The sequence below is a fragment of the Marmota marmota genome, unplaced genomic scaffold (genome assembly GCF_001458135.2).
Source record: "Marmota marmota marmota unplaced genomic scaffold, marMar, whole genome shotgun sequence".
NCBI lineage: Eukaryota > Metazoa > Chordata > Mammalia > Rodentia > Sciuridae > Marmota > Marmota marmota.
In genome coordinates, this window is record NW_026000079.1 from 5,723,466 (window position 1) to 5,777,602 (window position 54,137).

At 40.2% G+C, this 54,137-nt stretch overlaps 2 protein-coding genes across 12 annotated transcripts; one reads left to right on the forward strand and one right to left on the reverse strand.

Annotated features, from left to right (window-relative positions):
• The first annotated feature begins 7,451 nt into the window (after window positions 1-7,451).
• Window positions 7,452-43,223, forward strand: Pogz (pogo transposable element derived with ZNF domain). Of its 11 annotated transcripts, none has more exons than XM_048814848.1 (18): window positions 7,452-7,664; window positions 8,678-8,833; window positions 17,841-18,016; window positions 19,096-19,204; window positions 20,544-20,834; window positions 20,941-21,132; window positions 24,294-24,400; window positions 25,357-25,694; window positions 26,159-26,313; window positions 32,636-32,736; window positions 33,255-33,401; window positions 36,771-36,905; window positions 36,994-37,187; window positions 37,344-37,484; window positions 38,487-38,543; window positions 38,741-38,853; window positions 39,106-39,130; window positions 39,494-43,223. In XM_048814848.1, exons 1-18 carry the CDS (start codon window positions 7,541-7,543, stop codon window positions 41,163-41,165), a joined length of 4,233 nt encoding a protein of 1,410 aa, XP_048670805.1. In that variant the 5' UTR covers window positions 7,452-7,540; the 3' UTR covers window positions 41,166-43,223. The 11 variants fall into 11 exon arrangements, with proteins under 11 accessions (XP_048670805.1, XP_015358412.1, XP_048670811.1 ...); XM_048814851.1 differs by having other exon boundaries at window positions 7,453-7,664; window positions 21,046-21,132; XM_048814849.1 differs by having other exon boundaries at window positions 7,454-7,664; window positions 36,994-37,166.
• Window positions 43,224-44,070: 847 nt separating this feature from the next.
• Psmb4 (proteasome 20S subunit beta 4) lies at window positions 44,071-46,803 on the reverse strand. The gene is made up of 7 exons (XM_015502927.2): window positions 46,614-46,803; window positions 46,171-46,377; window positions 45,801-45,947; window positions 45,547-45,628; window positions 44,785-44,901; window positions 44,367-44,455; window positions 44,071-44,180 (listed from the first exon to the last, which is right to left on the reverse strand). Exons 1-7 carry the CDS (start codon window positions 46,751-46,753, stop codon window positions 44,168-44,170), a joined length of 795 nt encoding a protein of 264 aa, XP_015358413.1. The 5' UTR covers window positions 46,754-46,803; the 3' UTR covers window positions 44,071-44,167.
• Between the last annotated feature and the right edge of the window lie 7,334 nt (window positions 46,804-54,137).

The window sequence follows — 54,137 nt, forward strand, 5'->3', positions numbered from 1 at the left end:
TGTGTGTGTGTGTGTTATATATATATATATATATATATATATATATATATATATATATATATATATATTATTTTTTGGTTCTGGGGATTGAATCCAGTGGTGTTCATTACTGACCCTTATTTATTTATTTTGAGACAAGGTCTCTTACTAAGTTGCTCAGGCTTGCCTTGAACTTTCCATCCTCCTGTCTTGGCCTCCCCAGTAGCTAGGATTCCTGAATGACTGGCAGACATTGACATTTTTCAAAAGACCAACTTAGTTGTTTTATAGAATGTCATATCTTCTGGGTTTGTTTATTTCCTTATGGAAAGTTCTGCCTTTGGATTTATTTCATTTAGTTCCCTGTAGCAATGTTTACTTGTTCCTCATTGCCATATTTCCTGTGCACTTCAAGTTAAATTTCAGTGCTTGGTTCAGGTTAAGCATTATTGTCGGGAATAAATACTCCACAAGTAGGTTTTGGCTTTTGTTTGTTTGGTTTTTACAGAAAGAACAAACCACAGAACTAATGATTAAATTTAAATTTGGATTATTTGGCAGTAATTTGAATTGTTGGCTAACATTTTTCTACTTAAACCTATTATCATAAACTCAGGCTTTTGAGATGTAGAGCTATTATTCTGATTTTTGAGTTCATGCACAACCATGAGATTTTTTTTTTTAAAGAGAGAGAATTTTTTAACATTTATTTTTTAGTTTTTGTCAGACATAGCATCTTTATTTGTATGTGGTGCTGAGGATTGAACCCAGCGCCCTGCGCATGCCAGGTGAGCATGCTACTGCTTGAGCCACATCCCCAGCCCCACAACCATGAGATTTTGAGAAAGAACTCAGAAAAAGGTTTGCAGGTGTCATTTTGGTTCACTGCCCTCTGAGAAAATGATTTAGAGGTTGAAAGAGCAACAAGAACTCATATATGAAGCAAAAGCAACCCATGGATGAGGGGGAGGGGCATACACACCTGTAGTTTTTAGCTATTTGGGAGGTTGAAGCAGGAAGAAAGCAAGTTCGAGGGTAGCTTTGGCAATTCAGTAAGATCCCGTCTCAAAAACAGCTGGGGCTATTGCTCCGTGGTAGAGTACTTCTGATGGGATCCCTGGTACTGGAGGAAGGGATAGCAGCCTATAGAGGAAATGAAAAGGGCCAACAACTAGAAAGATTTTAAAAGGGTGCCTTAGACAAAAAGACTTGGAAATTATTTTCACAAAAATTATTTTACTAGTCGATAATGATGGTAACAAGCAGAACCATAATGGTAGGGGCTGATGATGCTCCAGTTTTATTAGGAGAAACTGTGTACTTAGGCAAGAATGTCATGGAAGCTGTCAAGTGAATATGAAGAGAAAATCAGTTTCACAGGTAAATAATTATAGGGTGAAGCAAACTAGGAATATATGGGTTTTATAAAAGTTTTTTTTACTGTACAAGATACAACCATTTGAACTGTTCAAAGGAACCATATTTTACTGTGTTACAGAAAATAAATATTTTTAAAAGAAATTATTCCAGGTGTGATGGTGTATGACTATAATCCTATTGGCTTGGGAGGTGAGGCAGGAGGATTGCAGGTTCAAAGCCAGCCTCAATAACTTAGTTAAGCCCTTAGCAACTTAGGCGCTGTCTCAGAATTAAAAAGGCTGGGGATGTGGTTCAGTGGTTAAGTGCCCCTGGCTTCAATCCCTGTTACACCTCTGCCCTCCCCCCCAAAAAAAAATTTTGTGTATAGAATGTAGGATGATTTTGTTTTTCTTTTAAGTTTCCCTCTTATTCAGAACATGTATTCAGTTTGATCAGGGTTTCTCGATCTTGACACTAACCTTAGTCACTGTGAACTGGATAAAATGCTGGTAGCATCTTCTTCACCCAGTTATGACTGCCAAGAATATCTCACAGACACTGCCATACGTCTTCTGAAGGTCAAAATTGACCCTGTTTGAATACCTCTGAGTTAGCTAAAGTCCACTCGGTACCTATGAAGATTCCTTAATGATGTCTTTTATAATCTAGATTTCCCTTTACATAAACTATGTACAGTTGTTGAATCTTTTCTGCAGATATACTGCACAGCATGGGTTCTCCCTGATATATGTTGGAGAATACTGGAATCTGATGAGTTTTTTTAAGCTCTACTGGAAATTTTATCAAAAGTAGAAATTTGGAAGTCAAGTTATAGACTTTTAGCTCTAAATCTTGAACACCCCCAAACACATCATACGTTTGCTTAGAAAAAGTCCTTATTGGTTGTATAGTATAGGTAAATTTTTGTTAGCAGTAGTTGAGAATTTTGTTTGATATTTTTGTGGTAATCTCTGAATCATGGTGGTTAAGGAAAGATGGTTTTAAAAATTACTTGCTAAAAGGCTTTATTAAATATCCCTTGGTTAGCCCTTTTTCACCCTCTTCCCTTACTGGAACTCGAACCTAAGGCTTTGAGCAACTAGGAAAACACTACTGAGCTATACTTTCAGCTCTTTTTAAAGATTTTGAGACAGGGTCTCACTAATTTGTCCAGGCTGGCCTCAAATTTGATCTTCTGCCTCAACCTCTGAAGTAACTGGGATAACAGGCATGCACCATCTTGCCCAGCCTACTTAGCTTTTCATTGTTTCATTATATATTAAAAAATACATTGTCCTTAATATTTTTTCATCGGTACTGGGGATTGAACCCAGGCTTAATGCATGCTAGGCAAGCAGTCTACCTCAAAGCTGCATTCCTTAGTCTTTTTATTTTATTTGCTTATTTGTTTTGGTACCGGGGGTTGAACTTGGGGTCTCTATCCCTAGTACTTTTTATTTTTAAAGTTGAGACAGGATTTACTAAGTTGCTGTGGGTCTTGCTAAATTGCTGAACCTGGCCTTGAACTTGTATTCCTCCTGAATTGCTGGGATTACAGGCATACTATGCCTCCTTGCCTGACTTTTATTTTGAGACTGGAAGATAGAATCTCACTAAATTGCCCAGGCTAGCCTCAGACTTTGCATCCTCCTGCCTCAGCCTCTGAAATTGCTAGGGTTACAGGTATACATACCACACCAGACAAAATTTATTGATTGCACATAAATTATGCCAAAAGGGAAAATGATCTAAATATTAGGAAGAAGGAAAGGAAATACACACAGTTAGATTAGCGTAAGTGTTGAAGCAATAATTATTTAATTAGTGTAGGTTACACATAAAACTGAAGCCAGGTGCTATGGCACATGCTTGTGATCCAGTGACTTGTAGGCTGAGGTAGGAGGATCACAAGTTCAGGGCCAGCCTTAGCAATGCAACTTAGTGGGACTTTGTCTCAAAATAATAAAAAAGGGCTGGGGTATAGCTGAGTGGTAGAGCCCCCTGGTTCAGTCCTTAGTACTGGAAGTGGGGGGACGGGGTTTAGGAGAAATATTATTTTTTTAAGTTTCTAAGGCATGTTATTTGTGGATATGGAATTTTTCCACACATAATATAGGAGCAAAATTGATGACACTGACTTAACAGTTGGGTGTTACTGTGGAGGTAGTTTATATTTAAAATGACTAGAAAGGCCTTTAGCATCTAGATTCTGGTCTTAGAATATCATTCCCCTCAAATATCAGTCCTTAAATAAATGGCTGATTCTAGTCTGGGGCAGGAAATGTATGAGATGAGTGTGTAACATCTATTCACTAGCAAGGATTTTATCAGTTACTGGTGTTGTGGGTGAAAGGGCTCAGGAGCCAAGGGAAGATGTTCTCAATGGCCAAAATGAACATTTTGAGGACCAGTAAAGGTAACTGCATGGATCAAAACATTAAATGTTTAAATTGTGATATTGTAATAGTAGTTTGTGAATGAGCTTATTGGTTACTTTGGATGCTGCTGAATCAACTCATTTTGAAAAATGGTAAAGGGAAACTTCACCACTTTAAGGGTAAAGGGAAATAATCAAGAAGAATAGAGAATCAAAACTTTTCCTGTATGAACTATAACACTTGAGAACCAAATAGTAGGTATGGGTTTTTATTTTATTTATTTATTTATTTTAATGGAAGTGTTCTACTTGTAAATATAGAAGGAATGATAGATTTAAAACTGATTGGATCTGGGCTGGGGGTGTGGCTCAAGCGGTATCGCGCTCACCTGGCATGCGTAAGGCCCGGGTTCGATCCTCAGCACCACATACAAACAAAGATGTTGTGTCCGCCGAAAACTAAAGAATAAATATTAAAAAAAAAAAAAAACTGATTGGATCTACAAATTCCATTCATATATGAGTTTGTCGGGATGAACCCAACTACTGTGTATAATTATAACGTTCTAATATTAATTTTTTTTTTAAAAAAGATTGTATGTAGACATTGAATATGTCTCCTAAAGGAATAAAGCATCACCCCAATGAGTAGTCTTGGAGGAAAATAAAAGTTAGACTTGCATCATGACTCTAGATCCAGCTATCAATTTTCAGGGCATACAGAGAACAGAGGTGCTTGTTAAATACCACTTGTATGTGATCAACAGTATCCAGACTTTTGGAAACTACAGGAGGTGACCTGGTTCTTTAACAAATAAATTGCAAGGAAAAAGAAAAAAGATGAAGGAAGATGACCTATAGCTTGAAATTTAAGAAACTTAACTTAAGATAAGCAAATATGTGGATGTTATTTGGATTCTAATTCAAACAAACTTAAAAGTATGCTATTTGAGAGCATTTGAAATTTGAATGTAGACTAGATGTTTGACATTAGGCATACAATGGTACTGATTTTTTTTAAAAATTTAAAAAATTTTTCGTTGTCAATGGATCTTTTATTTACTTATATGTGGTGCTGAGGATTGGACCCAGGGCACATGCCAGGCAAGTGCTCTACAACTGAGCCACAACTCCAGCCCATTTTTAATTTTATTATTTTTATTTATTTACTTGAGGTACTGGGGATTGAACCCTATGGGCTTTGTACCACTAAGCTACATCCCAGCCCTTTATGTTTACTATTTTATTTTGAGACAAGGTATCACAAAATTGCCCAGCATTTGGATCACTGAGGCTATCCTAGAATTTGGAGATCCTTCTGCCTCACCCTCCTGAGTAGCTGCTTATAATAGGCAGGGGCCATTGCACATAACTTGAATTTCTTTTTTTCAAGTTTCTAAGACATGTTATTTGTCTTTTATAGCTACATACCGAAATACTTATGAATATATTTGAAACTTGCTTCAAAATGATTGGAGGGAAGTAGAGATGTAGATTAATTCAAGGTTAATTTTGAGTTGATAAGATACCCAGCTTCCAAAATTGACCACTTTTGTATTTAATAAAAATTTAGATATCATTAAAAGTAGCTGAGGGCCTTGGGACCTGTAGCTCAGTGTGGTAGAGACCTTAGTTTGCCAAGTGAAAGGCCTTGGGTTAAATTTAAAGAGGAAGAGGAGGAGGAGGCAGAAAGGGCCATTGGTCTTAATTTGGAGATTCATTCTTGTATGATAAGAATTTGCCCTTCACCAGTTACAGTGTGAGTCTCAAATTTACTGCCCTTATCCAAGCCCCCCATCCCGACTCCCCGCCCCAGCACTGGGAATTGAACCCATGAGTGCTCTACCATTGAGCTACACTCCCCCATCTTTTTTTTTTTTTTTTTTTTTTCAGGCAAGGTTTCTAAATTGCCCAGGTTACTCTGGAACTTGGGATCTTCCTGCCTCAAACTCCTGAGTTGCAGGCACATACCACTATGCCCTGCCCAGATTTTCTTCTTGATGTAGCAGTGTGTTCAGTGTACGCTGATCTTTAGTTTCTTAAATCCACTTTTATCTTATTTATTTGTGTATGTGTGTGTGTGTATGTATGATCAAACTCAGTGATGCTCTACCACCAAACTACATCCCCAGCCCCTTTTTATTTTTTATTTTGAGATAGGATCTTGCTAAATTGCAGATGCGGGCCTCAAACTTGCTTTCTTCCTGCCTCAGCCTCCCCAGTATTCAGTAGCTGGAATTGTAGGCATGTTTACCATTCCGGGCTGTCTGGCAATTGAGAAGAAGATATAAGAATATCCTTAAATTGAGTAAAAATTCCTTTACACACCCTCCTCCTTCACACCCTCCTCCCCACTCTCCTCTTTCCCACCCTCTTCCTTCTTCTCTGCTTCCTCCTCCTGTTCTTCTAGTATGATAAGTATCCAAGTGTCTTTATAGCAAAATAATAGAGTGGTGGTGGGGAATTCAGTTTTGTTTTTTTCCTTATGAAAAATTAAAGATTTGGTGTAGAAAGAGGTTAACCAGGGGCTGGGGTTGTGGCTCAGTGGTAGAGCATTTGCCTGGCAATGTGTGAGGCCCTGGGTTTGATTCTCAGCACCACATAAAAATAAACAAATAAAGTTAAAAAAAAGAGAGATTGTAGACCAGTTAAAAGCAAATTCAACACTTCACCAATTAAAACTGTTTCCCAAACTGCACCTGGTAGTAACTAACTCAGTGGGGCATTGCAGAATATTTTAAATTTTCAAGAGAAACAATGCCATCTGTTGGGCATTGCCCAAACTACTGCTATCAGGTTGTATGAACCTAATGACTTAATAAACATGGTGGTTCAGTTTTGTTTTTGGCTAGTGGATGTGGTGAAAAAACTACTGAGACACTAAGGGCGCCAAGAGCCTCTGCAGTAAAGGCTTTGTTTGAACATTGAGCAATAATACTGTTCCTATTCTAAGACAGACTGAGCCTTAGTCAGCTAATATTGGCAAGCAAAAGAACAGAAGCTTTTTATTTCCAGTGCAGAATTGTAGGCTTAATTTTTAAAAGAGGCATGTAGCATAGAAGGTGTTTTCAAGTTAAAGGTACGTTCAAGTTATGATGGAGCCCCTTCTAGAATTTCCTAGACTAGAATTAGAAGGTAGTAGTAGTATTGGGACTAGAGTATGACAAGTAAGGCTCTCATCTTAGGTATAAAATTTATAGGAGCACCAAAAAGGCTGAGTAGTCACCATATGGCATTTTAACAACCCCAGTGGCAACTGAACCCAGGGACTCAAGCATACTAGGCAAGTACTCTACCATCAAGCTAAGCTACAATCCCCAGTCCCCCTCTTTTTTTGTTTAAAAATTTATTTTAATTTATTTATTGTGGTGCTGGGGGTCAAACTTAGGGCCTCACACTTGGTAGGCAAGTTCTGTGCTACTGAGCAACACCATTAGCCCTTGTTTTAAATTTTATTTGGAGAGAAGGCCTCAAACTTGCAATCCTCCTATCTTAGCCTACAGAGTAGCTGAGATTACAAGTGTGCGCCACTATGCCCTGCTCATAACACATCATTTTTAAAAGATACATATTAATGCACAATAATGATAAGCAAAATACTGATTATTTTTAATTTTTAAAAAATATTTTGTGATTGCCGGGGTTGAACCCAGGGTCTCACACATATTAGGTAAGCACTTTGCCAGTGAGCTGCATCCCCAGCCCTAAAATACTGATTTTTAAATAAACTGTGTATTTGCATGACTCAGCTCTGATTCCATATTTTGTGTATAACTATTTCTCCAATTCTTAGGTCAATGTCTTATTTAAACTCTTTCTTATAGCATGGCGGACACCGACTTGTTTATGGAATGTGAGGAGGAGGAGTTGGAGCCATGGCAGAAAATCAGTGACGTCATTGAGGACTCTGTAGTTGAGGATTATAATTCAGTGGATAAAACTACTACAGGTAACAAAAGCTCTTTTGATCTTAAATTGTTTAAATTAATTAAGTTGGTGTTTTGGCTAAGAAATTGTAAGGTGGAGAAGGATTTTTAAGAATTTGGGGATGCCTCATTGTGGCATTGATGCTACCTTCTTTTCCATGCTCTAGCCTGTGTCCTGTGTGTACTTGAGCTTCCTCATCGATAAACTAGAAAAAACTATATTTAATTCATTAAAAACATGGAGAGGCTGCTTACCCAGTGTTTATCAATATCCCTCTTACTAAATGATGAATGAATAGAATGTCAAGTGCTGGTGTGTGTCTGAGCTCATTTATGTATCCAGTCAAATATAGGTTCCCATAGGCTTGGGGTTTTTTGTTTTGTTTTTTGTTTGTTTTGTTTAATTTTACTTGAACTTGGTTTCCTTTGTGAGCTGAGCAGAAATTGCTTTGTGTCTGCCTTCGTGGACAGTTTACAAATTTTAGGTTTGTTAGCTTCTCTTTCATACATGTGATATTGCAGGGTCCAATTCTAGATTACCCTGAATTCTAGAAAGTGGGTGACAGTACTCCCCCATCTCCCCCCACCTCCCAAAAAAGTGTACCGGTTGCTATTTTTTATCTTCCTTGCCTTGTGTCCTGAAGTTGGCATTGGTTTAGGCTGAAACAGGACACTACAGGGTCTTGTAGTTGGCTTAATACAAATGGATATGAATACCAGTAGTAGTGCTGATAAGCCTGTGAGTCTTAGAGGTTTGCTAGTGCTATGTAAGCAGAACATTAACATCTGGGTTCAGTGGGGTCGGTTATCTCATTTAATTAATGAGAACATGTGAGACGAAGAAGGGATTGTGTCTAAATGAATGGACTATGGGATAATTTAGAGGAAAAATGAGATGAATGTTGGATTTATGAATGAAACAGGAAACTTTTTGATTGTAGAGACCCATGGCGAGATGGAAAGGGAAGATTAGAGCAGTATCCTTTAGTGTCCTCTGTCCCTGTCTCCAAGTGACTATGCCTCCCCTTCCCCACAGTTTCTGTGAGCCAGCAGCCTGTCTCGGCTCCAGTGCCCATCGCTGCCCATGCTTCTGTTGCTGGGCACCTCTCTACATCCACCGTTAGTAGCAGCGGGGCACAGAACAGCGACAGTACAAAGAAGACTCTTGTCACACTAATTGCCAACAACAATGGTAAGTGGGATTATGGGGAAATTCTTCCTGGGCTAGAGGGGTAAGAGGACAGAAAGGTCTTAGGGACAGCTATACCTGTTAGATAACGATGTGTGGCTCTGTTAGTTGGAGAAGGACTGATACGGAAGTGATTCTGTAGGTGGTGCTGTTCCTTCTAAGTTGGTGTTGAATTGATACTGGTGTTTCAAGTCAGAAGCCAGCAGATTGTTGCTGCTGATAATTTCTAGGAGAAAAAATATAAACCCAACATTCCTATTATAGAGAACTGGGGCTGTTCCTTGGTTGATTTTGCTTCTATTTTTAAATTAGAAGAGTCCTATTCCTTTATTAAGGATTTTCTCAGGGCAGCGTTGTTGTGTATTCTGTCTGGCAGCTTTATTTGGCTTTTGGTATGGAAGATAGGTTAGGATTGTTGTCCACCTGAAAGAAATGGCAAAAACGAGTAGTATTTTTAATGTTTTTATTGATTAGAGGGGCTGTATAGTATTGGTTTCTTTTTCCTTGCTGAGAAGTGTTTTATGTTTTTTGAAGATGAATTATTTTCCAGTTATATTTCAGGATTCTTAATAAAAATAATCATTTTCATGGAAACATAGCGTTCCTGTAGTGGACTTTAATTATTTTATCTTCTTCGGAAATGAAAAACTTTCTTACCACAAGAATAGTATGTGCATCATAGAAGAACTAAGGGAAAAAAAAAACAAAAGGAAGAAAAAAGTTGTTTAATTCCACCACCTGGAGATGATAATTTGTAATTCTTCCTCTGTACATACATGTAATTTTATATGCTACATGTAGTGATGAGCTTTTTACAAAAAAATAGGATCATACAAGATTCTACATTACTCTTTGCTTGCTTTTTTCCCTTTACTGTGTAGTGAATATCTTCTCACTTTAATTATAACATTTTTGGTGACTGTTTCCCATTACTTGATGATTATTAACAATAGGTTGTAAATGGGTATATTGCAGTTTAAAGAACTCTAATGAACATATCTATCTTACATCCTTAATATGAGAATACATTGCTAAAAATCATACTGTTGGATCGGAGGTCATCCCATCCCAGCTTTTTTTAATTTGTTTTGGTTTGGTTTGGGGGCAGGTACAGGGGATTGAACTCAGGGGCATTCGACCACTGAGCTACATCCCCAGCCCTATTTGGTATTTCATTTAGAGACAGGGTCTCACTGAGTTGCTTAGCTGCCTCACTGTTGCCGAGGTGGGCTTAGAACCCGAGATCCTTCTGCTTCAGCCTCGTGAGCCTCTGGGATTTTAGGCATGCACCACGGCACTCAGCAGCTTTTTTAATGATTTGATCAACATTGTTTCTAAATTGGCCTTCTAGAGATATTATATCTAGAATAAAGTTTAAATTTCTTTTAGAGGAGTGTATAGTACAATTGTTTTTGATATGACCATTTATGGATATACTCCTATTTTTTTTCTTACATTTAATAGCATTCCAGTTTTCATGATTACAACAGTGATATAGTAAACATTCTCAGGTGTGTTAGTTAATTTTACCTTCATGTGACCAAAATACCAGACAAGACCGCCTTAAAAGAAGAAAAGTGTTAGAAGTTCAGTCCATGATCAGCCAACTCCATTGGGCCTTAGGTGAAACACATCATCATGAAAGGATGTGGCAAAAGAAAGCTACTCAGTTTTGGCAGATGGGAAGAGGGCAGATGACAGCAGATGAACCCTTCCAGGGCATGCCCCAGTGACCCACCTCCACCAGCCATATCTCCCTGTCTATAGTTACCACCCAGTTAGTGCTTTCAAACTAGTGGACCGATTTAGGTTATAGCTCTCATGATCTGATCATTTAATCTTTGATGATTCCTGCATTAACAGCTTTTGGGAGACACCTCATATCCAAACCATAATATCACGTTACAGGTATTTGCCCACTGTGTAAGCATATCTGCAGGTATAAAGTCTTAGGGGGTTGGGTTGGGGTTGTGGCTCAGAGGTAGAGTGCTTGCCTACCATGCATGAGGCACTGGGTTCAATCCTCAGCACCACATAAAAATAAAATATTGTGTCCACCTATAACTAACTAAACAATAAATACTGAAAAAAAAAGTCTTAGGAGTAAGATGGTTGGATTAGACATTTAAATTTGGTAGATATTGTCAAGTTGCCCTCATAGGTTGCTCTAAATAAGTGCCGACCAGTAGCTCTTTCCCCATATTGAAACCACTAGTATTTAGAAATGTTAACCTATATTCATGATAAAAAGAAAAAAAATGGAGCTAGACTGTTAACCAGGAGTGTTTTCTCCCAGAAAATTTTTGTACATATATAAGCATAAATTAAGTTATCCAGTTTGTCCAGCATTTCTGGGGGCATATAATACAATTCTGTAACTTTTTTCATCAGATCTCAAAGTGCTAGCAAGTATAAGGATAAGATTTCAGAGTAAACGAAGAAATATTTCCTCTTACAAACCCTATTTCCCTTTTAAGCCTTCAGTTTAAGTGTACTGGTCCATTATTTATGTATTATAATAGTAACATAACAAGGGAGAATAACTTAGGCAATTCAGTATTGTTTTACTTTTAGTGTGCTAGAATTTTTTTTTTTTGAAATGGGCCACAGAGGTACATTCCCGGCTCTTTTTTTTTTTTTTTTTTTAAAGAGAGAGAATTTTTTTTTTAAGAGAGAGAATTTTTTAATATTTATTTTTCGGGGACACAACATCTTTATTTTTATGTGGTGCTGAGGGTCGAACCCAGCGCCCCTTGCATGCCAGGCGAGCAAGTTACCGCTTGAGCCACATCCCCAGCCCATTCCCGGCTATTTTTATGTATTATTTTGAGATAGGATCTTGCTAAATTGCTGAGAATCTCACTGAATTGCTAAGGTTCGCCTTGAATTTGAGATTTTCCTGCCTCTGAGGAGTTGCTGGTAATACAGGTGCGTGCCGCTATGCCTGGCCTCATGTATTCAATATTTTAGAAAGTTAGAAAGTTGTCTTTTCTTTTTCCCTAGGCTCCACCCTCCATTTAAATTAGTTTTAAAACCAGTTGGGCTCCTGATTCCTATTAGTGCTACCTCCAATAATTATTAGAAAGACTATTCCTTTGTACATTTGGTTTTTGTCATTTCGTGTTTCTCTTATTTTCCTTGCTCCCTCTCTACATAAAAGTATTTCCTTGTCTCTTAAGATTGTATTTATTCTTTAGTGGTTATATTAAAATACTAATTTCTTGACCTCCAGATCTGTGCAAGAAAGGTAAAGGATTCCATACTATGGGCTTAGACCTTATATTTTGTGACAGTATAATGAAGTTTAGGACCTGAGTCTTTTTTTTTTTTTTTTTGATACCAGGGGAGCTTAACCACTGAGCCATATCATATCTCAGTCCTTTCTTTTTTCTTTTCTTTTTTTTTTTTTTTTGAGACTGGATACTGCTAATTTGCTTACAGCCTCACTAAGTTGCTGGGGCTGGCTTTGGAGGACATTTAACCAAACCATAGTAAAGTGGATCAAAAAGGTTAACAAGTGCTGAAACTGAAGTACAAAACTCTCTGAAAAAAATTAAGACATAGATCTTTATGACCATGGATTAGGCAAAATATGACACTAAAAGCAGAAGTAACCAAAGGGGGGGAAAATAGATACATGGACTTTATGGAAATGAAGACCTTTTAAAAGATACAGTGAAGAAAATAAAGATAACCCTCAAAATGAGAGAAAAAATTGCAAATCATATCAATAAGGGACGTGTATCTATTATATATATATATATGACTGCTAAAAAGACAAATAATGCAGTTTAAAAATGGTTAAAGGGGGCTGGGTTGTGGCTCAGTAGTAGAGAATTCGCCTATTGTATGTGAGGAACTGGGTTCAATCCTCAGCACCACATTAAAAAAAATAAATAATAAAGGTATTGTGGCCATCTATAAAAAATTTTTTAAATAGACAAAGGACATTGAATTGGCATTTCTCCAAAAAAAAAAAAAATATGCAAGTGTCCAGTAACCACTTTGAAAGAAGATGATAAATATCATGTCATTGAGGAAATGCAAATAAAAACACAATGGCGTACCACTTCATACCCACTAGGATAGCTGTAATTAAAAATATATATACCTATTATGTACAGTAACATGTTATAAAGAATGTGGAGAGATTGGAACTATCCTAAATTGCTGGTGAGAATGTACAATATAGTGTGGTTGCTTTGGAAAGCAGTTGGCAGTTTCTCAAAAAGTTGATCGTAGCCAGTCTTGGTGGCACATGCCTGTATTCCCAGCTACTCAGGAGGCTGAGGCAGGAAAATCCCAAGTTCAAGACTAGCATGGGCAACTTGGTGAAATCCTACTTCAAAATAAAAAATAAAATGGGCTGGGGATGTGGTTCAGTGGTAAAGTGCCCTTGAATTCAATTCCCAGTAACTAAAAAGAAAAGAAAAGTTAAAACATATAGTTATCATATGAGTCAACATTTCTAGCTGTCTCCAAGAGAGTAGAACACATGTTCACACACACACAAAAAAAACTCCGTGCACAAATGTTCATAACAATGTTGTTTATAGTATTGTAGCCCAAACTGAAAACAATTTGAGTGTCCATTAACTGACAAATGGATAAACAAAATGTGGTATATCCATACAATGGATAAAAAGAAATTAAATGCTGAGGAATCTTAGAAAATTATGCTTTAGTGAAGGGAACCAGGCACAAAAGATCACATATTATATGATTTTGCTTATTAAATGTTCAGAATAGGCAAATCCAAAGAGACAGAGAAGAGATAAGGGGTTCTCAGGGGCTAGGAGAGAAGAGAAAGAGGGGTAAATGCTAATAGATATGGAGTTTCTTTTGTTGTGAAAAAAATGTTCTGAAATTTAACTAGTTGTGATGATTGCACAACCTGTGTATATACCAAAGTCCACTGAATTGCTGTCTATATGTGGTACTAGGGTTGAGCCCAGGACCTCACAAATGCTAGGCAAGTGCTTTCCCACTGAACTGCATCCCCAGCCCTTTTAAAAAGTTTTAATTTACTTATCATTTAAATTTATTATTTTTTAAATTTTTTATTTTTTGGTACCAGGGATTGAACCCAGGGACGCTTAACCACTGAGCCACATCCCCAGCCCTTTTCGTATTTTATTTAGAGACAGAATCTCACTGAGTTGGTTAGGGCCCTGCTAAGTTGCTAAGGCTGTCTTTGAACTCGCAATCCTCCTGCCTCAGCCTCCTGAGCTGCTGGGATTACAGGCGCGTGCAGCTAAAATTTTTACTTTTAGTCAGTGTTTTGCTGAATTGCCCAGGCTGCCCTCCACCTTGGGATTCTCCTGCTTTAGCCTCCTGAGTAACTGGGATTACATGCATGCGCCGTGGTGCCAGCCCAGAATTGTACACTTTAAATGAGTGTTCACTATATCTCAGGCTGGGGATTTGGGACAGCTGTGTGTGTGTGTGAGTGAGTGTGAGTGAGGTTGTGTGTGTGTGTGTGTTTTGTTAAGATTCAGGAGTATAGTTTTTAAACATTATTTCTATTTTTGTTGTTGTTGTTGTTCTTCAAAATCTACTACTCATCATTTAGAAGTTATCCTGTAATCCTGATTGAGCATTTGTTTGCCTAGGAAAGAAACATGAATTGAAATAAACTATTGCTTAATTCTAAGCTGTGAGTGATATAAATTGAATGTTATTCTTACTGTATAACTTAATTTTTAGCTCTTATTGAATTTAAGCCTCTTTTTCTGGGCTTAAGGGTATGTAAGTAAATGTAAAGAATGAAATTAAACAATTTAACAGTAACCCACAACCCACGGACCAACTTAATGGGCTGGGGTTGTGGCTCAGTGGTAGAGCACTTGCCTAGCATGTGTGAGGCACTGGGTTGGATTTTCAGCACCACATATGAATAAATGAATTAAATAAAGGTCCATCAACAACTAAAAATATGTATTTAAAATTTTTTTTAAAAGATTGAAATTTTTAAAAATTAAGACCTTAAAAAAAAAAAAAAAGGAACTTAGAAGAAAAAAAAAAATAAGACCTTAATATTTGTAATACTGCATGTATTATGAAAGAAGCTGCTGAGTCTCCTTCCATATTTAGACAGTTCACGGCCATGGCACCTAGTTCATATGAGTGCAGACTTAGAGAAGTGGTTGGGTAATTATTTTAAAGGCTTTTCAAACCTTAGAAATTTTGATTGCCACTTTAATCCTCCAGAAGCAGAATTTTGTAAGACAATTGAATTATCAGAATTTCTTTGAGGAAAGGCTTAAGATTGTAGAAATCATTTGAAAAGCTTCTAAAATAAGAGTAAAAATGTTTCTAAAATAAGTGTACTTTAATTTACCCAGTGTGACCTAACATGACCTAACATGCCAGCTCTTGCTTTCCATTGAATTGTTGGACCTAATATGTGTTTAGAACCTCATATTTTTGTTTACACCAACTGTACTTTTTGAAAAGTATATATTGCTTCTTAGCCTTTTGGCTAAGATCTAGTATATAGTTTAAAAAACCACCAAAATTCAAACATGACATTGATGCAGGAAGGGAATATATGCAGAAAATGCTGGGTTAACATTTCTTTATAATGGTAGGATATGTACAGATTTTGTGGGAACCTGCCTTGTGTTTAGAGACTTGCTAATGCTGGTTGATTCACACAAATGTAAAAATACTGCATCATTCCCTTCCTGTATCTAGTTGGGATGGTGACAATGATTACCTTAAATGAATATTTAGACTAATGGTAAATATACAGAGATAATTTATTTTCTTTTGCCCTGGTAGTTAAAATAATTAGTATAAAATACTTTTTTTTTTTTGGTCTAGTTGATTACCCACTAATTTAGTGGTATAGAAAGAGCTGGAGGGGATGGGCTGGGGTTGTGGCTCAGCCGTATGGTGCTTGCCTAGCGCGTGTGAGGCCCTGGGTTTGATCCTCAGCACCACATAAAAGTAAATAAATAAAACAAAGGTGTTGTGTCCAGCTACAATTAAAAAATAAATATTAAAAAAAATGGAGGGGAACCCAGAAGATTAAAATAGACTTAAGAGATGTCCATCAGTTTTACTTTGTGAACCTTTTGGCAATCTGATTCAAACACGATTCTTTTAAATACTACAATTGTAAATATGAATTCTGAGGATTTATACTAAAGAATTTATTTTTAGGACTGATAATGGTAGTATGATTCTTTCACTTTTTCCTTATCTCATAGAGATATATATTGAAATATTTGCAGGTGATATGATCTGGACTTGTTTGAAAATAATGAGGGAATTGGTAAGTGTAGGAGTTATAGATGAAATAAGATTGCCATAAATTGATAATCATTGAAGGTAAGTGATAGGACATTATAATGAACCTCCATGTACCTGTTTTTATATATGTTTGAACTTTTCTATAGTAAAACATTTAAAATGAAAAAACATACAATTAATAAATTGTCAGTAAAGTTAGCCTAGGTAGATCTTGTTGGAATTTTTTGTTTTGTCTGTCAACTCCTATAGTCACTAGTCTACTGTCCCTATAGTCCACTGAAGAACTCTAAACTTCTGAGAAAATGGGGACAAGCCACTGTTGGCCCATTAATTGTCACCTGTATACCTACTCTTCGGTGGTCTAGCCCTGTAGCTAACTTTAGTGACTCTATCAAGTGGAAGATAAATTTCAGAGAGGCCAATCCCATTTTGATAATTTTGGGATAAAAAGTTGAGGCAATATTTTTGCTTGAATCTTTGACTTAGGAATATTAGCTTCCTGAAACTTTCTGTATTGTTTTAAATATTCCTTTGTAAATCAGGAAACAGTATCAATGATTTTTTATACAAATAGAGAACTTAAACATATTTATAAAATTGCTTTTCTCATAAATAAAAAGAATTGAAGACATTTCAGTAATAATTAGCTCAGTTTGTTAATATTTACTCATGAATGAATCATTGTCTTTTGAAATTAGATCATTTCAGTTGGTGTAGTTTAGTTTTTCACTTGGCCTTCTGTTGATCAGTTCTGATGACATACAGAAAAAGAAAGTAGGCAGCACATCAGTTTCTGTCTTTCCCATACCTCATGGAAGACAATGGTTGTTGCCCAGCAGTGTGAGGCTCTAGACTTAGCTTCCAATACGGCCAAAATAAACAGACAAAAAAAGACAGTGATTGTTTAGAGACTTTGGAATTTCTCAGATTTGACTCAGTAGCAAGGGTTGTCATTCCTTAGATGTTTGTCTACTTACTGAATTAATGTTCACATTCTCTTTTAAAAAGTTTAAGGGGATTAGCTAATAGCAAATTACTTTCTTTTTTTTTTTTTTACTATATTTTTTTAGTTGTTGATGGACCTTTATTTTATTCATTTATTTATATGTGGTGCTGAGAATTGAACCCAGTGCCTCACACATGCTAGGTAAGTGCTCTACCACTGAGCCACAACCCCAGCCACAAATTGCATTCTTATAAAATGGGTTTTACCCAGTAAAAGTATGAAAAAAGACATGAATTCTTTTGTTCTGCTGATTTGTTGTAGGGAGATTGTGTGGTCAATATAATAGTCACATACAAGACTTAATGTATCCTTTATCCCTATTTAAGACATGGGTGAGATGTTAGTGAACCACCCAACCTACTTGTTTTTCTGTTAGTTGTAGATTTGGGTGAAGCTTAAGTTTTTGGTGAGACCTGAGGTCAGTGGCAGTCAGATACTTTTATGTCTGAGACACCATTTCTTACCTAATACTTCAATGTTTGTTTAAAAATGTTTCTGGGAGGCCTGGGGTTGTGGGTCAGTGGTACTGTGCTTGCCTCGCACGTGTGAGGCACTGGGTTCAATCCTCAGCACCACATTAAAATAAATTAATAAATATTTAAAAAAAAGTTTCTAGGGCTGGGGATATGGCTCAATGGTAAAGTGCTTGCCTGGCATGCATGAGGCCGGTTCAAATACCCAAGCACCAAAAAAAAAAAAAAGTTGCTGATATTCTTTTTTCTTCTTCTTCTTCCTTTTACCCTTTAGCTGGCAATCCTTTGGTCCAGCAAGGTGGACAGCCACTCATTCTCACCCAGAATCCAGCACCAGGTCTGGGCACAATGGTTACCCAACCAGTATTGAGGCCTGTCCAGGTCATGCAGAATGCCAACCATGTGACTAGTTCCCCTGTGGCCTCACAACCAATATTCATCACTACCCAGGTGAGTAGGACTCTGAATTCTGTGATTGGTAGACAAGGAGAGAAAGACTGTGTGAACCTTTGGGAGTCTAATTTAAGGTCTGACATCATTAGTAATGGCCACTAAGTCTTTTGTGCTGGATTTCTCACTAAGTTTTTTGAGCTGGATTTCTCATTTACTATTTCTTAATTTGATGCTCACTTTTGTGGAAAGACCAGCATAGCATTGTGGCTGGGTGATTTCTTCATATCCCTGAAGGGGTCTATTAATTGATGTGATTAAGGTCTAGGAAGAAATTAGTGGGAAAGCTCTAAGATAAGGCACTTTATCATTTGGCTCTCAAGGCTCCTTACCCTTTGCTTAGGCTATTTTTCTTCATGTGGGTAAGTTAATTGACTTTTGGAGATTTATAAATGAAATTGGTGAGCTTTGAAAGAAAAGGAAAACAGCTTATTTTTTTATTTATAATGTGGTGATTTGAATTTGAAAGCCTATGTTGAATTTGGAATATGAAGACAAATGCTTCTCTTTGCTTGTGGCTTCCGAGTAACAAAATTTTCTTTGATAAATTTGTCAGAGGGGCTGGGATTGTGACTCAGCGTGTGAGGCACTGTGTTCAATCCTCAGTACCACATAAAAATAAATAAAACAAAGTTTTTGTTTTTGTTTTTTAAAGAATGCTTAAAAAAATTTGTCAGAGGCTTGTGGCCTTTAAAGTGGACTTAAGGGACAATTTTGTAGGATTGTTTACATGTTGAATTACTCCAGTGAATATTGTTAAGTGTTTGTCTTTTTTTTTTTTTTTTAACTTCTATGCAAATTTTAGCAGTTTAGGGGCTAGTTGGTAGATACAGTTTTTTCCTGTTAAATCAGGAAACAGGTTTTCATTTTGCCTCATGTGCCAATTTTTATTATCCAGTTTTGTTATTTTGTCACTAAAAAATTTGCCAAAATTTTCTAAATTTTTCCATCTCAGTCATTTAAAAGTTCTAACTTGAGAGAGAACCATTAGGTAAGAGTGTAGGAAGATACAGATCATACTACAGTCAATGTTAGTGTTAGATCTGCCTGTTAAAAGATCATTTTGCTTTTTAATGCAGGGATTTCCTGTAAGGAATGTTCGGCCTGTACAAAATGCAATGAATCAGGTTGGAATTGTGTTGAACGTGCAGCAAGGTCAAACAGTTAGACCAATTACATTAGTCCCAGGTAAGGAAGAATGTCTATCCATTTGAAATAAACCAGCATCTAGAAGATCTGTTTTTATCATTTACAAATACTCTAGGTATACTCAAAGAAAATGTTAAAGTACAAAAGTCTTAATGATTTAAGCCCAATTTTTAAAAAAAATGTTTTTAACCTTTGCCAGGGTGGTGTCCTAATTTTCTACTGTTTTTCACCACCCTTCATGAGGTAGTAAAACTGGGTTTATTTAGTAACTATTTGTTTATTTTGTTAACTACTATTTTGGTCAACTAATAAGTTTGTTATCCTGAAGGAACGTTATTAATGCAAACTCCCAAATTCTGTACTCCAAGTACTTCTGCTCACTTATATGAATGAGACTATAAACTTATTTCACTTTAATTTTGTAGCATCAATTTTAGACATAAATTAAGCAAATGATATATCTTTCAAGGATATTTACCAATGACTAGATAATATTTTTTAAAGAATCTTGGGGAGAGGGGTGTGTAGCTTAGTGGTACAGTACATGCTTAGCATACCTGAGACTCTAGGTTCTATTCCCAGCACACACACACACACACATACACACACACACACACTCACTCACTCTGTCTCTCTCTCTCTCTCTCTCACACACACACACACACACACAGAGAAATATATTTTCCTCCAACTCCCCACATTTCTTGTTAAGTTTAGGCCAAAAAAGAGTATCTTAATGTTTGATTGTAAGGGTATCCCCTGTAGCTTATCTTCCTAATGTGTTTTGGGGTTTTTTTGTTTTGTTTTGTTTTGTTTTTGTTCTCAAAGCCCACTGGGATTTTTTGGCCATAAATGTGACCAGTTTGCCCCATCATATTCTGGTATTTCGTTTTTCAGTGGAATTATCTATCGTGCCTGGAGCTATTCTCCTTTGGGACATCCTAGTAGAATGGCATAGTCTCTTTTCTATTTGAGGTTATAAAAAAGAATAGAAGACCCCTTTCGTAATCTGAGGAAGAAGAATCTCTTTCTCCAGGATCAAGCCTATCTTTAACCTTTAAACACTCAAGCTGGCTCTCTTCTAATACCAAAGTCAAGTTACTTATAGTATTCTTGGTATAAAAAAGTAGTATGGTAAGGTGTTTTATGAGGAGGAGTTAATGAGAATCTTAGGTTACTTACAATGATTTTTTTTCCATCAGCTTGGATACCTATTGATTTCTTAGATTTTAGAATCTGTATACCTCTGATGGTCATTGAACAGTTTGGGGAAATTATCTTTTCCCATTCTAGCATTTCTGGTAAAGAAAAGAGAATGTTTTATAGGTGAGCCCATTGATGAAGGTTTGGTACTTTTTTTGTGTGTCTCTCTTAAAAGCCCCAGGTACCCAGTTTGTTAAGCCGACAGTTGGAGTCCCACAAGTATTCTCTCAGATGACCCCAGTGAGACCAGGCTCCACAATGCCTGTGAGGCCCACCACCAACACCTTCACCACCGTCATCCCAGCTACTCTCACCATTCGAAGCACCGTCCCACAGTCCCAGTCGCAGCAGACCAAGTCCACTCCCAGCACTTCCACTACTCCCACTGCCACGCAGCCAACCTCATTGGGGCAACTAGCTGTTCAGCCTCCAGGCCAGTCCAACCAGACCTCGAATCCCAAGCTAGGTGAGCCTTGAGAAAAGGATATGGCAGACCAGGATGGGTGGTGGGCAGAGAACAGATGATTATCACTTGGTCAACGTAGCTCCTTCCTTCCCCTCTCCACCTGCAGTGAGCATTGCCAGCTTTGTCACTGTGAAACGACCTGGGGTTACAGGTGAAAATAGCAATGAAGTAGCCAAATTGGTGAATACCCTCAACACCATCCCTTCCCTAGGCCAGAGTCCTGGGCCATTGGTGGTATCCAACAATAGTTCTGCCCATGGTGCTCAAAGAACCAGCGGACCGGATACTTCAATGAAAGGTACAATAACTTTGAGAGACCTTGAGCAGCCAGTCATTCAAAAACATCAATAAAATATTTCTTTTATCTGAATTCTATATTCTGAAATGGAGAAATAAACTATAGTTGCTATAATTTGTTCTTATAAAAACTTTAAAGAATTCTGCAACCTGTACACTCAGAAAAACGAGAAATTATATTCCATCTGATTCAAATGTACGATATGTCAAGATCATTGTACTGTCATGTGTAACTAATTAAAAAAAAACTTTAAAGGGAGAGCTACTTATGAATGGTGCAACTAAATCAGCTACAAGGGATTGTGTGTAATTGTTCTTTGGGGATTGGTTGGAGACGGGTGAAATAATCAAAGATGGCTTCAGGGAGAAGATGGAGTTTTGAGCAAGATTTTTTGAATTTGTTAGAGAGGTTTTAAAATAGGAAGGATATGAGTGTTGTGAGGGTTTCAGTGGATTAGAGCAGGAGTGTAAAATATTTTAGCTTTGTGCAATATGGTATCTGTAGTAACCACTGAGTTGAGCTATTGTGCAGAACCAGCCACAGATAACATAAATGAATTAGCATGGCTGTGCTCTACAGTCTAAAGTTTGGATTGTCATGTGGCAAAAAGATTAATTCTTTTGCTTTTATTTTAGCCATTAAAAATGTAAAAATCCTATTTTATAAGTGGTGTTGAGAAAACTGGAATTGCACTCTTACTTTATACCAAATATAAAAATAAATTCTAAGTGATTCAAAGACTTAAACATACAAGCTAAAACTATAAAATTCTTAGAAGAAAATGTAATTGGACTGGTGTGGTGGCGCATGCCTATAATCCCAGAAGATTGGGAGACTGACGCAAGAGGATCACTAGTTCAAAGCCAGCCTCAGCAATAGGGAGGCACTAAGCAACTCAGGGAGACCCTGTCTCTAAATAAAATACAAAGTAACTGGAAGTTGGGTACGGTGGCCCTCACAAATTTGAGACCAGGCAGCAACTTGGCCTCTAAACAACTTAGCTGTCTCAAGATAAAAAGGGGCTAGGGAGGTAGTAGTAAAGTGCTCTTGGATTCTGTACCCAGTACACGCCCCCCCCCCCAAAAAAAAATAAACAGTTGGAAAGCTTCACAATTTGGACTTAGATGACAATTTCTGTTTCTTGGGCATGACACCAAAAGTACAGTCAGGAAAACAAAAAACTAGATAAATTGAATTATATCAAAATTTAAAACTTTGTGTATCAAAGAACACAGTGAAAAAGCAACCTTCAGAATGGGAGAAAATATTTGCAAATTATATATTTGTAAAGAGGTTATAGTCCAGCAGGGTGCAGTGGTGCATACTTGTAATCCCAGTGGCTCAGGAGGGTGAGGCAGGAGGATCACAAGTTGAAAGCCAGCCTTAGCAACTTAGAGAGGCTCAGTCTCAAAATAAAGAATAAAAAGGGCTGGGGATATAACTCAGGTGCTTGAGTTTTTCTGTTGGATTTAATCCCTGGTACCAAAAAAAAAAAAAAGAGGTTACTATCTAGAATACGAACAGAATTCCTATAACTCAACAACAAGAAAACAATCCAATTAAAAAAAAAATGGGAAAGGACTTGAACAAATATTTCCCCAGAGAAAATAATAAAGTGGCCAGCAAACACATGAAGAGGTACTCAGCATCACCAATCTTTAGGGAAATACAAATCAAAACCACAGTCAGCCAGACGCATGGTTCACACCTGTGTGTAATACAGTTACTTGGGTGGCTGAGGCAGGGGAATCCTAAGTTTGAGGCCAGCCTTAACTTAGTGAGACCTTGTCTCAAAATAAAAAACAAAAAGTGCTGGGGATGTGGCTTAGTAATTAATTGTCCCTGAGTTCAAAACCCAGTGAGTGGGGGAGACAGACACAAAAGCCATCATGAGATACCATCTCATACCCATTATGGTAGTGACTATCAGAAATCAGAAAGTAGGGTGTAGCTCAGTGGCAAAGGGCTTTCCCTGAACGTGTGAGGCTTTATTTCAATTCACCAGCAATTAAAAAGTATATATATTGATTGATGAGAATGTGGAAAAGGTAGAATTCTTGTGCACTATTGGCAGGAATGTAAAATTATGCAGCCAGCATGAGAAACAGTGTGTAGTGGCTTGTCAAAAAGTTACGAAGCCTTGTGTGGTGACACCTGCCTATAATCTCAGCAAGGTGGGAGGCTGAGGCAGAAGGATTATAAGTCCTATACAAGCCTTAGCAACTCAGCAAGACCCTATCTCAAAATAAAAAAAAAATAAACGCTGGGTATATAGCTTGGTGGTAGAGTGCCACTGGGTTCAGTCCCCAGTCCCCAAATAAATAAATAAATAAAGGATCAGCATCTGCTTTGGGAATTCCATTTATGGGTACATAAAAGAACTGGAAGCAGGAACTAGAAGAGATACTTATACCCATGTTCATAGCAGTGTTATTCATAATATTGGGTAAAAACAACCCAGAAATCCATCAAGCGATGAATGGATGAACAACATGTGCATATATGTATAATGATGTATATTATCAGGCTTAAAAAGGAAGTTCTGGGGGCTGGGGTTGTGGCTCAGCGGTAGAGCGCTCACCTAGCCCGTGTTCAGCCCTGGGTTCGATCCCCAGCACCACATAAAAATAAATAAAATAAAGGTATTGTCTCCAAAAAGGAAGTTCTGACCCATGGATACAACACGGATAAACCTTGAGGACACTATACTAAGTGAAATAAGCCATTCACAGAAGGACAAATACTGTATGATTCCATTTACTGAGGTGCCTAGAGTAGTCAGATTCATGAAGACAAAGTGGTTGTTGGTCAGTGATTTTTAATGGGTATGGAATGTAGTGCAAGTTGAAAAGAGTTCTGGAGATTGTATAACAACTGAAATGTATACTTGAAAATGGTTAAGATGGTGAATATTGTTATATTTTACCACATTTTAAAAAGAAAAAAATTACCTAACTTCCCCCCAATATAAAAAATATTCTTAGCTCATAAGCCAAATAGAAACTGTCAGTTGGGCTGGTTTAGCTCCTGGCCTAGAGTTAGAAGAACAGTGCAATGAATGTACCTCTTCTTGCTCATTCATCCTTGGATATGCCCCCTCAGGTCGTGTTTAGTCTTCCCACTATCAGTGTATTGACCTTATCAATCCTTCTCACTTCCAGTGACCTCTTCCATCCCAGTGTTTGACCTCCAGGATGGTGGACGGAAAATATGCCCGCGGTGTAATGCTCAATTCCGTGTTACTGAAGCTTTGAGAGGTCACATGTGTGTAAGTGATACCTCCTGTGATAAGGATCCAGCCTAAGTGGCTTACTCCTGTATACCTCTAATTTGGGGAGACTGTGAAGCAGGGGCTTTTTATCTATCTATTTATTTATTTATATTTTTTTAAAGAGAGAGAATTTCCCAATATTTATTTTTTAGTTTTCGGTGGACACAACATCTATTTTTTTTTTTTTTTTTTAATGTGGTGCTGAGGATCGAACCCAGCGCCCCACGCATGCCCGGCGAGTGTGCTACCAGCTGAGCCACATCCCCAGCTGGCTTTGTGTTTTTAAAAAGTTATTCTGTCTTTTGGTCCACTATAGAAGAGCTGTGTACTTTGGGATGTAATACATTTAAAGACCTTCAAATAGATCAGAACATATGTGACCTTACTTCTTTAGTGTGATAGATTTCAAAACTGCAGAGACGAAACTGCAGGTTTAGGTGAAGATCTCAAATCCTCTTGACCTCAGTTCATTTTCTAGTAAATGACATTGAGTGAACCAGGAGCTGTGTGTTACTTGGTTTCCATTTTCTGACCTTTTCATTTTTTGATATTAGTCCAGTTGAAAGGTTGGAACTTCATCTGCCAGGGAGCCCAGAGCCAAATGATAGTAGTAAGTAGTTATGGGATCTAAGAAGGCAGAGAGAGAAGTATAAGGCATGATGCTCAGGGGCTATATGACTGGACATAACGCTAGAAGAAGAGTGAAATCTGGAAACATTGTAGCAAACTGAAGGATGAAAGCTGAGTAATAATCCCTTACTATTAAGCTAGGCATGTAACTGTAGTGGGGAGGCTGAGGCAAGAGGATTGCTCCAGCCCAAGAGGTCGGACTGGGCAACATAGCAAGACCTATTTCAATAAAAGTTTGTTATTAGAGAATATTAGTGAAGTTGAGTTAGCACATTGTAGCCACCTGGATAATGAGGATGATCAGATGTCTTATTTCTTTTTAGTACTGTTGCCCAGAAATGGTTGAATACCAGAAGAAAGGAAAGTCCCTGGATTCAGAACCCAGCGTCCAATCAGCAGCAAAGCCCCCATCCCCTGAGAAAACAGCTCCTATTACTTCCACACCCTCGTCTACACCTATTCCTGCTCTGTCACCACCTACCAAAGTACCAGAGCCAAATGAGAATGTTGGTGATGCTGTCCAGACCAAACTCATTATGCTAGTAGATGACTTCTACTATGGACGGGATGGTGGCAAAGTATCCCAACTCACAAACTTCCCTAAGGTTGCCACATCTTTCCGATGCCCACATTGTACCAAAAGGCTAAAAAACAACATTCGGTAAGTGTGAAGAGCTTTGGAGGTTAACTTACAAAAAAAGATGAATTAATTTGAGGTTGGGGATTTAGCTCAATGACAGTGCACACACAGGTGCACACAAGGCCCTGGGTTTGGTCCTCAGCTGGGGGTGAGGGGAGTTTGCTTAATTTTTCTTATATTTTAAAGTCCTTCTCATTGGAGAAAGTTCCTATGATATAATCTTGCTGGGGTTATTAAATTAATAACTGGTGCTGTAGAAGAGAGGTATTGTAATAAAAGTAGCTTTGGCAGAGTAAGGGAGACCAGTGCATCTCCTCCCAGAGAATGCTTTTAGTTTCATGAACCCCTTATCTTTCTGAACCTGGGACTGTCCTAGACGGGGAAATTGAGGGAGGAAAGCAGATAATGTTTGTACATGATTCTACCATTGTGTTTCTCAAAGGCTGTTGGTTTGTCTCTTGTGCTCTCCCTGTGCTCTGCTGCAGATTCATGAACCATATGAAGCACCACGTAGAGCTTGATCAGCAGAACGGTGAGGTGGACGGTCACACCATCTGTCAGCACTGCTACCGCCAGTTTTCCACGCCCTTCCAGCTCCAGTGCCACTTGGAAAATGTTCACAGTCCCTATGAATCTACTAGTAAGTCTGGAAACTTAAATTCTAGTACTTACCTGTGGGTGACATTGTAGAGGAAGTACTTTACATATTTGTAGCTATCTATTAACTTTACTTACTCTCTTACCCTGTTTCCTTTTTTTTTTTTGGTACCAGGAATTGAACCCAGGGGTGATTAACCACTGAACCACCTCCTCAGTCCATTTTTATATTTTATTTTGAGACAGGACCTCACTAACTTGCTGAGGCCAGCCTTAAATCTGCAGTCCTCCTGCATCAACCTCCCAAGATGCTGGGATTACAGGCATGTGCCACCATGCCTACTTAACCCTGTTTTCTTATAAGTCTTACTTACAGACCTTGACCATTAAGACTTTTCAGGGGGCTGGGGTTGTGGCTCAGTGGGAGAGTGCTCGCCTAGTATGCATGAGGCATTGGGTTTGATCCTCAGCACCACATAAAGACATTGTGTCCACCTAAAACTGAGAAATAAATGTTAAAAAAAAAAGAAGAAGAAGAAGAAGAGGACTGTTTTCAGTAAAATATATGATAAGCTGGAATGTTATCTACATGGTACATCTTTTTTTTTTTTTCTTTTAGTATTTTTTCAGTTGTCAATGGACAACTGAATCAAACCCAGGGCCTCACACATGCTAGGGAAGTGCTCTACCACTGAGCCACAACCTCAGCCCTACTTTGTACATCTTATAGAAGGGGATACACAAGGCTAAACATGAGCTCAGGGGAATTAAGCCATTTGCTTAAGAATATGCACTTGTAGTAAGTTAACCTTTTGAGAATTTGAGCCCCATTTTCAGAATATTTCTAATGTCTTCAAGGGATTCCCAGTTTTGTTGAAAAGACAAATACTATGTGTGTATAGGAAAATGTTATAAGACAATATATTATAAACATGCGTACATGCGTTCTTTGATACGAAGGATAAATGAGATAATTCAGAGAAGAAAAACATCTTGTGGTCAGGGTTCACAGAGAGTGGTGGTTAAACTTGTAGGGTTTCTATAAGAAGAATTTAGACAGATGGGAATTACTGAAAAAAAGCTTTTAGTTAATTGAAACATCATGATTAAAAGCATTAAGACAGAAATGTTTATTATCTAAATGCATTTGCTGCAAATAAAATTTTGACTAAAGATGAATTAAACAACAAGGACATCTATATGTTACTTAACAGATCTAGAGATAAAGTAGGCTTCAGCTCCGGAAATTCACTGCCTCACTGCTTCTTAACTCTTATCTCTGGCTGTGTTAGTCTCGGGTACTACATCCAGACATAGACTTGTCTAGACACAGAAGGGGCCACATCTTCCTCTGTCTTTCTTGAATCTGTTTTATATGATTAGGATATTGTTTTTCTTTTATATCCCCTTAGACATAATTAGGCCACAGGCCTATTCCTGAACAGTTTTTAGTGAGAGAAGTGGGATCACCATGAAGTAACCTTGTCAGTAGAAATATAATTTAACCCATGTACAGAATTGTGATTTTTTTTTTTTTAGTAGTCATTTTAAGTAAAGTTTCTTAAAAAGGTAAAGTTAATATAAGGATTCTTTTTTTTCCATCAGAATATAGGATTTTGAAATATAGGTCTCAATTTGGGTTTATCACATTTCGTGTGTTCACTAGCTTCATGTTGCTGGTGGCTTCCATGTTGAACAGTGGAAGTTTGAGGACTAATCATTTGGGGGTGGACAGAATCAGTCACTATGACACCATAGTATGATGCCAGAGGATAGCCATCCTTTTTTTTTTTTTTAGCCATCCTGATCTACTTTACTACCCAAAATTCTTCACTGTCAATGATGTGAAGCCAGAATACCTCATTCACACACCTCCCAGTGAAAACACCTGCTGTGCATGCATGGTGTGTGTGTGTGTGCGCACGCGCGTATGTAAATATGTGTGGTGTTGCTGGGGATTGAACCTAGCGCCTTATGAATGCTAGGCCTGTACTCTGCTACCAAGTTCCATCTCAGGTTCCTAGCTCATTTTTAGAATCTATTAAGTAGGTTTTTGTCATTCCATTTATGTATGAATTCTCTATGGGAACAATAAAACAGTGCAGACTCTTTCTTGATATTTTTCTCTTGGCTTCCTACTTGTGTTATCCCTGGCTTTATTTTTGAGTGTCTTATGACTTAAAATTTTGTACTGATTAAAAACTTAAATTGGGTCTGGGGTTGTGGCTCAGTGGTAGAGTGCTTGCCTAGCATGTGCGAAGCACTGGGTTTGATTCTTAGCACCACAAATAAATAAATGAATAAAATAAAGGTCCATCAACATCTAAAAAAAAACGTGTTAGTAAGTGGTGCACACCGTAATCCCAGCAACTTGGGAGGCTGAAGCGGAAGGATCACAAATTCAAACTCAGTCTCAGCAACTTCGTAAGACCCTATCTCAAGATAAAAATAAAGGTGTGTGTGTGTGGTTCAATGGTAGAGCACCCCTGGGTTTGATCAGAAGTATCACCAACAAAAACAAACCAAAAAAAAAACCCTTGTGATCCTAACAGATAAATACCTTTCCAAAGCATCTACCAGTTCTTTTTGTTTACTGTGATACTGGGGATCGAACCCAGGAACACTCTACCACTGAACTATATCCCCAACCATTTTCTTTCTTTCTTTTAATATTTATTTATTTAGTTGTAGTTAGACACAATATCTTTATTTTATTTATTTATATGTGGTGAGGAGGTTCTAACCCAGGGCCTCGCACATGCTAGGTGAGCGCTTTACCTCTGATCCACAACCCCAGCCCCTTCTTTTTATTTTTTTGATAACTTTATTTATCTTTATGTGGTGCTGAGGATCGAACCCAGGGCCTTGCACATGTGAGGCTAGCGCTCTATCACTGAGCCATAACCCCAGCCCCCGCCTTCCATTTTTTTATTTTAAGAAAAGTTTCTAGTTAGCAGTAATCCCACCTCAGATAAACTTCATTGGCTACAGTTCTGCAACTGCACAAAGCTTCTTTTTTATTTTAATATAGGGTTTCCCCGAAATTGCCCAGGCTGACCAACTTGCAATCCTCCCACCTCAGCCTCCCCAAACTGGGATTACAGGCATACAGCGGGGTACCCTGTTACAGGCAGGACTGTAAGGAACCTGTGTGGCTCTTGAGTTCTTTCACAATTTGCTTGGTGCTATTTAATAGTTGTGTGTGTATTTGGTGTCGGGCATTGATCACAAGATCTTGTGCAAGCACTCTACCACTGAGCTATATCCCCAGGCCATAGTTTTTAAATTTATATGTAACATAAAGAACTCAACCTGCTTGTCTGTTGGATGTACTGTGAACCCCTTGAAATAATATGCACACTTTGAATGTGTGCATTCTTCAGGGGAGGGGTTACATGGCTTTTATTAGTCTCAAAGGGGTTCATAATTCAAAAAATGGTTAGGGCTAATCTTTATGTTTGTTTTCTGTACTGGCTAACCTAAGTTGCTTTTTTTTTTTTTTCTCCCAAAGATTCTAATGTTATTCCTTCTGGCATCATTACTCCCATCTCTTAGCATCCATCAAAGGCAACTTAAGTTAGTCTTCTAAACTTTCCAAAAAAATTTGTTGGTAGAAAAAGAACAGTAGATGAGGAAGTGGTTACCATTGAGGGAGGGATGATTTAAACATGGCTGAACCAGGTCAGGTTCAACAGAAGGTACCCATGCACATGGAGTCATAAGGGAGAACTGATTCATAAACTCACAGACTGTATGGAATCAGGGTGGGGTTCACAGGAGCCTTAGAAAGCCACAGGGGAGCCAGATGTGGTGGTGCACACCTATAATCCCAGCAGCTCAGAAGGCTGAGGCAGGAGGATTACAAGTTCAAGGCCAGCCTCATCATCCTTTTTTTTTTTTTTTTTTTTTCCTTTGAGGATTGAACCCAGGGGTGCTTAACCACTGAGCCATGTCTGCAGCCCCTTTTTTATATTTTATTTAGAGATAGAGTCTTGCTAAGTTGCTGAGGCTGGCTTGGAATGTGGGATCCTCCTGCCTTGGCCTCCTAAGTCACTGGCATACCACTGTCCTGGCCATTTTCATTCTTGAATCTTTTTGCACATTAGCTCCTTCTGTAAAACTGGTATGTTAGGTTCCTAAAGATCTCTTGGATCCTCTTATGTCTTAAGTTCCTGTCTCCCTTATATCTCACTTGTTTTCTTAGTGTGAATAATACATGGAAATCCCAGCATGGTGCTTATACACGAGAAATCGCATTAGTAAATATTGTTTTTATTATTGATGTTGTGTGATAGCTGTGGCAATAGGCCTGATGTGTTGGAGGAAAGCCTTCAGGGTTGAAGGAGATTGCCCAAGGACAACATCCAATCCGAAAGGCCTGGCAGAAGGTTGGAAAGCACCAATGCTTGAAGGTGTTCTGGGGGGGTAGGGGGATTGAAGGAAATAAACAAATTAGAGTTAGGAGAAAACATAGTGTGTGTGATGCTTTTAGTTAACTTTCCCAAACATATCCTGAACTTCACGCCTATATGTCTTTCCTCTTGTTTCTCTAGACTCCTTTGTTTCACAGACACACACACTCCCATTCTTAAAAAATCTAGCTTATGTGACTTATCACCATTTCTCTTTTCCTTAAGGCAGAATTTCTTATTTATCTCTGTCCTCATAACAACTAATAAATCTCTAGGCAGTAGTTTGAAATAGACTGCAGATACCTTTGAGAATAAACACAAAATCTATGAACCCTCTTAGAAAAACAGACATTCTACTCTTTCAAATAATTTCAGAAGATATCTTGGTTCCTGGAGCCTTATTTCATGGACCCCAGATTAAGAATCCCTGGCTTTTGTTTTTTTACTTAGAATTATTTCAAGGCCAGGCGCAGTGGCTCGGGAGGCTGAGTCAGGAGGATTTCGAGTTCAAAGCCAGCCTCAGCAACGGAGAGGTGCTAAGCAACTCAGTGAGACCCTGTCTCTAAATAAAATATAAGAATTACTTCAATATTATTCATTTTCAGGGGTGGAACAGTTAGTCCAGAAAATGCTTAAAGCTGAAATTTACAGTTTCCATGTTTGCAAAAACTTAATAATTCCAGTGAAAATTAAAAAAAAAAAAAAACACAAATAACCCCCCTTTTGGCCATATGTATAATTCAAAAAATAAAACAGTTAAAATTTTTTGTCAAAAGTTTAGAATTGCATCCTCAAGCTTGACCAAAAAGCCTATTTCTTTCTTCCTTTTTTTTTTTTCTTTTGTTTGTTTGTTTGAAATAGGATCTCAACTAAGTTGCTTAGGGCCTTGCTAAGTTGCTGAGGCTGGCCTTATACTCACAGTTATCTTACCTCAGCCTCCCAAGTTGATTATAGGCACTCAGTACCATACCTACCCTATTTCAAAATATAATTATCTTGAATGTGTAATATTGGAAAAGAAATGATAACTCTTATAACAAGGTAAGAATATTCATTAGTGATTGACATTGAAAGCAAATTCTTATTTTGTATTTAGGTGTTCAGTAGATGTTTGTTGAATTATTCATAAGAGATAATTGTTGTCCTAAAGCAGAGTAAAGTCATATAGTATCTTAAAATAGTTCTTTTGTCCATGGTGATACTATATATTTGTTGGAGAGAGAGTCATGTGGGCTTCTATCAGTTTTTGTCTATAATAACAGAGAGGTGGCAATTCCTAGATGCATTTTGAAATATTGGTAACAGAAAATGGGAGTCCGAGATTGGTACTTGACTTTTGAGTTAGAGATGAGGAAGTGAGAGGAGGAAACAGAACAATGCTGAATTAAGCTAGAGTTGAAAGTAGACAATTTAAAATGGACATAGCTTAAAATCTAAAATGGAACTTTGGTAAGAAGTCTGAGCTAGAGACATAGGTTAGTTGTTATAGCACCACAAATTTTAAGACAGAACCATTTTAAAAAATGTTTTTTCCTGTTTTTATTTGTTTCCTTTTAAAAAAATTTGTTCTTTTTAGATATACTTGAGTAGAGTTATTCTAATTAAGATCCCATTCTTGTGGCTGTACATGATGTAGTGTATTCATATATGAACATATGAAAATGATATCAGATTAATTTCAGTCTTTCCCAATCCTGTTCACTTCCTCCCCTTCCTTCTCCTTTGTTTAATCCAGTGAACTCCTGTCCCCCCCCCCCTTTATGTCTGATTCACTCCACAGTCTTTCCATTCCCCCTGCTTACCCCTGAGACATAACCATTTTAAAGAAAGAATAGAAGAAAACCATGATTTACTGATGGTCAAAGATGTGTCAGAAAAAAGATAATGAGAACTTTTGGTCTGATTTTCAGGTGCACTTATTGATTGTTTTTGTTTCTGCTTGTTTGTTTACAGCCAAGTGCAAGATCTGTGAGTGGGCATTTGAAAGTGAGCCTCTGTTTCTCCAGCATATGAAGGATACACATAAGCCTGGGGAGATGCCTTATGTTTGCCAGGTATTGCCTTTTTCTCTAGGCATTTTAGCTATTTGGCTCTCAGATTGAATACAAAGAATTCACTGATGAATAGTTTGGGATACGGCTGCAAACATTCAGTTTCCAACACTGAAGAAGTATAGATAATAACTTTCTTTCTTCAGTAAAGAAATGAAATTTATAGGATAAAAACAAAAGAACATAATGACAAGTGTAATATTTACCCAGCCAAAGAACATGTGCATATACTGAAAGAATGCCTGGATTTGCCCCTTGGAGATGGACAGAGAAGGCTTTATTCCTTAATTATAGAAAATGGATCATTCTCAGACTTCCTTGGCCTTCTTTAATTTTATCTTTAGTCCCAGCTAAATTTAAAATTAATCACGTAGATCTATCTGCATTTCAAATTCAGAAAAATAATTTCTACACAAATAGGGCAAACCCTCCCCCCCCCCCAATTTAAAAATTTTGGTTGCCACCTTTTTAAGGCCACAGTTGTTCACTTTTAGCCTCATTTTTCCTCTCTTGTGTTTCAGGTGTGTCAGTATCGCTCCTCACTCTACTCTGAGGTAGATGTCCATTTTCGGATGATCCACGAGGATACACGGCATCTGCTCTGCCCTTATTGCCTGAAGGTCTTCAAAAATGGCAACGCGTTCCAGCAGCATTACATGAGGCACCAGGTACCCAGCACCATGCACCCCTTGTCTTCACTTGCTTCATTTGTGGATGCTGGGGCCAGGGTTGAGCTAGGCAGATAATATATATGTGTTTGTGGGAAAAAAAAAAAAAAAATCATGGAATTTCAGGTATGGCCATGTACCTAGGGTAGGCGGTAGAGATTTCAGTGGTAAACAAAACACAGTCAAGTACAAGTGTCATGTTGGAGGTTGTGCAGGGTGCAGGAAAGGTAAAGTGCAAGTGTCATGTTGGGGACTGTGCAGGGTGCAGAAACGCTCGTTCCTGTTAGGGGCCTCGTGAGGCTTCCAAAAAGAGGTATTCAACCTGAGGGGTGAATCTGGAGGAGCCAGACAGAGTAGGACAGGAGAATGTGGACCTGATCAAGACCATGGCGACTCAGGAAACTGAGAGATGTTCCTTGTAGATAACAGAGTTACAGTGTGGGGGTGAGAAGGTAGAGACACATGGTGTGGGGACCCTGTAAACCATGAATAGGAATTACTGGGAAGACATTGGAAGGGTATAAGCACTGGAGTGATGTGTTCAGATTTGCTTTTAGTTAAGATTGTGGACTGGCTGCCTTGAGGAGAATAGATTAAAGGAGATTAAAACCAGAGTTAACAATACTAACCAGAAGGCTTTTGCAGTAGTTAAGTGAGAAATGATAATGGCTGTTGATTTTTTTTTTTTTGTACCAGGGATTGAGCCACATCCCCAGCCCTTTTTATATTTTATTTAGAGCCAGGTCTTGCTGAGTTGCTTAGTGCCTTGCTGGTCTGAGGCTGGCTTTGAACCCTTGATCCTCCTGTGTCAGTGTTCTGAGTTGCTGGGATTACAGGCGTGCACCACCATGCCTGGCGGCAGTTGACTTTTGAAATGAAAAAAAGGATGAAGTTGATATATATGATGTTTATGATTCCATAGTGTTTAGCCAGGCCCGGTGGTGCACACCTGTAATCCCAGCGGCACCAAAGGCTGAGGCAAGAGTATCGCAAGTTCAAAGCCAACCTCAGGAACTTAGTGAGGCCCCCTAGAACTTAGTGAGACACTGTCTCAAAATTAAAAATAAAATGGGGGGCTGGGGATGTGGCTCAAGCGGTAGCGCACTGGCCTGGCATGCGTGCGGCCTGGGTTCGATCCTCAGCACCACATACAAACAAAGATGTTGTGTCCGCCGAGAACTAAATAAATAAATAAATAAATACTAAAGTTTAAAAAAAAAAAAAATGGGCTGGGGATGTGGTTCAGTGGTTGGTTCAGTAGTTGAGTGCCCCTCCCTGGGTTCTTTACAGAGATGCAAACAAGAAGTTGGGAAGAATCTGTCCAAATTCATAATCTTCTTCCCCAAAGAAGTAGTTTCATAAATCTTCCCAAAAGAAGATTATGAGTTTGGATATTCTGAGTTATTGTTTGTGAACATCAAGTATACTATTGAATAATAGGTCTGAATTCTGGGAGAAAAGTTTTGAGTTGTTGAAAGATACTTGTAGATCGTTATTATGTAAGTTCAATAGATTTTAAACTTACTTGTCATGAGCTCTCCAGCACTGTGGAGAATAAGATAAAGGCTTAGGATCCTTCATAGTCTCTATCTACAAAGCCAGTGCCATAGTTTAGGAAAACCAGAAGAGTATTGGTGTTGAAGAAGCTGAGGAGAATGAAGTGCTTTGAAAAGAGTGTGACCAAAATGTCACATGTGGGGCTGGGGTTGTGACTCAGCAGTAGAGCACTTGCCTCACATGTGTGAGGCCCTGGGTTCAATCCTCAGCATTACATAAAAATAAATAAACCAAATAAAGGTATTGTGTCCAACTACAACTAAAAAATAATTTCTTTAAAATGTCACATGTTGCAAGGAGGTGTCAAGTAAGGTAGAAACTTAGAGGTAGACTTTTAATTTAGCAACATTGACAAGAATCATTTTGCTGGCTGATAGGGTGGAAGTCCGATTTTTAGCAAGAGAAATAAAAGAGGGAAGGAAACAGACAACTTGTTTAAAGAAGTTTGTTTATGAAGGATAGAACAGAGGGTAGAAGACAGGCAAAAGGGAGCAGCAGGGAAGAATTTTGTGATGTTGCTTTTGTAGTATTTTGTTTATAAGATGGAGTAGAAGAGACCTTGTTTTAAAATGCTTCAAGAAAAGAGCCATGCTAAGCAACTTGGCGAGATCCTATCTCAAAATAAAAAAGAAGACGGGCTGGGCATGTAGTTTAGTGGTAAAGCACCCCTGAATTCAGTCCCCACTACCAAAAAAAGAAAAGATCTATAGGAAGAGCAAAGGTACATAAGAAATGATACAAAATTTAGAACAAAATGGGTACATGTGTGCATAGTGTTCACACATATGTGCACAGAGACGTGTGCACACTGTTATTTGTAAGCACCCCTCTTCTCTCACGCTCCTCTTTTGCACAATAGTGACTGCTAATAATCCACCACAAATATATTTCCAAACAGGGGCATGGAAATTGTCACTTGTAACTCAGTTTAATGTTACATTTCCTTGTATCCTAGCAAAGAAAATCATAGACAAGAATTCTAGTTTTGAAGAACCTAAGTACCAGCCAGATTGAATCTTCAAAATAGTCCCACAAAGGAAGTATATCTGTATATATTGATGTGTTAAGAGGAAAACAAGCAAGGTCTGGGGTTGTGGCTCAGTGCTAGAGCGCTTGCCTAGCATGTGTGAGGCACTGGGTTTGATTCTCGGCATTGCATATAAGCAAATAAATAAAGGTCCATCAATAACTAATAAAAACATTTTTTTAGAAAAGGAAAAACAGCAAGATATAGACAAGTATTGTCATTTGTGTTAATAAGTAAATAAAAGTGGTGATCAGATTTGAATGTATGTCAAATGGTTATATGCATAGACTGTCCATGAAAAGATGCTCAGGAAACTGGTAACGTGCTCTTTCTGTGGATGGGACTAAGGGTCAGAGTCAGATGCAACCATGTAACATGCAAGGATGCAAGAATAAATATAGTTTTTATTTGTTTGCTTGATTACTTACCATGTGCATTTTATCTTCTTTAAAACAATCAAAAAGATGACTGTCCAGGATTAGGTAGCACTGTGTGCAATGTAAAGAAAGAGTAGGGTCAAGTGAAGCTTTACGTAACTGTTACAAGTCCCGAAGGGGTGGCCTGAGGACCTACTTGCCCTGCCCTTTACTCCCTCTTCCTTGAGGAGTGTGAGAGATGGTGATTCTCAGTGGTAGGTTTTCTTGTGTATTTCTTTCTTATTAAATTAACAATAGAAAGATGGGAAGAGTGGTGGTCGGCATTGATCTACCTTCTCAGAGGAGAAAATTCACTGGGAACCTCTAAGGGATTCTTGTCTCTCTTTATTCCCCCCTCATCCCCTTTAGAAAAGAAATGTTTATCACTGCAACAAATGCCGGCTTCAGTTCCTCTTTGCAAAGGACAAAATTGAACATAAGCTTCAGCACCATAAAACCTTCCGTAAACCCAAGCAGCTGGAGGGCTTGAAACCAGGCACCAAGGTAAAGCAGGGAGAAGAGGAATAGAGATTTTCAGTGTTCTGAGGTTTACCGTGGTTGGTACCTAATTATTCCTTCACTTGATTCTCAGGTGACAATCCGGGCTTCCCGAGGGCAGCCACGAACTGTTCCTATAGCCTCCAATGATACACCTTCCAGCGCCTTGCAGGAGGGAGCCCCACTGACGACCTCAGCTGACCCTCTGCCTGTCTTCCTTTATCCCCCTGTCCAGCGCAACATCCAGAAGAGAGCCGTTAGGAAAATGTCAGCGCCTTCTTCTAAATGGTGGGGGGCCGTGGGGGGATGCTGTGTGGGCTGGATTATTCCTGCTAGCCAGTGTAATTGGATAGCCTTTTGCAGGATTAGTTGTCCAAAACCCTAAAGTTTGGGGATACTTGGCAGAAAGAGAATTTTCCTTGTTTTTTGTTTGTTTCTCCACAGGAGCGTCATGGGCCGGCAGACGTGCCTGGAGTGCAGCTTTGAGATCCCAGATTTCCCTAATCATTTCCCTACTTATGTACACTGCTCTCTGTGTCGCTATAGTACCTGTTGTTCTCGAGCTTATGCCAACCACATGATCAAGTAAGTCATGACTAAACTAGTCTTCCTACTTGGGAGTTCAGATTCTCTAGAACTCTCTTCATTCTCTCCCTTCTAGTTTGTTTCCTCCCTCAACTGTTAGAGCTGTTTGCCCAGCTCTCCTAGCAGGGTGGAGCCAAACCCATATTCACTTGGCTTTGGTGGCCTGTGCTCACTTTCCTACAGCCTTGCAGAGTGTGGTCCAAGGATCAGCAGTGTTAGGTGGGAGCCTGTTAGAAATGCGGACTCTGTAGCCACATGTGGTGGCACAGGCCTGAAATCTCAGAGACTTGGGAAGCTGAGGCAGGAGGATTGCACATTCAAGGCCAGTCTCAGCAACTTAGTGAGACCCTGTCTCAAAATAAAAAAATTTAAAAGGGCTGGCTGGCTCAGTGGTTAAGCACCACTGGGTTCAATCCCTGGTGCCAAAAAAATAAAAAGAAATGCTAACTCCAGCTCTACCCTAGACCTACTAAATTGAAATGTGGGGCTGGGGTTGTGGCTCAGTGGTAGAGTGCCCTCCTCCCATGTGTGAGGCGCTTGGTTCAATCCTCAGTACCATATAAAAATAAATAAAGATATTGTGTTCATCTACAACTAAAAAATATCTTTAAAAAATAAATAAAAATAAAAATAAATTGAAATGTTAATTATAAAAAACCCTCAAGTGATTTCATACACATTACTAAAATTTAAAAAGCATGGTGAGGGGCTGGGGATATGGCTCGAGGGTAGCGCGCTCCCCTGGCAGGCGTGCGGCCCGGGTTCGATCCTCAGCACCACATACAAACAAATATGTTGTGTCTGCCGAGAACTAAAAAATGTAAATAAAATATATTAATAAATAAATAAAAATTAAAAAGCATGGTGATAGGAAAACTGGATTGGATTGGGATTGGGAGGAATTAAAGAGGCATTGTTTTTGTGGGACAGTGTCATTGGCTGATGACCTCTAGTTTAGCTGGCAGAACTCCGTAACTTACGTCACTTTTTTGTCTTTCTCAGCAATCATGTTCCACGGAAGAGCCCCAAGTACTTGGCTTTGTTTAAAAATTCTGTGAGGTAATGAAAAACTTAATGGTACTCTTTAATTTTTCACATTTTTATATTAGATCCTTTTAATTATTTTGTGGGTGTTTATGTGAATGAATTTGAGAGAGGAGAGGATGGGGACTCTCCTTTAGTAAGCCTCAAAGTTTGAATTTCTCTAGTGTCACTGCTGTCTTTGTCTCACATGCTCTTGACTCTTATTTTCTTAGTGGAATCAAGCTGGCCTGCAGTTCATGCACCTTTGTCACCTCCGTGGGAGACGCCATGGCCAAGCATTTGGTGTTCAATCCCTCTCACAGATCCAGCAGCATCCTGCCCCGTGGTGAGTGGGCAGTGTGGGCGACCCCGGGCAGACTGAGTGAGGCCAGAGTACGAGCACCGTCCTCCGGCCTCGCCCACTCACGGTTCAGATACAGCGCACCAAGTTAAGAGCCTCTGACCTCAAGTTCCTACCACTGAGTGCACACTCTGAAGAGTGTCTTTGTGGGTAGTCGGTTGAAAGCCCAGGTCACTGTCTTTGGAGGACTTCTTCCTTCACTGAGCTAACCTTTTTTTATTGTTTCATTTCCCCCAGGGCTCACCTGGATATCTCACTTAAGGTAACAAAAACTCTTTTTTTTTTTTTTTGAGAGAGAGAGAGAGTTTTTTTTTTTTGTTTTTTTGTTTTTGGTTTTTTTTGTTGTTGTTTTTGTTTTTGTTTTTTTTTAAGAGAGAGAGAGAAAGAGAATTTTTTAATGTTTATTTTTTAGTTTTCGGCGGGCACAACATCTTTGTTTGTATGTGGTGCTGAGGATCGAACCCGGGCTGCATGCCGCTTGAGCCACATCCCCAGCCCCACAAAAACTCTTTACTTCATGATTTAATTTTAGTTTTACAGTATGTTCACTATGATTGTCATTTAAATTTCTTAGTTTAATTGATCTTTCTCCTCCTTTCTTTGCTCTCCAACCCAATGCCCTTAGGCATGGGCAGACTCGGGACCGAGTGCATGACCGGAATTTGAAGAATATGTACCCTCCTCCTTCCTTCCCTCCTAATAAAGCTGCCACTGTGAAACCTGCTGGGCCTCCTGCCCCAGCTGAGCCCGAAGAGCTGCCCATCCCTGTGGCCCAGGCACTCCCATCTCCAGCCTCCACTGCAACCCCACCACCAACTCCCACTCACCCCCAGCCTTTAGCCCTCCCACCCTTGGCCCCAGAGGGGGCTGAATGTCTGAATGTTGATGACCAGGACGAAGGGAGCCCAGTCATCCAGGAACCTGAGCCAGCGTCAGGTGGCGGAGGCAATGGGGTTGGCAAGAAGGAGCAACTTTCCGTGAAGAAGCTTCGCGTAGTCCTTTTTGCCCTTTGCTGCAATACAGAACAGGCCGCTGAACACTTCCGAAATCCCCAGCGACGCATCCGGCGTTGGCTTCGTCGTTTCCAGGCCTCCCAGGGGGAGAATCTAGAGGGCAAATATCTAAGCTTTGAGGCAGAAGAGAAACTGGCCGAGTGGGTCCTGACCCAGCGAGAGCAGCAGCTGCCTGTGAATGAGGAGACCTTGTTTCAGAAAGCCACCAAAATAGGGCGTTCTTTGGAGGGGGGGTTTAAGATCTCCTATGAGTGGGCTGTGCGTTTCATGCTGCGACACCACCTGACTCCTCATGCCCGGCGAGCTGTGGCCCACACCTTGCCAAAGGACGTGGCAGAGAATGCAGGACTCTTCATTGAGTTTGTACAGCGGCAGATTCATAACCAGGACCTACCCTTGTCTATGATCGTGGCTATCGATGAGATCTCCCTGTTCCTGGATACAGAGGTGCTGAGCAGCGACGACCGAAAGGAGAACGCCCTGCAGACCGTGGGCACAGGGGAACCTTGGTGTGACGTAGTGCTGGCCATTCTGGCAGATGGCACTGTCCTTCCCACCCTGGTTTTCTACAGAGGACAAATGGCTCAGCCTGCTAAGGTGCCGGACTCTATACTGCTAGAGGCAAAGGAGGGTGGCTACAGCGATGATGAGATCATGGAGCTGTGGTCATCCCGAGTGTGGCAGAAGCACACAGCTTGCCAGCGCAGCAAAGGCATGCTGGTGATGGACTGTCATCGCACTCACTTGTCAGAGGAGGTACTGGCGATGCTTAGTGCCTCGAGCACCTTGCCTGCAGTGGTTCCAGCAGGCTGTAGTTCCAAAATCCAGCCATTAGATGTGTGCATCAAACGAACTGTCAAGAACTTCCTGCACAAAAAGTGGAAGGAGCAGGCTCGGGAGATGGCAGACACTGCATGTGATTCTGATGTCCTGCTTCAGCTGGTGCTGGTCTGGCTGGCTGAGGTGCTAGGCGTTATCGGGGACTGTCCTGAGCTAGTTCAGAGGTCCTTTCTTGTGGCTAGTGTCCTGCCAGGCCCTGATGGCAACATCAGCTCACCTACACGCAATGCTGACATGCAGGAGGAGCTCATTGCTTCCCTGGAGGAGCAGCTGAAGCTGAGCGGCGAACAGTCTGAGGAGCCCTCAGCTTCCACTCCCCGGCCCAGGTCGTCTCCTGAAGAGACAGTTGAGCCCGAAAGCCTTCATCAGCTCTTTGAGGGGGAAAGTGAGACGGAGTCTTTCTATGGCTTTGAAGAAGCTGACCTAGATCTGATGGAGATTTGAGTGTTGGGGTCTTGAGCGCTTGTGGAGTGGGGGTGGGGAAGTGGGGGAGGGGAGAGGGTTAGGGAAAGGGGCATACCAGGGTGAGGTACTTGGTTTATATTTTTAATTTTATGCCACCACTCCCCCCCAACATTGACTTACACATCCCTGTGAATTTGTGGATTATTAGAAAACTAGTAGTGATCACGTCTGAGCCAAGGAGCTGGCCCATTGGTCATTTACTTCCGCTAAAGTTTTTTGTGACTTTTTTTTATTTAAATTACTGTGTTTGGTATTTTTCTGATAAAAATCAAGAAAAAGAAAAAAAATCCTTTATGGGCGAATGTTAAATTGTTTTGGTTCCCCTTTTACCTCAATTGTACCATAGTACTTCTGGGTTTTTTGTTTTACTGTGTGGCCAATGTCTTTGGGCATGATGCTATCTAATAACCATTGTCAATGTGAGGACATTTCTGAAGATGGGAAAGACAAAAGTATGTAGCTCACAAACTGGTTTATATATATATGGATAAAAGAAACTTTTTTCATTGTGGTCTTAACACTTTTATATAAAAATGAAAATGGAAAAAAAATCCCACTGAACTCTCTCTTCCTTCTCCTTTTCCTTCTCTTTCCAGAGATGTTGTTTCTACAGCAACTCTAGATATAAAATTGTGGCTTTAAAAATGCATGAAACCACCTTTAATCATCCAGAATGATGAATAGATTTGTCTTTTTCTCACCACCCTTCCTACAACAGGAACACAACAAAAACAGTATTTTTTGCACTTGAGATCCTTGGCCCTTTCCCCATTCTTAACACCATCACTCTGGACAAAGGATCATAACATGTGTCATTAGCAAATGAGGTACTGAGGTGGTCAAACAATGTTAGGGTGGAAGCCATTCCCAGTTATGAGTCTTCATCCTGCAAGCCCTTGGGGCAGTCCTTGCCATGTTGAACTTCATCCTGTTGAGTGGACAGCATGCCTGTTCAAGATCACAGGTCCTGCAGCCAGGAGCTCATTGTGCAGATGTTAAGTGTTGAACTTTAAAAAAGCAACAGCAACAAAAAAAAAAACACTTGTTGCAAATCCTGCTTTCCCACATTTAATACTTAGAGAAGAATTCTGACATGAAGAACAGTGGGGGTGTGCACAAAGAAACAGACATGAATCTTTATTTTTCACTGCCAGCTTCAAGGAAAGAAAATCTTTTTCTACAATTTGCATGAGGGATTTTTTTTTAAAACAAAAAAACTATGTACTCATGGTTATAAACCAAAATGTACTGTACCATACAGAGAAAAGGAGCAAAAAAACCAAGTCCACCTTTCCCACATCTACACCACTCTTCTGTCCATCCTGAGGCTATCAGCAATGTTTCCCTCCTGTGAGCCGAGGAGGCAACCTGCACAAGCTTGTAAATGGTTCATCTTTAAAATGTACATAAGTGGAACCTTTAATAAAATGAGGGGAAATGGATTTATAAACTGTCTTTTTTTCTAGGTGACCCTGTTTAAAAGGCTTTCACAGACTGGGGTATGCTCAAGATGTGAGGGGCCTGGTGGTGACAGGTGTGACATTTGTTACCACCCATTTCTCTCCCTGCCCTGTTTTTGTTTTTTAACCCCCAGCACACTATAATATAGTGAACTGGAGCAGTCCCTTCCAGAACAGCTTGGCCAGCTTTGTGACCTGTGGCATCTGAAGCTGAACTAAGGATCCACCTGAGCTTCTCTTCCCCAGCTTTTTGCCTGATGCCACTTTGACAGACTGTGGACTTTGACAGCCCTCTGCCTTTGAGAAAGCTCAAGACTATGGTCACTTCTGTCTACAACCTAATCCTACTCTTTGGTAGTCTCCGCAGCAGCCACAGCCTTAGCAGAGCTGGGTTTCTGGCCTCTGCACACTGACTTTCTGGATGGGTTAATTTTTCTAAGATCATACTACAGTGATCAGCTGGGTTTTGGCCAGGAAGTTGTCTTTGTGGACTCTGCCTGCATGGCTTAGTAGTAGAAGGTTTTTTGTTTTGTTTTTTATAATTCAGTTTAATCAATAAACAAGTATTTATTGACTACTTTGTGTTGAGACTGAATGTGTAGAAGTTTTATAGTTGAGCTCATGGTTTTCTTTTGCTTAAATTTACTGTTGCCTATATGCTTTCTCAAAAAGATTTGGAGAGGATATACATCAGGACCATCAAAGGAGTTCATTTTTAAAGTTCAAACTTTAAAACCATTCCAGGGATGCAACATTACTAATATCCAACAGTCTGACTCAAAGGCTATACTTGGGACTTTTAATGAAATACTAGTAAGTAATTTCCTGACATTGCTAAAATTTAGTAGATGAACACTTTGGTTAAATATTGTTGCACTGCTCAACAGTCCCTACATAAAAAGTGAGGTTAGAGGGGTGTGTGGGTTGGAGGTTACCACATCCAGCCAAGGGTAACTTGTTTTTGTTGTGCTGTTTATAGATATGACAGTAGAGTGCCTTTTGACATATCTTATATACATGGAGAATAACTTAATATCCCATTCGTGTGATTGTAGATGATGTGGAGTTTCACTGGTTGCATACTCATATATGAACAAAAGTAATCATAGACATGCAGTATTTCAGTTGCTCTGTATATCTTTGAAATAGTGTTTTAATGATGGTTTGAAGTCATCAATAATGAGAAAAAACTCTTCTAGAATCTAGTACAGTAGGGAAATTTTTTCAACAGCATCCAGTTGTCACAAAAGATCAAGTGTGGCTTCTACAGGAAACTGTCCCAGATTGACTATCACAGGTCTTCTGTACCTTCATACATAGAATGAAGAGCCTAAGGTTCTCTGATCAGGGAGAGAGATGATGCACAGCAGTATTTGTAGTTTAGCCCTTGGTGTGACCCAGTCAGAACAAAACCACTTGGCAAGTACTTTGAAAGACTGATTTATTTTACAAAAGAAAGGCTACCTTTGAACCAACCAAGTTCAAAGTTAAAGGTTACAACGTCAGGATAATGCAGCTGTATCATTCAAAGCCACTAAAAAAGAAAAGAGCATTAAAAAATTACAATAAAAAGTATAAAGGCATCAATTTCTAAAAGCAGCTCTACCCTCCAACCAAAACCCTCTTCAGGTTTTCAGGTGGAACCCTCCAGAAAAGCCCAGCTTAGTGCAAGCCAACTATTCTACCACCTACTGTTTTCCCTACTCTAAATTTCAATCACCTGATCATGTGGGCAATATCCCAGTTGGTCTCTGCAGACAGTGGTCCCTCTATTTCAACACCTTTTTCAGTTACAGTGGCGATTTGAAACTGAAAGAAAACAGCTTTCAATGAAAATGGACAAGCTCAAATGAAGGAGTGTGTGCAAACCTCCCCCCAAAAATATGGAGTTATAGAAATGAGCTAATCTGTTCAGGGTTTACAAGTATCTACAACCTGCCAATTAGTTACCAAATTTTTTTGTTAATATTTCTCTAATTTGCAGTTGAACACATTACCTTTATTTTATTTCTTCATTTTTATGTAGTGCTGAGGATCAAACCCAGCGCCACGAACAGGCGAGCTAGGTGAGTGCTCTACTGCTGAGCCACAACCCCAGCCCCTAGGTTACCAAATTTTTATTATTACTCACTCCTCACCCTGTTATAAGAGCGGGCATCTCGATAATACAGCACTCGCATGCAGCGTTCTACTAGTTCTCGGGCCTCAGCCTGGCTCAGCACTGGCTGTTTCTCCAGAACTTCTCGAAGAAGAGGCTAGAGATTGAGGAAGAAAAATGTGGGAGACATAAGGGGATGAGTAATAGGCTTTCTGTCTCTAACGCATACTATAAATAGCCATAAATGAGTGAAGAGGTCTACCTATTTTGTCAATGAAATGCTTACTAAGACTTTTTTTTTAAGAGAGAATTTTTTAAATATTTATTTTTTAGTTTTCAGTGGACACAACATCTTTTTATTTTATTTTTATATGGTGCTGAGGATCAAACCCAGCGCCGCATGCATGCCAGGTGAGCACGCTACTGCTTGAGCCACATCCCCAGTCCAAGACTTATATATATATATAAATTTTAGTTCAGTTTTTTTTTTTTAATAATACCTTTATTATTTTTATGTGGTGCTGAGGATCCAACCCAGCGCCTCACTTGTGCCAAGTGAGCACTCTACCACTGAGCCACAACCCCAGCCCCATAAGCCCCTCTTAAAGGGTTAGAGCACCCACTCTGTGCACATACTGAATCTAAGTGCCAACATTTATAGATCAGATACAAAGAAAACCAGCTGCCCAGCCTAGGGATCCCAGCGTGTCCCTCATCAGAATTCCAAGAGCAGGGAAGCAGACAACCACTAAATCCCGGATTTACTACTCTCCTCTCTCCCACCTCTAGACCCACTACTTACCTGTGCCAAGTATGCACCATAACCAGTGGCCAGGGAAGGGGCTTCATAAGCTACACCAAGCATGTCCACATAACCAAGGAAGCTAAGGACACAAGGGGGCACAGAACTCATTTAAGCTTAAGTTTCTTAGCTGAAGAATAGGTTGATGGGTTCTGAGTTACAAGAGAAGGATGGCTTGGGGGGGTGGAGAGAGAACAGACACTACACAGGAGCTAGGTTGGGTGGTCAAGTAAGTTATTTGTATTCAAATAAACCTCTCTCCATCAGCATAGCCTCCGATGACCATGGTGTTCCACAGAGGGTTCATCTTGGAGCGGCGGCTGTACATGGCCCTGGTCAGCCACGAGTGAATAGCTCTAGGGCTATAGCTGTGGCCATCTCCCAACAGTTCCTCATCAATCCTTAAAAGGAATTGGTTGTGATAAAGATTGAGAATGGAAGTTGGGATCTCCATCCACCCCAAAAAGAAGTCATCAAGACCTAATCGCTTCCGCCCGCCCCGGCCACACTTCCGACCCACAACTCCCCCAGGTTTCGGGGCAGCCTCGAGCCTTCGCCCCGCTCAGGGAATAAAGCAGGACCTCCACCCCGACCTGGAAACTCCTCCTGGGCGCCGGGACTTACACCATCTGGCCGAGAACCTGCTTCAAATACTGGAAGTCGGCGTAGTCCCCGGAGGCTCCGAGCATAGTGCTGTTGTTGACGCGCATGATGCGGGAGATGTTGCGGAAACGGGCCAGCGAGCCGTAAGAGCCCAGCATGTCCGCGGCAATCACCACGCCGCCTTCGAACTTCACGCCGAGGACCGAGGTCCCGGTCACCATGGGGTTCCTGCGGGGTGGGGAAGTCTGTCGACGGGCGGCGCGGGGACGGCCCCGCGTCCCCTCTCCGAGCACCGGGCTCCGCTTCTGACATGCAGGTCACCTGCATTCTCCGCGCCTCCCCTGCGATTCGCACGCCCAGGGTAGTCCCTCGGGAGTCCCCACGTCGCCCTGCCTCGCTAAGAACCAGCCGGGAGCACCAGGCCCCCGGTCCCACCCCTACGCAGCCTAAGGGGAAGGACTTACTGGGTTCTCGTGATTGGACCCCCGCAGAGCGCGGACGCTGGGCCCATGAAGGGATCCGGAGTGGATGGGATGCGATAAAACTGCCCAGGTGCCGGACCCCCGGCCCAATGGCCAGACCGCGACTCCCAGAACGGTTCCATCTTAGTCACCGTAGCAGAAGAAATGAAAGCGCCGGCGCCCGCGGAAGCGGAAGTGGTCCTTCAGTGCAACACTTTTCTTCTTCCCGCAAGCCACTTCCAACAGCCATGTTGGTGAGGTCATATCCGAAGATAGCGTGGGCCTCCGTAGCCCCTGAGACCGACGGTTGGAGTTGCCCAGCGTCGAGTCGCGTCGCGTCTGGACGGTATTCTGATAGTCGTTTCAAGGAGGGGGGATGTGAAGGGTGGGTATGGGGTGGGGCGGCGGACACTTGGAACACCGACCCGAGCGAGGAGTCGGCCCTTCTGGTGTTTTTCTTTGGGGTTGCTACAAATAAAAATAAAAAGCGAATGACAACATCGCTGGGCGTGGTGGCCCTCGCCTGTAATCCCAGCGGCTCGGGAGGCTGAAGCAGGAAGATGGCAAATTCGAGGCCGTTTGCAGCAATTTGGCGAGGCCCGGTGTGTCGGGGGCAGCTCAGCGGTGGAGCTGCCCGGGGCTGCGCGGCCGGCGTCCCTCTTCAGCACCGCAAGGTGGACAGGTGGAGGGGCTGCATCCGCCCACAGCTAAGGACTATTTTGGGAAAAAGGAATAAAACGGTATCGTTCTGTTGCATATTGTTTGCATGTACGAGTATGTAACAAGTCCCATCAGTATGTACAAGTATAACGGACCAATAAAAAGAAAAGTGGTAAAAAACAATATAAGAACTAAAAGTTAATAAATGAAAATAAAAAGGACTGAAAATGTGGCTCAGTGGTTAAGCTTCCCTGGGTTCAATCCCCAGTAAGCCCCCTCCTAAAAAAAAGAAAGTATCAGTGAATCCAAGATCTGTACCTCGAAATCAGCCCCATGTGGCAGGCATTATTCAACCCATTTCATAGATAAGAAACCAGATTTGAGGTAGACTGGTTAATCCCTATCACACCACCAGGAATGGTGGAAATGAATCTTCAAACCCAGAATAAAAAAGTAATCCTACCTCAGATGGCTCACTTACTCTCTGGGACCTCAGACAAAACGCTGAGAATTTCCTTATTGTCAGATGCCTGTAGTCACCTCTTAAGCAGCAGAAACATTCCACTGAGACTGTTGGATTGAAACTAAATCTGATCGGAGGGTGGTGGTGCAGGCCTGTAATCCCAGGGCTGGGGAAGCTGAGGCAGGAGGATTGCAGCTCAAAGCCAGCCTCAGCAACAAGGAGGCACTAAGCAACTCAGTGAGACCAAAAATAAAAATAAAATAGGGCTGGGGATGTGGCTTGGCCGTATAGAGCCTCTGAGTTCAATCCCCAGTAACCTCCATCCCCACCAAAAAGAAAAAGAAAGAGGGGCTGGGGATGTGGCTCAAGCGGTAGCGACATGCGGCCTGGGTTCGATCCTCAGCACCACTCAGCACTCTCTCTCTCTCTCTCTCTCCCCCCCTCTCTCTCCCTCTCTCTTTAAAAAAAAAAAAAAAAAAGAAAGAAACTAAATTCCAGGGGTTCCCCTCTCAATGTGACCCTAGGGGGGCTGGAAGCAGTGTCTTTAATCAAACTGGTAGACCTTGTCCAAGGTAAACAGTCTGACACTAGTTTTAGTGGTAAGAACAGATTTTAATTCCTTGTTCTTTAAAAATAGGTATTCTGAATACTTTTCTCCTGAAATCTATATTCCACCCAGAGGCTCACTCATAAATAGTAGATGCTCAGTTGTGGTGAGAATTGACTTGAGGGAATCCAGGAAAGCTGGCTCCTGGCTACCAGAGATCTGATCATATAAACTTCACATCAGCCTGCCAGCAACGACCTGGCTCCGTGCTTGTTCAAGGTGGCTGGCTGGTTTTAAGACTCTGGTAGAGCTAGTACTGATTCCAGAGATCAGGAAGGAAGCTAAATGCTTAAATTTAGAGTCTAAAAGAAAAGTGAAGGATCAGAACTGTCCAGCCTGAGAGTGGGATGACAGAAACCAAATCACGGAGGGCTGGAGCTGCAGCTCAGTGGTAGAGCGCTTGCTTGGCCTGTGCGAGGCCCTGGGTCCCATCCCCAGTGCTGAAAAGAAACAAGAAGGAGTAGGAGCAGGAGCAGCTTGGCAGAAATCAAATCACGGACAATGCAATATTCCAAAGCTCCGGAAACTCCGCTAAGGTGTCCAGTTGGCTCTTACTTTTTCTTTTTCTTTTTTTTCCTTAAAGCCTTTTTTTTTTTTTAGTTGTAGATGGGCACGATACCTTTATTTTATTTATTTATGTGGCGCTGAGGATCGATCCCAGGGCCCCACATAAGCAAGACCACTGAACCTCAACCCCAGCCTGGATGACGGGGCAGGAAGTCCTTGATTATAGGAATTCCCAGAAAGCAAATAAAACTAGACTAAGTTGGAATTAATAACCATTCTCACCACCACTCCGCAAACATTTTTACTGTTCCACTTTTTAAAAGAATGGAATTTGAAGCTTCAACCCCCAAACAGGGATCACTGCCTGACCTAACCTGGCTGTAGAGGTTATAACACAAAAGATGAAAAAGGAAACATGTCCACTTGGTCCAGGCTGCGTTAGCATGTTGACCTCCTTCCAAAGAGTTTCTCATTTTTATGTCCTTTAGAGTTCAAGTCTGTAGCACCCACCCAGCGCTCATCACACTTGTTAGAAGACTGCCTGCTTCCTAAGGGAGAGTCCCACCAATGTAGAAACTGAGTCTTACAGTGGTGCCTTCTAAAGCACAAAGGCTCTGTTGTTTGGTTGTTGTTTTGCAGTCCTGGGGATTGATCCAGGGGTTCCTACTTGCTATGCAAGTGCTTTACTACTGAGCGACATCACCTGATCTTTCTTTTTTTTTTTTAATCTGAGACAGGTATAGACTGGCATAGAAGACTGTCTTTTCCCCAGTGAATGGTTGCTTTCTGTTTTCCGTCCTTTTTAATCCTTGTCAAGTCATTTGATCGTAGGTGAGCATTTACTTCTGGCCTCTCTCTTCTAAATCCATTGGTCTAAGTTTCTGTCTTTATGTCAGTATCAGAGTGTCATTTACTGTATGTTTTGAAATTTGGATCATGAAACCTCTAATTTTATTCTTCTTCAAGGCGGTTTTCATAAAAGTGTTGTGGGGGGGTTTTTTTGTTTTTGTTTGTTTTTTTGCTTTTTAGTTTTATTTTTATAGACTATTTCCTTTGGGATAGAGATGGACAGTTGTTTTCTTTTGGAACTTTGAAGATGTTATTTCACTATCTTCTGGCTTCCATTGTTTTTGTGGAGGAGTTACCTCTTAGTCATAGTTTTATTTCTGTGAAGGTAGGTCATCTTTTCTCTGTCTCTCTCCCTCTCTCTCCCTCTCTCTTCCTTTCTCTCTTCCTCTCTCTCTCTCCCCCCTCCCTGTCTGAATTCTCTTCTTGGGCTTATGGTTTGGAACTGGAATGTCCCCAAAGGCCCATGCAATGAATGTTTGGTCCCCATTCCATGACATCCTTGGGAGGTGGAACTTTAGTAGGTGGGGCCTAGTGGAGGCAGCTAGGTCATTAGGGGCGTGCCCTTGAAGAGGACAGTGGGACTGTCCTCCTTCCCCTCTTTCTGTCTTCCCCTCCTGCCACCTTCCTCACCTTCTGGCCACCATAGGGTAAACAGCTTCCTTTGCTCTGTGGTCATACTATGAGGTTCTGCCTCACCACGCGCCCAAAGGCAATGGGATCAAGTGATTATAGATAGAAACCTCTGAAACCATGAGCCAAATAAACCTCCCTATTAGTAGTTTACCCCGGGTGTTTTGTCACAGTGGCAGCTGACTGACAGAGTGTGCTACTAGGGTATGCCTGGGCAGGATTTTATCTGTATCTAACCTACCTGCATTTGCTAAGCTTCTTCAGTCTGTGGGTTGAATCTTTTATCAGTTTTGGAAAATTCTTGGCCATTATCTATCTATCTCTCTCTCTCTCTCTCTTTTAAGAGAGAGAAAATTTTTAAAATATATATATATATAGTTTTTGGTGGACACAACATCTTTATTTTATGTGGTGCTGAGGATGGAACCCAGCGCCCCGCGCATGCCAGGCGAGCACGCTACCACTTGAGCCACATCCCCAGCCCCATTATCTCTTTGAATATTGCTTTTTGCCCAAACTTCTTTCTCTTCTCCTCTGAGACTTCAGTCCTGTGCTAGATATTTGAGCATCTCATGTTTCCTGCCTTTTGTTTGTTGTTGTTGTTGTTTTCATCCTCTCTCGATGGCTTCACTTGGAGCATTTTCTACAGACCTCTCTTTGAATTCACTCCCCAGGCTCTGCTATACTCAATCTGCTGTTAAACTCATAACTTAGTTAATTGATTCCAGATTTTGTATTTTTTCCAATTTTAGAATGCCCATTTGACATTTTTATAGACTACAGTCCTCTGTCTAAATTCTCCATATTTTCATCATTTTCTCTATTTTTTATAATTTATTTTTCAGTTTTAGATGGACACAATATCTTTATTTTACATTTATTGGTGCTGAGGATCCAACCCAGTGCCTCATGCATACTAGGCAAGTGCTGTACCACTGAGCCACAACCCCAGCCCTTCATTTTCTCTATTTTATTTAACATGTCAATCATAGTTATTTTTACATTCTCAAATGCTAACTCTAATATAGATGGTCCCCCACTTATGATGATTCAACTTATGATTTATCACCTCTACAGTGGTGCAAAAATGTTCCACATTCAGTAGGGAAACCATACTTTAAAATTTGAACTTTGATCTTCCACGCTGGTGATCTGTGCTGTGATACCCTCGTGCAGTGCCAGGCAGCAGCAGTGAGCCACTGCTCCTGGTCAGTCGTTCAGTCACAGGGGCAAACAGCTGGTTCCCCATAGAGTTTGTGTTGCAAAGCTATGAAGTTCCGTAGGCTAAGGGCATTAAAGGCATTTTCCATTATGGTATTTCCAACCTATGACAAGTCTATCAGGATGTGACCCCACCATAAGTCAAGGGGCGTCTGTATCTGGGTCATGTGTGGGTCTACTTCTCTATCGTTTATTTTTTCTTTTCATTTTAGTCCTGTTTTCTCTTTGCAAATCTTATACCTTCTTATTATTTGTCATAAGTTACGAATAATTGTTATATTACCTTCCACTAGAGAACATTCTCCCTTTTTCCAATTGGGCAGATGGGGGTCTGATCACCTCGGTCCAATCAGACTGTGTCAGGTTGGGTTTCTGTTTCAGTCTGGCGCATTCCTATTCTTCAGGCATGTTTTTCACAACCTTTTGATTGAAAATTGAGCTCTGAAAAGCTGGAGGAGATTGAACTAGCTCTCCAGACTTCTGTTTCATGCAGCCACAAAATCTGGCAAATATCTTGGGGGGGACACCATTTGAGTAAATGAGGTCCTCTCCCTCTGCTAGCTCAGCAGGATTTTATTTCCTGACCACTCATGCCAAACTGCAGGAGCTTCAGACTGCCTTTTAGAAGCTTGTAGCTCCACTCTGGTCTCCTGTGCATGCCCAGTGCTCAGCAAATATTCCATGCGTAAAACTGGACATAGTTTGAGGCCTCTTAAATTTCTAGCTTGCTACTCTGGTTTTACATGATCATTAAAAACTATGTGATTTCTCCTGCCCAAGCAAAGCATTCTGCTGGATTAGCCTGATCCTCAGCCTATAATCAGCTCACCCCAGAAAAGTTCTCCCTTTCTGGAATTTTAATTCATCTAGACCTCATTCCTTCCACAGCCATTTGGTACCTTGCTTTTAAATATGTTTTTTTTTTTTTTATAATTTATTTACCTCCTTCTTAATATAGCAAGAGGATTGACCAGCCACGGCCTACTATAACGTACCCAGGGTATCCGTTTCCTGGGAATGCCATAACCAGTAACCACAACCTCAGTAGTGTAAAACGGTAGAGAGTGATTCTCTGAACTCCAGCACCTGAAGTTTGAAATCAAGGTATTGGCAGGGACAGGCTCCCTCTGCCGGATCTAGAGGCAAATTTATTCCCTGCTTCTCAGGAGCTCCTGGGGACTGCTGGTATTACTGGTTTTCCTCAGCCCGCTGCTGCTGCTCCACTCTCTGCCTCCAGCTCCACCTCATCTTTCCCTGGGCATCAAATACCCCGAGCCTTCCTCGCATAAGGACACTAATGATTGCTTTTAGGACCCACCCAAGAACCCAGAATATTCTCCTCATCTAAAAATCTTTTTAGAAAAATATTTTTAGTTGTAGTTGGACATAGTAACTTTATTTTATTCATTTTTTTTAATGAGGATTGAACCCAGCGCCTCTCACATGCTAGGCAAGCGCCTTACCACTGAGCCACAACCCCAGCCCTCTCATCTCAAAATCTCCAATCATATCCACAAAAATCCTTTTTTCCAAATAAGATAACATTCACAGGTTACAGGGATTCCCACATAAACATACTTTTGGAAGATATTATCAACCTATCATACCTGGGGTCAGAAGTCCAGAATTTGTTCATATATATAAATATATATATATATAATATACATGTAAAATACATATACAGAAATATATGTATTTCCTGTATATGTATTTTGTTTCCTTTATAATAGAAATATAAATGCATGTACAGAAAATCACATGAAACAAATGCATGACTTTTTTAAATTTTTATTTTATTTTTGAGTTGTAGTTGGACCCAATACCTTTTTTTTTTTTAATGTGGTGCTGAGGATCGAACCTAGGGCCTCGCACATGCTAGTCGAGCTCTCTACCACTGAGCCACAACCCCAGCCCAAATGCATGACTTAATGAGTTATTATCTGGCAAACACTCATGAAACTAGCACTGAAATCAAGAAATGGAGTTTTTCTAGCTGCTCTGGACCCAGTACAACAGTCTGCTCTTAACATAGTATCCAAATGCCCCTGCATTTCTTTACAGTTTAATCATGCAAGTTTTGCTTCCCTGGACCCTATACATCAGTCTTTTCCATTTATTTAATTTGAAATGTATTTTGATTTCTCAACATACACATTTCCTCCCCTGTCCCTTTGTTTTCATAATGATTATCTGTTGAAGAATCCAGGATGTTTGATCTGGGTGCCTCCTGCTCACCTTATAGTCTGCGTTTTACTGCTTGCGTCCTGGGCTCCGTGGCGCACTATAATTCCTGAGGCTCAGGAAGCTGAGGTAGGAGGATTGTGAGTTCAAAGCCAGCCTCAGCAATTTAGCAAGGCCCTGCCTCTAAATAAAATATCAAAAAAAGAGCTGGGGGGCTGGGGAGGTGGCTCAAGCGTTAATGTGCTTGCCTGGCATGCGCTGGGCACTGGGTTCGATCCTCAGCACCACATACAAATAAAATAAAGATGTTGTGTCCACCGAAAACTGAAAAATAAACATTTTTTAAAAAGTTCTCTCTCTCTCTCTCTCTCTCTCTCTCTCTCTCTCTCTTTAAAAAAAAAAAAAAAAG

What these genes read in the sequence shown, in the direction of transcription:
- Psmb4 (XM_015502927.2), bottom strand. Translation starts at nt 46,753, where the DNA reads ATGGAACCGTTCTGGGAGTCGCGGTCTGGCCATTGGGCCGGGGGTCCG. An exon ending in ATGGTGCATACTTGGCACAG is followed by an intron (nt 44,902 to 45,546) that starts GTAAGTAGTGGG and finishes CTCAATCTCTAG; the next exon opens with CCTCTTCTTCGAGAAGTTCT. An exon ending in ATGCCCGCTCTTATAACAGG is followed by an intron (nt 44,456 to 44,784) that starts GTGAGGAGTGAG and finishes GTTTTCTTTCAG; the next exon opens with TTTCAAATCGCCACTGTAAC.
- Pogz (XM_015502922.2), top strand. Translation starts at nt 7,541, where the DNA reads ATGGCGGACACCGACTTGTTTATGGAATGTGAGGAGGAGGAGTTGGAG. An exon ending in ACCAATTACATTAGTCCCAG is followed by an intron (nt 19,205 to 20,543) that starts GTAAGGAAGAAT and finishes CTCTCTTAAAAG; the next exon opens with CCCCAGGTACCCAGTTTGTT. An exon ending in AGATGCCTTATGTTTGCCAG is followed by an intron (nt 32,737 to 33,254) that starts GTATTGCCTTTT and finishes CTTGTGTTTCAG; the next exon opens with GTGTGTCAGTATCGCTCCTC.